The sequence below is a fragment of the Lolium rigidum genome, chromosome 5, assembly GCF_022539505.1.
Source record: "Lolium rigidum isolate FL_2022 chromosome 5, APGP_CSIRO_Lrig_0.1, whole genome shotgun sequence".
Taxonomy (NCBI): domain Eukaryota; kingdom Viridiplantae; phylum Streptophyta; class Magnoliopsida; order Poales; family Poaceae; genus Lolium; species Lolium rigidum.
The window spans coordinates 176,093,893-176,148,975 of record NC_061512.1 but is presented as its reverse complement, the minus strand read 5'-3'; the positions used below and the strand labels follow the sequence as shown (position 1 = coordinate 176,148,975).

Sequence of the window (55,083 nt, the reverse complement as noted above, 5' to 3'; positions counted from 1 at the left end):
ATTCGCTACACCGCCATTCTGAGAGCCTGGTGAACACTTTGGAGCGTGTCGCTCTTCGGGTGATCCAGGAAATCATGAGGCATCAGTACTCTCCGTCAGGACCAGCTCTCGGGACTTACCAAGGAGAGATGCCACTCCAGTCCCGTCCACCGCTGCCATTCGCGTTGGCAGCACCAGAAGTGCCGAATTTACCGGCATACGCCGTTGACATGGTGGAATGCACGTACCCTGGGAGGTGCCAGCCAAGATTCTCGTTCAACATCAACATGGTAGGACTTGGGCGCCACCCTGGTAAGGACAGAGACGAGGGCAGCTGCTCTCATAGCCAGGACAACGAGGAAGCCGTTCCACGCGATCGGCCCCGGAAATTCCAAAAAATCGCGGTTACAATCAAGATGAAGGCCGATTCCAGCAATCGGCCCGTATTATCCTTACCACACGTTCTCCCTGTATTTAGTGTCGATCTAACAGGTGACGGAAAGCTAGGGTATGGGTTTACATCGGCTTGTGAGCTCGAGGAAATCGGCATTGGTCATGTCTGCAGAGCCGATGTTCAGGTATAGTTCTGTGGATAACTACAGAGCCGATATCTGCAGTAACCTGACAGATTCGGCTCGGGGGGCACATAAGCAGATAGACAGATGCTATGAACATGTGCGATACATGGGCAATAAAATATTAGGGGCCGATAGGAAAATCGGCCAGTAAAAAAAAATGTAACAAGTACAGCCGACGCAGAGACATCGGTTTCAGAAGGTAAGGAGCCGATGCACAGTCATCGATTCTAGAGGTATAAGTTCAGCAAAACATTTGACAGTTTTATACAGAAAGGCTCTACTGAAGAAACGCGCTGAGGGCGTGAAGGGCGTCAGCACGGATGCGATCCACCTCGGCGATCTCAGCCTCGTCGTCCTCGTCTTTGCCCGTCACCAACTGACTGCTCAGGGTACGAATTTCAGCCAGATCGGTCTTCAGATCGGCTGTGAGGCCCTTTGCTTCCTCTTGAGAGTGGGCAATAAGGGCTTCCTTGTCTTGGATAAGCTGCTTGGTCACCCTGACCCTCTCTTCAAGGTTCTCCAGTTCCTTACGCGAGGTCTCGAGTTCGGCACTATTGGCAGAAGTGTCAGTTTTGGCGTCTAAAGCAGCCTTCTTCTCGTTGAGCCGTTGACACTTGTCTGCAATATCGGCTCTCAATGGAAGCTGGGTGTGGTGAAGATTAATCCTTTGGCGAGCCGACTGCACCCTTGACTTGAAGACCGACAGAGTCACAGCTGGCCAAAGCTTCACTTGCAGTGTCATAGGGAGATGGGGCTGGATATCTTCGAGGATGCCTTTGACTTCCTCGGAATTTTCAACCAGGGACTCAATTGAGGAAGAGAGCAAATCCTTGAGACGCTGGAGTGGACCATGGACCGTGCTAGGACTGGGCTCTTCACTTGCCTTGGAAGTAGTTGGTTCGATGGATTCAGGATCGAACGTCAGCAAGCTTGAGAGATCACAACCCTGACAAGACGAACAAAAGTGGTGTTAGTATACAACGAAGAAAATGATAGAGCCAAGGAAGTGGGGTGTACCTTTCCCAAGGTAGGAGGAGCAGCCGATGTCGTGATAATCGGCTTTTCCGTGGACTTGGCTAGGTGAGCCACTTGGTCAGCCACGATCGTCAGGTGGCTAGGTCTAGCGTGACGGACGGCATCAGTACCTCCTCGACGTCTCCGCTAGAGGTATCATTGGTCTGCAAAAGGAAGTAATTAGCCGATCCAAGTGGCAATGGGTTAGCATGAAATATAAACCAGGGAGATAATTACATTTGAGACCTCCTGGCTTGATGGAGAAGCTCGTGGGTCTTTGCGAGCCCTTTTGACGCATCGACGCTTCACGCGTGACCTTGATTTGATCGGGGCTTGGGGAGCAGGAGGCTCGGGAATCGACCTCTTCTTAGAAGCCGGCGGCGCGAGGCCGTCTGGCTCTGTGTGGTGGACCTCTCGGAGTTGCCCGAGCTCGAATCCCTCTGGCTGGACCCTGCGTCCCCACTGGAGTTCTCTTCGGTGGAAGTCTGTAGAAAGAAGTACAAGCATGTTGCAAAAGACTGGGAAGCAGATAAAAGTGGACAGGGCACAAGTCAACTTACGTGCAAGCTTTCTTGGGCAGGAGCTTTACGCTTCAGGGTCTTTCTGGCAGCCACCTTCCTCACTGCCGTCCTCGCCTGAGTTGAGGCTCGGGGGGCATCCGGCCCTGAAGATGCTTTACTCTTGGGAGCCGATTTCGGTGAAATCGGCTGACTCTGCATTATGACTTTCTTCAGGGGTGGCGAGCTCTGGCAGAAGAGAACCACTAGGGCCGGAGGAAGGAATTCGAAGGGGGGGCCATCGGCTTGCGTGGGAACCGGGCCATCTTGTTGCTACCAGGAGATGGAGTCAGGTTACAGACAATCACCATAAGCCATTGCAAGAAATTTATAAGTAATGATACCTGGTCTGCAGGAACGTCATACTCAGCATCAAGTTGTCTCAGCAGCGGTCCTAGAGATCTTCTGAAGGCATGGGTCTTCCTCATGGACCACCAAGTCTCGAAACCATCGGTAGTGAAGGTGAAACGGAGGTTGTGGGGAGTTGGAACGGCCAAAGCATCAAAGAAGGTATAGCACCTTTGGCCAGTGAGGATGTCAGGCAGTTCAGCTACGCTGGCTTGTCAGGTGGTGTAGGAAGAAGTGTGGAGGCACCTGCCCGAGACCAAGCTGTCGGGCTACTACTACCGGTTGGTAAGACTCATAACCGGGCTTGATGATCCGGTTTGAGGTACTCATGCCAACTGGGAGAAAGCAAGGACGAATCATGATAGAGTACAAATGCCGGGTACTGGCGTCATCGGCAAAGTTATCCAATCGGAAGGAGACTGGGTTCTCAAAGTTCTCCGATTCAGTATAAGGAAAGAACAGGGGGTTGTCCAAACCTTGGAAGAAAATCTTGAACCACCTGCTCGCTTCCTTAGGGATCGACCTGCTGCACGGGAGACCATACAAAGCTTGGCCATAGCTGGTGCATCGGATCTCTTTTCCATTAGCATCCGGGAAGGAGCAGGTGGCCAAAGGTGGGAAGTCTGGGATCTGGTTCTGAAAGTACAGCTGAGCCCATAACTGAATAAACCACTAGGGGCCGCCAGTTTTAACTGTCTTTTGAGAGAACAGTTTGACAGACATCAGTTGAAGAGATCGATAGACCTCTCCAAGAAACAGTTTGCCGAGGCCAAGTTGGGTGCCTTTGGCAAGTTCATAGGCCAGGGAAAGGTAATTCTTGGTAGGGGCGAGTGATGGGCCACGAGAATATGAAGTGCTCCAACCGGAAGTTCAGCAAGGCTGTGTGTTCTCTCTCCGTCACGGGGCCTTTGGTTTTCATATAACGATTGAGGTAGGCACCCAGTGGTACACTCTTTTTTAGAGGAAAGGGTGAAAGGCACTTTCGGCGGTTTGAATGCGGAAGGGCTTGGGGATGCAATGTCTAGGCCTGTGATCATGGCCACATCCAGCGAGTTGGTGTCATAGGGCCATGGCCAAACATGAAGCGATTCAGTGCATCAGACCAGAAGTAGCCGATGGTTTTCAGAATATTTTCATTCTTTTCAAGGGGAGACAATGATAATGACAAGGCATCGGCTATCCCTATGGCTTCCCAGGTGGCATAGTGGGTTTTGGATACTCTATTGTACCATGCCACCCAACCCTCAGGAGGATTAGGCCAGGCTCGCAGGCAGTCGGCCCAGGAAGATAGATCTAAGTTCCGGTTCACGAAGGGGATTACGTTAGCCTCGCATGAAATTAAGAGGGCGGAACTCTCGGAAGAACGGGGACCGAGGCACATAGAATTTGCGAGAGAAGGATGTGGCAGTAGGATGTCTGAAACCTAAAATTGATAACAGAACAGAACATTAATTCAGGTGTTTGCTATCAATCCTAACGTCGATTCGAATGGCGAGAGGAGGTTAAGGATTACCTTCAGACCGGAGACCATGGCGTTGGTATTGGATGATTCCGCCATTGGATGCGCTGTAGAGTTGGGGCGGCGCGGTCGAGATCTGGGATGCGGGTGGCCGTGAGTTGGAACTGCTCAGGCGGCGATTTGGGGATCTGAGTTTGCTTTCTCAGACGGAGGTCGCAGGTTACCGTTTGGAAGGGGCAGCTGGGTCGGCCTTACTCGTGTTTTTATGGTAGAGACCGATGCGATGCCATCGGCTTTTTGGGAGATCATTTGACTTTGACTATCGGCAAAAAGTTGATTGGAAATACTTCTTCATTAATAAAAGGAGGGTTTGTTACAATGAAGAGCCGATTGCTCAAGAAAGGGGGAACAAAAGAAGAGCCGATTGCTCGAGTACTACTGATCCTACTCTACTAATCCTCGCTGCCCTCGTCGTCGGCATCGTAGCTGCCGCCGGCGCTGCTTCCGGAGAACTCCTCGTCGCTGCTGCCCCAGCCCTCGGCTGGAGCTTCTTCCTCTTCGTCATCATCATCATCTTCACTGTCCGCCCAAGCGCGGAAGCGCTTCGCCGGCGGGTACCCAGCGGAGGAGGAGGAGTCGTCTTCCTCCTCTTCTTCCTCGTTCCTCCTCTTCTTCCTCGTCTTCCTCTTCCTCCTCCTTATCGGAGGAAGTGGGGTTCCTCCAGGAGTGGAGGTCATCCTCGCTCTCGCTCTCCAGTTCCCCTTCAATGAGGAACTGGAGGTCGACCTCCCCATCAGTCAGGGGCAGGTCGCCATCTGATCCGACGAGGGCTTCTGGTGGGCCATCTGATACGAAGTCGAAGTCCCACTCTGGCTCTGACATCGGCTCGCTCGAGGAAGAAGATTGGAAAGAGAGGCCGGAGGAGACGGAGGAAGAAGAAGACATTGCTACAGGGAAAGAGGGTTTTTCGGTGCCGATAGCTAGAACAGAGGAGGGGGATGAAGAGGCGAATCGGTCGGCACAGTTAAATAAGGGGGAGCCTAGTGGAGAGTTAATGCCATTGCAGTTTTCTGAGGAAGTGATGCTAAAGCTATCAAATCTTGCAGAGAAGTTGAGAAGGCAAGGCCTCATGATGATGGATACTGCGACGGTTCTGCCACGACATGACCCGACGAAGAAAAAGCAGAGTGATTTTGGAATTATCAATTCCAAAACCAGGGGGGCATGTGTTATCACCAGAATTTGACCGAGTCCAGAGGTGGGCCGCGATCAAGATGGGCTTGAAGAATATACATGGAAGGAATACATGAATCGGCCTTATATGCAAAGTTTGGGCTAGTTCGCCCGTGTATCTGTAATATAGTAGGATACGTGTCGGTTAGTTAGAGTTTGGCTCGTGCACGGTTGGGATTATTCCCACGTTAGAAAGTCTACGTACTATAAATATGTATCTAGGGTTTATGAAATAAACAACAATCACGTTCACCACAAACCAATCTAGGCGCATCGCCAACTCCCTTGTCTTGAGGGTTTCTTCCGGGTAAGCATCATGCTGCCTAGATCGCATCTTGCGATCTAGGCGATACAAGTTTATTCGCCGTTCATGCGTTGCTCGTATCGAAGCCTTTTTGATGGCGAGCAACGTAGTTATCTTAGACGTGTTAGGGTTAGCATTGTTCATCGTATCATATGCTATCGTTGTGCAACCCTAAGACGTCTAGCCGCCCTTACGCCTATCTTAGGTGTAAGGGCGGCACCCCGCTTGATCATTATTTAGTAGATCCGATCCGTTATGGTTGCTCCTTGTTCTTCAAGGATTAGTTTAATATCCGCATAGTTAGGCCTTACAAACGGATTGAAGGATCCAGTGGCGCGTAGGGTGTAGTTTGCTAGCCCTAGACAGGATGTTACGGGATCAACCTCGTGTTGGTTTTTAGGCCTTGTCTAGGGACGGTTTACGATCACCGTGCGTGGCCGCCGAGCTCAATCACGAGTAGGATGTTCCGATTGTGTGGTGAAAACCCTAAATCGTAGTAGATCGTTTTAGCTTTATATTGATCAAGCGGGACCACCATATATTCGTACACCTCGTGCGAATCATGGGTGGATCGGCTCTTTGAGCCGATTCACGGGACAACTCTGAGAGCCGATCGAGGCTCGTATTTAATGTTTACGTGTATGCCATGCGGGAAACTAAGCGAGGCATCTCCATCACCTTCCCGACCGGTATAGGTCGGGTGGCACGCCCTTGCACCGAGCATCGGACGTGCGTGCCGAGTCTTTGCGGGCCGTCGCTCGGAGGGACCAGGGCCAGCCGCAGTCCTGGGAGCCTCCCGGCTCTACTGTGTTGCCCGTCGCTGCTCGCCGGTGGGTTTCTGACCGCAACATAACGTCAACAGATTTAAAATCCCAAAATTGTGGAATACATGAGCTCCAGAATCTTTCATAATAATCAACTAAACAATACTACCCCCTTCATCACGTTTTAGGTGTCAGAAGTGTAGTTGAAAACATTTTTTATTTCCACCCTTCCTATTTCAAAAACGTGCAAGCGGATCCCCGATTGATCAATCTTAGCTTCACGTCGATGGAATCCCGCGCTTACGTTAGCAGCCTCCCGCCGGTGGACTCCCACGCTGCAGCCTCACGCTGGCGAGTGGCCTCCCGCCCTTGGCACCGGCGACCTCTCGCGGGATATATCCGACCAAAATGAAACTGTCATTTGTTTTCTCATAGGTTTGTTGCAAGATATATCCAACCAAAATAAAAGTGTCATTGGCTCAAAAAAAATGAAGTGCCATTTTTACCACTTCAGGTTTGTCAGCTAGATATTGCATATCACCGAGTGGTTGGACGCCGGCGACTATACCATTTCACACTCTGTTTCTCCACGAGTTGCCGGCATGGGAAGGACAACACGATCACAACCGATGTGCCATGGCCTCCACCTTTCTCTCCCCCTCTTGATTGGATAACATTGTATTAAGCCCCTCGGTTTCTTGATTGATTCCAAGTGAGGGTACATAATGCGTTAGGCTTAAGATTGAACCGAGAGTAGATATACTGTTAGAAATACGGATCTCCATAGTTGATGATAAATGCGTGAAAGACAATGAAGAAGAAGATATCAAAATTACATATACATACATCCCTACAATAGCCAAGATTGTCAATACAACTTGGTTTTGATAATCCTCGTAACTGACCTGCAGGTCAAATCTGCCGACTGAATTTATTTTCAGATTAGCATTAAACGATGAAGCACCAAACTAAATTAATGGGGTGAATTCGTGAACTGATCTAGCGTCCGTACAATCAATCAAACTCAATAAACCAAGTGCATGGCTAGCGAATGCTACTTTCACTATATAGGACCAGACCCAATTGGCACAAAGATGTAGAAAAAGAAGAGCAGAAAATTGGATCTTCACATACCTTCTCGCTTCTCATGGCCTTTTAGAATTTGCTTTTTTTTCTAGACAAATTCTGGATCAATAAAGCATTCTGGTTTTGTGGAGAATCAGAATGGATGCTCGCAGTCATGACGGTCTCGTCCATGATGACATGAGCTCCGCCAGGGTGGATTTAGAACAATTACCTTGGACGAAGAAAATACGGAGGATCACTTGATTAGTCTCTGCTTGCTCGCGCCATCCCGGAGCGCGCCACCGCGGTATTCCGTCCTCGCCGCTTGCTGTAGAACGCACGGGAGCGGCCATCGACACCACCCCTTCGCGTCCCCCGCCAACTCCCGTCCAGCCACATCTAGGCACACGTTGTCCACTCGCGACCTAATCAGCAGAGGGAATCAACGCACAGACGCGTGATAGACTGGGAATGGAGAGGCCCGCATCGGGAACGACATGGCCTCGCCGCAGCGGTTCCTTGCCCGGCTCCCGCCGAAGCTATCACTGAAGCTGCCGCCGATAACACACGATGCTCATGAAGCTGAAAAGAAGTAGAGAAGGAAGAGATATCATTCTTACGTTCTAAACCTTCCTCGCAGATCTCCACGCAATTAATGTCTGATATTCCTTTAACTTTTTGGAGAAATTGCGTGGTGAGAGTTTACCTTTCCTATAATTTACTTTCCATTTCCTGTAATTCATGTTTCAATGGCGTGTAATGGTGTGTAATTCCTAAATTATGGTGCATGTATCCTGTAATTCTTGTTTCCTAAAATTCATGGTGGACAACATTTATGATGCAGTGATTGCCTGATGCATTATTTGATAGTGCGGTGGGAGGGCAAAATGGTCAGATAAAAATATGTAGAACGAAACCTTGGACCGGAGGAAACAGAACCAGTTCCTCCTTTTTATATAGTAGAGATATATAGTAGAGATAGAGATTTTCTAGACAAATTCTGGATCAATAAAGCATTCTGGTTTTGTGGAGAATCAGAATGGATGCTCGCAGTCATGACGGTCTCGGCCATGATGACATGAGCTCCGCCAGGGTGGATTTAGAACAATTACCTTGGACGAAGAAAATACGGAGGATCACTTGATTAGTCTCTGCTTGCTCGCGCCATCCCGGAGCGCGCCACCGCGGTATTCCGTCCTTGCCGCTCGCTGTAGAACGCACGGGAGCGGCCATCGACACCACCCCTTCGCGTCCCCCGCCAACTCCCGTCCAGCCACATCTAGGCACACGTTGTCCACTCGCGACCTAATCAGCAGAGGGAATCAACGCACAGACGCGTGATAGACTGGGAATGTAGAGGCCCGCGTCGAGAACGACATGGCCTCGCCGCGGCGGTTCCTTGCACGGCTCCCGCCGAAGCTATCACTGAAGCTGCCGCCGATAACACACGATGCTCATGAAGCTGGAAAGAAGTAGAGAAGGAAGAGATATCATTCTTACGTTCTAAACCTTCCTTGCAAATGTCCACGCAATTAATGTCTGATATTCCTTTAACTTTTTGGAGAAATTGCGTGGTCAGAGTTTACGTTTCCTATAATTTACTTTCCATTTCCTGTAATTCATGTTTCAATGGCGTGTAATGGTGTGTAATTCCTGAAATTATGGTGCATGTATCCCGTAATTCTTGTTTCCTAAAATTCATGGTGGACAACATTTATGATGCGGTGATTGCATCTGCATTATTTGATGGTGCGGTGGGAGGGCAAAATGGTCAGATAAAAATATGTAGGACGAAACCTTGGACCGGAGGAAACAGAACCAATTCCTCCTTTTTATATAGTAGAGATTGAGGAGCATTGTAGCTTAAGTATTATTATGAAGGCACAATGAGCAAAGAAATTGTAATCCAATTGCCATCAAAGAAAAAAACACTTTTTTGGACATCATAAACATTAAACCTAGGAATGCATTTCTTTCTATTTCCACAGATGGCTGATGAACTTAGCGTTGTCTTGGACATGAATTAGGAAATCGCTCTTTGTTGCAACCTCAAGGCCGGGCGGCGGGAGGTCCTATGCCCTGCCCTGGTCGGCGGCTTGGACTTGCCGCACACCAAGGCCGGGCGGCGGGAGGTCCTACTGGCAACAAGGCTGCTAAGGTCGCCTTGGCCGACGCCGCGTCGTGTGAGAAGACGAAGGCGTCGATCATGAAATGCCTCGCGGACGTCTCCTCGACATTTCTCTCCCGCGACAAAAAGAACGACGAAAGGTGGACGGAGCTGCTCAAGAGGCAAGAGGAGAAGTTGGAGCTCAAGAAACGCAGGGACGACGTGTCCCTGCTGAGAGCGTCGACATAGGGAATGTCTCCCCGGACGCGGGCGGCGCACAACTTCTTCAAAGGCCTGATCCTCGACGACATCGAAGCCAAAATGGCGGCGGCCGACGCTGCGGCCGATGCGGCGGCCCAGGAAGCGGCAGCGACAGCAACCGCGGCGCAAGAGCCGGCTGACGTGTCTTCGACTGCTACACCATCGTCGGCCTACGCGACAGCGGCGGAGCAGAAGGAGCATGCACAACACCAGGCAGATCGCAACGATGTCATCATGATCGACGGGCCTGCGTCGACTCAGGATACGTCGCCGTCGACCAACCCCTTCTTCTAATTTAGCATGCACTATGGTCTGTAATATGATCGCGCGCCTAGTACTTTGATCGCCGCTACTCTGATCGCGACGATTCGGCGGGAACGATCTCTTTTAAATACAACAATTTGAATTCCTGATTAGGGGCAGCGTTTGGGGGACACGGCTGGGGAGCGACGTCCCCTAAAGGCGGCACGAACAAAACACGTCCCCAAACGCTCAATCCGACGCGGTTTGGGGGACGCTTTGGGGGACGCGGCTGGAGATGCTCTTATGTTGTCTCGTATATCCTTTCTTCTATTTATCTTACACCTTGGAAGAAAAACATTATGCATCTCAACTAAACTTTTAGAGTCGAAGTTTTAGAGATTAAATATCTGCATCAATGTTTATTAGGCTTTAGAGTTTGCTTGATCTTATTTTTTTTCCATCCTTCGCCACCGGCTTTTGGCAACCCTAACATTAACATATTTTTCACGATTTCGCGCCACATATTTTCCCCAAATATAATATCGAATACTACCTCCATTCCAAAGCTTAAGACTTATATTATTTTTAGAAAGTCAAACTATGCCAAGTTTTACTAAATTTTTACCATAATCCATTATCATGTAAAATTCAATATCACTAGATATATAATGAAATATATTTTTATATGGTATCTACAAAATATCATTTTGTTGATAGATTTTTCTAAAAATTTAGTCAAACTTTAATTGGTTTGACTTGTTTTAGGATGGAGGTAGTAAGAATTTTCTAAAACGGCACTATGGGTTTTCAACGAAAGGGGCTTTACGGAAAATGTTGCTATGCAATTTTAATCCCCTTACAGAATCCCAAGAAAAAAAATCTTTGAATCTTTGTACGGCCTTGTTGGTTTTTAAGGTTTTCTCCCAGCGACCAATCCAACCGTACGCCGGCGCCGCCCTGCAAGACCCGCCGCGTCGCCATGGACCGCGAGGCGCTGCGCATGGTCTTCTCGCCGGAGTTCTGGCGGATGGGCGTTCTCTGGACCCTCTCCCTCCTCTACTCCTACCTCCTCCTGTTCCTCCACGGCCGGGCCGCCAACTCTCGCCGCCGGAGAGATGTAGGTGGCCGTGATGGCGGCGGCGGCGGCCGTCCCATCTGCGTGGTCACCGGGGTAAGCGTGAACTGCCCTAGCACCTGCGTTTACCTATTGTCCAGTTTCCCGCGCTATATGTTGTGACTGACGGTGCTCCGTTGATGCTGTATGCCTGCAGGCTACGTCGGGGCTCGGCCAGGCGGCGGCGGCTGCGTTGGCGCGAGAGGGATACCACGTCGTGCTCGGTGAGTCGCGTGTATCTTTTGTTCTTGTGCGGACATTTCGTCGAGCACTTGGTGCGCCTTCGTAGTCTGTCTCGTGCGTATCGCCCAACTTGCCAACGCCCATTAGGATATGATGCTCTAGTGTTAGTTTGATGGTTTCCTTGCTAATTTGTGTCAAATATCGCGTCTATATACGTCTGTGCTCACATTCTTCAGCAAAGCCCTATGACTGCAGTCTGCAGAGTGTGTTCTTTCTCGAAAGCCATGGCACATGTGCTCTGATGAATCTGCAAACACCCATGTCATGTTTCGTGTTATAGTTCTCAGATAAACTTGCATCTCGAATTCTTGATTACATTATGTTCCTTTTTTTAATTCTCGTCAAATTAGTTCATCCTTGTCCGGAACTTTGTTTTTTCGGACTAAAATGATATGGATTATATTTTGTATCAGCTGGACGATCTGCACAGTTGCTTTCTAAGGTATTGTTTGGAGCTCGGCGTTGAATGCCTGTTTGCTCATGTGTACCATTTTCATCACCGCTGCACTCTTTGTAACACAGACCACGCAAGAAATTCGAAGGAAACAGCCTGATGCCTGCCTTGAAGCGTTTCAAGTGGACTTGACATCCTACATATCAATTAAGAAGTTCGAGACTTCGCTGAAACAGTGGATTCGAGACTCAAATCGGGAGCCTTCCATTCAGCTTTTGATAAATAATGCTGGGATGCTTGCGAAATCGCATCGACTTACTGAGGATGGGATTGATGAGTACGTACTGAACTTGAATTTATTCTTGGGAAAAAAACGTGTTCCCCAGACCACATGCTCCTCTGGTATCAGCGTTACTTATGTTTTTCTTTATCTACTAGAAAGTTGTCCAAGTGAACCTTAATCTTGCAACTTTCAGAATGATGCAGACAAACTACGTTGGTCCATTTATGCTGACCAGCATTCTTTTACCACTGCTGAAGAACAGCCGTGTACCATCCCGAGTGGTTAATCTAACGTCTTTCACACACAGATGTGGTAAGTTTGGTATCTTTTTATTGAAAATAATACACAAACTGTATGAACTATCTCTCAGTCTAGGTCAAACAATTGTGGCATTGGTTGTCTTTCCTTTATAAAAAAGCCAGAGGCTAGTCTCTGTAGGTCTGGTTATTTTTTGTTTGTATCTTGCTGTCGAACTATTTTATCTGTGGATTTCTTGGTTGCTATAGATAACTCTATTGCGGAAATCTTGTTGTCCACATATTTCCATGTTGCGTCTGTTTTGAATCTGGTGTTTTATATGTACAGTACCATTTTCTTAGCTTTGGAACTTGCTCTAGCAGCAGAAGTTAGTTTCCACTCCAGATATATGATACAACCATTGTACTAGCTTCCCTTTCTTTGCCTGTAAATTTCTTTTTGATTAATGCAAATTTTACATTTCCAGTGTCAGAAATTGACGTGACTGAAGAGGCACTACGGAGAGTGAAGTTTGGTCAGCGTTCAGTTGGTGGAAGTTACCCCTTAGCCTCTACTTATGAGTATACCAAGTGTATGTCTTGCTGCTTTAGTTTTCACTTCATGCAGCTCTTATCTAATAAAATATATCGGTCTCATTTTTTATATTCTTGCAGTTTGTTTACTGATGTTCTCATATGAACTTCATCGACAACTTCACCTATCTTCTGGTATTTCTGTCATGTATGTGTCAATCTTGTCCTGTGTGCCTTCCTTCCATTTGGTATTCTTGCAGTCGTATTTGATTCCCATGATACGACATGTATCAGCTTCTTGCCCATTTCTACCAAGTAAACTCAAACATGTCTGATCCAAATGTCAAAGTCTTTGCGGAATATTATACTTAAATAGTTGTTCAGTTATATTTGACATGCAAGGATAGTTTCCAGGGTTCATCTATATGTTAAACTGAACTTTTTGCGGCTACATTACATGCTTATGTGTACCTTGAGCTTTTCTAATAGTTCACTATTTGAAATCCGTTCCTTCGCTTATTTGAAGTCTTACATTTCATACTACTAGGGCTGCCGACCCTGGTGTGGTAGAAACAGGCATCATGCGGGAGCTACCTCCATGCCTTTCTCGGTTCGCCTTCTTTGTTCTGCGTGTCATGAATCTCCTACAGAAGCCTGATATTGGGATCGATGCAATCATTGACGCTGCCTTGGCACCGCCTGTAAGCTTCCTGTCAAATCCTCGCAAAGTTGCCATTTAGCAGCGAAAGACGACGTATCTATATCCTACTTACTACCAACCCTGAGTTTGAGTTGTGTGGTGTGTTCATTGCGTTGTAGGAAGCATCTGGGAAGTATTTCTTTGGAGGGAACGGAAGGACCGTCAGGTCTTCTGCGCTGTCCTATGACATGGAGGCGGCCAAGAAGTTGTGGGCAGAATCTTCAGCGTTGCTCCAGGAGATGCAGCTTAGAGACTATGAATTTAGGAGGAATTGAACCAGCTTGTAAATTTGAGATAGTTAGATGAATTCACAAGGAAACCTAACAGTAGATGATCAGTAGCACAGACCATTTTTTTTTTGAGGGATTTTTTTAGGGAAGTTCACAGAACCATTCTTTTTTGGCCTGTCTTGCTGCGTACCTTTTGTTTTGTAGGAAATAACTTGGGAAAAAAAAGAGAAGGGGTTTCCTATTTTTTTTTTTTTTTTTGAATAAAGGGAGGTGCCAAATTTCATTCAGCTCAAACAGTACAATACCCTGAAGATAGAAGTTTTGGAATCGTAGAACTATAGAGCAACTGCCGTGACGATGAGCTGAATTTATACAACTGAAAACAGGCTCAGACTGAGATTGTCTGATCGCCTGATGTGCACAGTTGTGAGCAACTCCATTTATATCTCTTTTGATGTGATAGATCTTTCAATGTAGCTCCCTGCAAATATGTTTGTGCTTTGCTACCTGCTCTCTAATCTCCCAGGGCACCTGTGTACTTGAAGTTGAAGCTACTGCAGTCGAGGGCAAGGTGACTTGATAAGCTTGAACCTGATTTGCAATGTGCGCCACAAGAAGTAGGGCAAGTGCCTCAGCATGAAGCGGCGACGGAGACTTCTCCGCCGAAGCTTGAACGAGTACTGTTGCCTGAAGATTGCCTTGTTGAAGTTGACAGTAGACTCCTAAACCTGTTAGTGTTCTTCGCTGAGTATCTGGGACTTTTTTTTGTCTTCCAAGCTGCATCGGAGAAAATCTTGTTTCCTATAATTGACATATCAGTTTTGATTGTCTCCCCAAGTCTGGCGCCTAGATCCTGGCCTTGACCTTCATCTCTATTACCTGTATTGCTATTTGTGTTGATATCTTGGCCAATCCTGTGAAGTGCTCCATCAACCTGCAACCTATTCTTTGAAATCTGCAATACAACCAACATCTCCATATTCGTGTTTGCCCTATGATATAGTTGCTTTGGATTGATGTCTTTTTTATTAAACAAACAGTCATTTCGAGCTTTCCAAATGCACCACATAAAAGTCAAAATATTTTCAAGGTTGGCATAAGGATGATCCATATTTAACATATTCAAAAGCAGTTGAGTGAGAGAGTCTGTATTTGCAACGAGTAAGTCAATTCTTATGTGCTCACAGAACCAAGCAGCTCTTGCAAAGCTACAAGTGAAGAAAAAATGTATTTCATTCTGTTAGGAATAAGTTAGCGTCATATTTAGGCTAAGTGAGCAGTTAGGATTGTGTTAGTAATAACTGCCAGCAGTTGCCTTATTCTAGCGTTGTCCAAACGCCAACTTCTCCGAAGGGTTGCTATGCCTGTTCGGAAGGGACGCGTACTGTAACCGACATTGTAAAAGACGCCTGTTCAGATACTATATAAGGCCTGAACAGTACATCAATGAGATCATCCATTTTCACTTCACACTCTCTCGCTTCTCTCGTTTCTTCACACGTTATCATGCACTTGTCTCTGCCAAAGCAATAGGCAATAGTAGAAGAACAGAGAAAGGTGAGTAAAGATGGCTTCGCTCAATTTGTGGCTAGGGAATACCGTCGCTCCAACTATTCTCGCCAGACTTTCACTCGCGCTGCCGCTCGCCGTTGGAACTCTGACCGTCGCCATCAGCGTCGCCCAGAGTGGAACGGTGGCCTCCGCCGCCGCCACCACGGCAACCGCTGGGTGTCCCGTCGCCGCTTCGGCCTTGGCGGTGGCCTCCGCCGCCCCGTTCGTGGCAACCGCTGGGCGCCCCAGCAGCACAACCGTCACGACAACCGCCCGCTGCAGTGCCACCGCTCCCCTGGAGCACCAGGGCCAAGCACCACGGCTATTGTGCGCCGGGAACAAACCCCGGTGGCCGCTGCAGAGCCGGCCGTCGTCGCCGCGCCGGAGGTCGCAGCGCCGGAGGTCGCCGCGGAAGAAGTGGTGGACGCAGTGTATGAAGACGAGGCCTCAGCCTCAAATATCAGCGCGGACGCCGACGAACTGATTCCGGTGCGGCCGGAGTTCGCCGTCCCGCCCATGGAGTGGCTGCTGGGCGGACCAAGCGCCGGTTGGCTCGTGGACGACCCCGAGCGCGACTTCGGCGACGAGGAACTCCTGGCACCACCGCCACCACCGGCATCGCCTCCGACGATGTACTATTGCATGCGCCACGGCTTCGGACCGTGCCTCCCGTCCCCGACGCCATCCGACGAGGACATGCAGCACTTCGCTCCGCCGGGCTATGAACCAGTGCATGTGCCGGAGTTCTCCTCGTCGTCGGCTGCGGCTCTCGTGGACGCGCACCCGCCACTGGTGAAGAAGGAGGAGGTAGTCGCCGCGGCTCCCGCACGCTCCCCTCGGGCTCTCCCCGTCCCCGACCTCAATCTCCCAGCGCCGGAGAAAGAGGAAGACGAGCCGGTACCCCAACTCCCGACGCCCTCACTGGAAGCGCGCGTCATCCTCCGCGGATGGTCCCTGCCGCCGCCGCTGATGGAACTACCTGTGGCCGTGGCCCGTGGGCACTCGCATGGAGCAGGGGAGCGGTGGAAGAAGAAGATGCTCGAACTGGGCGTTATCCACTCTTCGATTCCCTTTTGACCTGCTGGTCCAAGGCTTCAAAGCGGTGCCGACACAGGCTGTGGGCCAAAGGCCTTACATGCCACGCTCATGTTAATAAATAACATGCTGATTAATTACTAATTATTAGGCGTTGTGTAGAGTAGTCCTTCTAATCTAGGAAAGCTCCATATCTGTCACGTATCCGTATTCGTGCGTAGTACTTTAGGAACCTCAGTTCGTCTGTCGCACAGTAAATTTATATTCTAGACCTCATGTCTACTCGAATATGAAATATGACATGTTATTTATATATGTGCATGTAGCATATTCTAACATGTCTATTCGGTACAACAATTTCATTTTTTTTTTTGCATTTGAAATTCAATTTTGTGCAAAATTCTCATTAATAAAATATGAGACTAAAAAAAAATGTGACTATCTAGAATCATATTTGCGAATCACAAGTTAATGGCATCTACTGTACAAATACAGATTATCCATTACTGTGAGGTATATTCATTTGTCATTACGATGAATGATTATCTCCAAAGTGCTCTTCCAAATATATTGAAGTCAAAGTATAACATAGGGTACTAGATTGGCGTCTACTGACATACGTCAGATTATGCTTCCTAGTACTGAGAGATGTACTCCATAAAATGGAGATTATCTACAATGTGTTAACTTGAAATTCGAAGATCTACACATATTTGTTTCTAAAGCATCAGCTTAAAATTGTTCCTCTAGAACAAAATTGTTGTTTACCAAAATAATTTTACTATCAAGTAAAATTAATAAAATACATGGTCACAAATGCGGAAAAATGGCTGGCATCAATAAGAAAGAATTTGAAGAACTACAAGTTGATGGAAGTAACTATTTATCATGGGCCATGGATATGAAAATAAATTTGACTGGATGTAACCTTGGCCCTTGCATTGCCACACCCCCTGAAAATGCTCCAGAAATACCACAAGTGGTAAAGTATGTGGCATTGCATTTCATAAGGCACCACCTCCATCCTGATTTAAAAACTGAATATCTGATGGAAGAGGACCCACTAGCTTTATGGAACTCCCTAAAGGAGAGATATGACCAACAAAGAGCAGTAATGTTGCCGGAAGCCCAGAGAGAATGGTCTCTCATAAGGTTCCAGGACTTTAAGTCTGTGGCTGCATATAATTCTGCAGTGCATAAGATTAATTCCAAACTGAGATTTTGCAATAAGCAAGTTTCAGACGAGGACTTAATAGAGAAAACCTTATGCACTTTCCACCCCTCGATGAGGATATTGCAACAGCAGTATCGTCAACAGAAATACACAAAGTATTCTGAAATTATATACACATTACTTCAGGCTGAGAAGCATGATGAACTTCTCATGGAAAATCACAATGCTCGCCCAACGGGCGCCATGCCAATCCCTGAAGCACATGCTAATGCTCATTTTACTAGTAAATTTGGAAACCATAAAAGGAACTTCCGAAAATTTAAGGGAAAGTGGAAACTGAACAATGGTCAAAAGACCAACGGTCCATCTAAGGGGAATGGTCATTTCAATAAAAATAACCAAAATGACAACTCTCAAACTTGTCAAAGGTGTGGATGTACGAATCATCGTACTAATGAATGCAGTATGCCCGAACACCTCGTGGAACTATACATGAAGTATGGCAAAGAAGTCAAACATGTTCATGGAAACAAAGCTGAAGCTCACTTCAACGACATACAAGACAACTCTCAAGTTGGTCCATCTCAAAGTTCTATTGAAGAATTCGAGCCAAAGGACGATATCATCCTCGATGAAGACATGCTTGTGGACTACACCCAAGATGTTTTTGGAGACCTCAATTAAACTCCATAAACACTTGATGTCATTTAGCCATTAAATTACTACAAAATGTTATATTGTATAACAATAAGTAGAATAAAGTCTATCAGACTATGTAAAAAGTCTATCAGACTATGTATATTGTATTATGTGAATCAGACATAATACTCGTAATGTATTTATATTTGATATTTGTAACATAAATACTATGTTGGTGAATATGAATAAATATATATTATATACATTCTATTTTATTTACGGGTAACAATCCGATAAAAAAAATCCTATTTAAGTGAGTGGTACCACCACTACTATCATTTTTAAGGGAAACAAAACATTTCCAAACTCTTACTAAGAGTAAGGACGATGTTATGACCGTAAATAGGCATAACAGAACAATTATTGGTTCCTAAAGAACCATATTCATACTCCATATATGTACTATTATTGTAGTTCAGAATGCACTCTTGTGTTCTGATTATACCTTTATTCGGATTATGTTATACATACATAAAACCCGTACCTTATGTTACAAGATAATTTTCAAAACCTTGATAAATTCAAGACTTGGCAAGATTGCCTTGATCATCCTGGAATAGGTATGATAAGAAAATTATTAACAATTATGTTGGTCACAACTTAAAAGTTGCAAATCTCAAGTCATCAGACTTTATGTGCACCACATGTGCCATGAGAAAAATAATTTTAAAGCTCTCTCACCTTAAAATTACAATGACCACTTATACATATTCTTAATATACCAACATCTTGTTGTAGACCTGCAGTCTTACATGCGCAGATCTATTCTAGATCATTCCAACTGCATATCATACTGCTTCCCCTTGCAGTAAGTACGTGGAAATGAAACAAGTATTTCCTATCTGCGATATTTTGGTTCTTACCAATATCACCACTCCAGCGTATAGGATCTATGTGAGATATTATTATTTATTTATTATCCGTCAATCATGAATATCTCAAGCTCCTATCAGGAGAATAGCTTATAACCCGTATGCTGATTACACTTAATATAAGGACATTTTCGGCATTGGGGGGAGATTCGTACCACAAAGAATGCCGATAAATTACAAATGCCATCAGACATTCAGTCCTCATATTCACGTACTTAAAAACTGAACATAAAAAGTTCAATATATTTGCAACACATTGCAAATTTTCCACATACATTTACTTATGACAAAGACGTCATGAAATTACATTATGCATGCATGCAATGTGCCATAAAATAGTGGAAGTATCTCGTACCACCACTATTCTCCCCAAATGAGAGCATTAGGGGGAGAAACATGGTCACATGAGAAATGAGTTCTCATATGTATCCGCGGAAATAGAGGAAATTATCTCCTCAACTAGTAAATGTAGTTCAACCTCAAGTTGAATAAAACATAACGGATGCTCATCATCCAAACCCAACATAAATGTGCACACTATTTGAAATGTTGGAAAATCGAAACACCTTGACTCCATTGTTACGGGAAATCACGCGGAGTTAAAAAGATGTAAATATTATTTCCACAATTTTTCTTGATTCAACAGAATCATATAACATAAAGACTACATTTGTCGACAAATATTTATTCTTAGATTGCTAAACCTTTAGGGCCCTGAACCAAAATCCATGGTAGAGTGCCTCATGCACTCATATATTGGTTCAACTAGAAGGAGGCAATTAAATAAGAATAGCACTCGCTCAACAAGAGAGAGGTATTTACCACAGTAATAGACTCTCCTCATAGTCATCTTCCCTCTTGGAAGACAAGTGATTTTTCGTTCATAACGAAAACAATGAGGTGGTGAGAAAGCGAGGCTTGTAGCACAAAGGGTTCACGCAGAGACCCGACATCGATTATGATGTAACATACCCTCTTGGTATAAGTGGAATTACGTTTCGATATCAATATTATTGGCAGTTCAAATAAACTATCCATGCAGTTGATAGACGCGGTGATTTCATACTCATATGGATCACTCATCTTGGATATCTATATGAATGTCCAAGAACAATCACAACATATATTGTGTAAAAAAAAATTCAAAAGTCACTCCATGAATTAATAAAGTCGAAGATTGTGTGGTACAATCGACTATGAGAGTTCCCTATTCAAAAGGATACTCGGATAAGATTGCATACATTTAGTTGTTAAGAAAATCCCTCCCTGGATTCTACATGACCTATGTATATGCCAATGATTTTATCATCGAGTCTATTCAATACATAATGTGTTCGCAATCATATCTAGACGGATATTATGTAGTTCAGATTCAACAGAATCATCTACCATTATCTATCAAGATAATAGCATTTGTATTACTCAAATGCATATGATTTCTATATAGAACAATATTGAAAATGAATGCAAAGTTCAGGGGCTATAACTGAACTTATTAATTATCAACTGATAAATAAATAAAAATATTGTACTCTCTTCCTTATGAGTTTTCCAACGGATTGCTCATATAGGTTTTAATGAGACAATAATATACCCATGGTATATCAAAATTTCTATATTTTCTTCTTATATTTTCCCACAGGATTTAGGAAGATATAAGACTATACAAGATCAAAGATTCTCAAGATTTCAAGATCGGAGAACATCAAGATCAGACAAGGGAATTCCAGCTCTCAAGATTATAATGGATAGCGTTTGTCCAAGGGGGAGTGTTAGGAATAAGTTAGCGTCATATTTAGGCTAAGTGAGCAGTTAGGATTGTGTTAGTAATAACTGCCAGCAGTTGCCTTATTCTAGCGTTGTCCAAACGCCAACTTCTCCGAAGGGTTGCTATGCCTGTTCGGAAGGGACGCGTACTGTAACCGATATTGTAAAAGACGCCTGTTCAGATACTATATAAGGCCTGAACAGTACATCAATGAGATCATCCATTTTCACTTCACACTCTCTCGCTTCTCTCGTTTCTTCACACATTCTCCTCTACTCCACACCTACAACAAAGTTTGCTAATATGCTTGCTATATTTACCTGCTCGCGCACCTGTAGGCATTGCTTTTCGAAGTAATCTCCACCCAAAAGCTTTGACTCTCGGGATTATTTTCTTGTTCTTCCAGATTTGGTTTAGCATCTGCTTAGTGGATGGATGCACCTGGCTTGGTTTTGGCTCTCCATGGTCCTGCAAATATTGAAGACAGGCACGATATACACTTTTTGAATTACATTTACCCGTAGTCGTTAGTTTCCAACAGAAAAATATTCATCCTGCGAACAGATGATTGGCGTGTTCTTTATAGTTGCCTCCATAGGAGGTTGGAAGAGAGAGTCGATGAGCTGATGGTTCCAGGCTTGTTGAGTCCACAAATCTTTAACTTGGATTGGGTAAGAAAAGTTTTCATGCTAAATGATAAGAGAATCATAGATATGAGTCCAATCTTTGCACCATGGTGAACTCCAAATGGAGATGCAGCCCCGCAAAATTTGGTAGACTGAATGTGCTTTAAGAATAGGCAAGACTTTGATTATAGAGGTCCAGAAGGCAGACTTAGATTAGTATTTGGGCGCCAAATAGAAGAATCGGGAAAGTATTTAGATTTTAACACTGCATGGAGAAAATCGGTTGATTGATCCGCAATTCTCCAAGCCACCATAAGGATGAGCCCCTGGTTTATAGCTTGTAAATTCCTAATGCAAGACCCCCTTCATTTTTTGGAGAACAAATGTCTTTCCAAGCCCTCAAACAAAGACTTCTCAAATTAGTTTCATGTTTAAACAAAACTTGCTTTTGTAATGTTTGTGCACAAGAGTAAATAAAAATCACGGGCGGTCATCTTTTTTCCCGTGAAATTTCATGCTAGCTAAATTAAGCACATGCGATAATGATCATGATCATGATTTCGGTGGATTAACCTACTTTTGACAAAGCGAGTCACGATTGGCTTGCACGAACGATCGACCACTACTGATCCAAAAGATACTCATTCTTATCGAGACCATAAGAACAAAGCGTCACAGTTCAACAACTGATACGCCTCAACTGTATGCATACACATCCACAAACAGCATGTTTACATGCATACTTATTTCAGACGGCAATCTATTCTTCACTTTTAAAAGTACATGATATCACTCGCAGTATATAGACTCTAGGTCCCAACCAAAATTAACTGCAACTTTTTATCCACCGAACAAACACATTAACAGAAACGAATAGGTTCTACAGTCTTTTAGTTCAGGTCCTCATCAGACCACGCACTCTGTTGCTCTCACCTGCAAAATTGGTCCAGTAAGCATCATACTCTGAGGGCGGCGGGTGCACGGGCCTTTCCTTCCATCAGTTGCTGGTGCTCGCCGGGCGGTAGTACTGGTAGTAGCCCAGCACCGCGAGCAGGGCGACAAGCACGGCAACCGCAGCCATCGCCGCAGCTGGGGTAGCCCATGACCAGTACGACTGGGCTTTCTTCCTCTTTAGGATTGCCTTTGGCAGCGGGGCCTTGCTCTTGGTGAATGCACTTCTGGACCGTACTCTCTCCTTCTGTTCTTTGTTCACTGTGACAGAAACTGGAGCCAAGTCCTCCTCCGCTTGGGTTTCTGCTGCTTCATCAGACTTGGTGTCCGAGTCAGTTGGCTCGTCGGTCTCCCCATTCTTCTTCTTGATTTTCTTCTCCTCTTTCTGAAAAAAGTTTGGTAACATGGTTACACTACCAGGGGGGAGAGAGAGAGAGAGAGAGAGAGAGATGATGATGATGATGATGTGTCTACCTTAAGCTTCTTCTCAGCTTCCTTTTGTGCTCGGGCTGCAGCCTTCGCTGCTTGCTTCTCAGCCTGCTTCTTCTTCCTTTCCAAAGCAATTTTATTCTTCTCAATTTCCTCCTGTCTCTTGATCTCTTTCAACTTTGCTACATCAACCTCTTTAGGCTTGGGCTTCTCCTTGGCAGGCTCAGCCTCATAGACATCATCAGCAACCGCAGCAGCTTTTACCTTGGCAGATGCCTTTGCAAGGGGCTCATCTTTGGGAGCACCGGCTTGGGGAGCAACAGCTTCCTTTGCTGGTTTTGAAGGCACCTTTGATGGGATAGGCTCCTGCACCACAGGTGGTGCTGGCTGGTGTGTTTCGATAAATATGGGCTTCTCGTCAGGATTCCTCATCCGGCCATCCCGGGTCAGCTGCCGGCCATTAAGGGAGGTGAGGGTCCGCTTCTCATAGTCCTCTCTAAAGGCCTTGCTGCCACACCATTCTGTCATGAACTTCTCAACCTACCAAAGTATAATAATAAGTATGGACATAAGGAAGTGAACGAAAGATGGAAGTTACAGGAGATGGATGTAGAATCAAACCTCAGTCTTCTGGAGCTCTTGCAATTCTTCCACCTCACTCCTAGAAGAATGTTCCCTAGCTCTGTTCAGGACATTGCGATTTTGATAGAAGGATGCGTTCTGATAAAAGATTAAGGCAGCATTATGAAAACATAGCGCCCACATAAGTATTAGAAAAGAACGAAAAAATTTGCAAACACAGTGTGGTAGATGAATACAGACTTCCTATAAAGCATGTTTCACCATTAGCACCAAGTGACTAGAATATCCAAAGTAACATTTAAACCAATAAGATCCAAATCACCTAACACGGTTTCCATAACATTAGACACCCAAGAACGAAATGCACATATATGGATGCAGAGAATTCATCTTATCAATATGTGGTGCTGACAGAGAGCATCAGGCTTAAAAAAGGCTGGCGGATCAACGGTATTCATCTTCAAGCTCGAGGGAAAGAAATCAAGGTGCTGCGACCATGGGAAAGATGATGCCCCATTGCATACACATTTAATGAAAACTGCTACACAACTATAATACTCCTAATTAAAGAAATCGGGCGGTCTCAAACTCTCAATAACATTACAAGAGTAAACATTTAACCAGGAGCATGAGATGTTTCAGGTCTGACTTACGTTAGCATCTCGTGCTTTCCTCAGTTCGTTCAGTGAATCGTACGCCTTGTCCTTTCTGGCGGTGGCTGCGTCTAAATCTTCTTGAAGCGCTTGATACTCAGCATCAACAATCTTTAGCTCATCCTCCAGGACCTTAATCTTAGACCTGACTTCTTGGCGGTCCTTCTTTACTCCATCCAGACCCTCCCCAATGATCTGAAGGCGAAGTTACAATCAAAATGCTATCTTAGTATTTATTTATTCAGGAGGTAAATGCACAGTAAAATGTGAAGTTGCAGCACAGAATACTTACTTTGACCTGATCCTGTATGGCGTCTCTTTCAACCACAGTATCTTGCAATTTAGCTCGCTTAGCAGCATTGGAAGAGACCTTTGGTCTGGTTTTTTCAAGATTCTTGATTTCTTTGATCAACCGCTTCTCCTCGTCGAAGGGTATGCTCTCATGAGCTATGCGGTGTTCCAATCTCTTGATCTACGGAGAATAAATGGAGAAAAGACACGCATATAATTAATTAAAATAATTATAATAATGAATGATAAGAGGTTGACTTATCAAAGGGTTGATCATACCTCTTGCTCAAGCTCTTCAAGTGAAGAGCACAAACCTGCACTCTCCGCCCTCATAGAATTATTTTCGTCACGGAACTTGCCTAAACGGTTTCTAAAAGGTTCAATCTCCTTCAACTTCACATTAAATGCTTCATTATATTGCCTGTTCTCAGCACTCAATGGCTTGAGCTCCGCGATAATGGCGGAACGCTCAGTCTGCATAGGAAGTACTGTATTGAGTTACATCGCCATAGTTAAAGCTCATACATTTATCTCCTAGTTTTCTACTTCAATGAGAAAATACAGAAGTAATAGAGCACAAATGCTCACTTTGATGAAACTTCTGGTCAAATTAGAATCAAGACTACTAGTAGCTTCTACTTCTATGAAAATGAGCATGAAGAACAATACCTTCTTAGCTTTTATAGCCTCAAAAATCTTTGACCGAGCTTGGATCTTATTTTGGAAGTCCTTGTCAGCCTGCTCGAGTTTTGCTCTGAGCTTAGGGTCCTCAAATGAGCGGATCTTGACGAAGTAGAAGGTGTAAGTTTGCTTAGGCTCAGGCCAGTCCTCCACTGCGTCCTTTGGAGGTGCCAAGTCATTTGTGGCATTTGCTGCAACTTTGCCATTGTCTGCACCAAAAACAGCTGCTTCCTCACGCTCCTTTGCAGTCGCTTTACTTTCCGTGTCCTGGAAAAGGGGCACTTCTGCATCAGCTACTTTAACCTGCACTGGTGCTGATTCGACCTCCATTCCCATGTCCCTGCAGATAGGTAGCACATAATAAACTATTATCAAAACTGGCAACCATGGCAATGATCTAAGAGAAAATGGCGACTCAGTCTACTTGGCTATTTTGACTCCTCATCCTCGAAACTTAGGGGGGAGTACTACAGTTTGTGCATTGAGTGAGCAGTATAGAAAGCAACCAGCACAAATTCTACACGGCCTATCAGGAAAAAGAGCTGTTTCAGGCATTCCCCAGGGACTCAATAACAACAAAAGGTGTATGGCAGAGCATTTTTTTGCTGTAGACAAAGTCCTCACAGACCTCAGGCATGTTAATCTCAAAAATAAGCACATTAACAAAACCAGTATGTTTCTTCCTTTTTGCGCCCCTTAAATGAAGAGGTAAAGGTAGTTACATTACATATAGGGGAAGGGAGAGCTACGTGCTGGCATAGTTTCGGTCAGGATCAAGTTACTGGCCTTGCAAGCATGGTTTTGCGGAATGCAGGTAATAAGTCAAGAGTCACATTGTGCAGCCAAGGCAGTGTAGCATACACTAAACCACCAATCTTCAGACACATGCAGGCTACCATCGCAATGGGCATTATCTGGTAATTGTTGGAGTACTTTATTTAACCATGGTTAGTGCTGGTCCTTTGTGTTGTGTAGGTTTCCGGTGTGAAAAACATGCATCAGTTGAGCAAGACCATGTGTGCACGTGATTTGGACTGAATATAGCCAATCAGCATACTCATTGTCAATTTCAAGAAATGTTGGACCTAGCAAATAAGGAAGAGTCGAGTGGAAATCATAACTATCCTTATTGGGTGCCAGTACTAGCAGAAACAGAAAGAGCTGGGAATTTAAAACACGGAGGCTAGAGCCATAGGATGGGTAGTTATCACCGGATAAGCTCGTGCTTCACTTGTCATGAATACCTCTATTTCTTCCATCCGAGAAAGTGAAACACGTTCCTATCCACTGACCACATGTTACCCGATCTAGTTGTCATGAACCATCCTAGGTTGTTCGGGAACAACGCACACACACACGCCCTCCTAATCCAGTTCGTCGTCTAGGATGCTACGGGTATCAACCGTACGAAGTCTCGCCGCTACTAGTAGTACAGATCGTCGGGCGCACGGGATGGACCAGACACCAAACGGAACAGCGGAAAACGAGAATTCCGCATCGGAAGCACGACGACGATCCCGGAACCCAGCTCCGCCGCGGATCCTGTAGGCGGTCAACCCCGGGCGTGATCCACGAGGCGCCGCGGGATGGCGAACCCCGTCGCGGCAGCAAGCAGTCGCAGTCGAGCCGAGCTGGCCGATCCAGATCTGCCGAGCTAGCTGTTGCGGTTTCTCCGCCCCGCGCGCGCCGTCGCATTGCCCGATCCGCCGGCAGCGGCATCGGGCGCCGCGGACGGCAAAACGAAACCAAGCATAGACCAGAAGAAGAGATAACATGTATATCGGTTCGAAGTAGCGCATCAGATCACGCGCGCGTGCCCGTGGAGGACGAACGCCGCACGGATCGGGCAGCTCGAGGGGACGATGCGGGCAAGGGAGCTCACCTGGGGAAAGGCCGGCGCGGAGGGGTGATCCGGCCGGGGCCGCGCTGCGATCTGGCGGCGCGGTGGTGGCGGAGCGGGGCAAATCTGGAGGAGTGGGGATTTGGGGGTTAGAGCTGCGTGCCCGGAACAGGAAGGGGGGGATGGGTTATAAATACGGGTTTTCCCTATCTATCTCATCTTCGTCTTCTTCGATCGCCGGTTTTTGTCTGGTTGCTGCAATTGCTATTGGCAGGAAATTACCGGTTCGCTTCCTCTTCCGCGCCCGGCACGCTCGCCTCGATCGGGAAATCCCGACCCGGACCAGGGCGGCGGCGGTGACTCGGGGGAGGGTCGTCGTGTCATCGTGTGGCAGCTGGATGGAACGTGGCAGTGGGGCTGCGTCGGTGGAGCCCAGCTGGACGGATGATCGGATAGAGGTTGCTGGTTGGGAAGCCACGTCACAGCCGCATTCCGTCCAAAAATATTGAAATGTGATGAAATTAAAGAAAATCACTCAAATTTTGGTTACATATTATAAGCTGAATGAAAACTACGAGTGGCCCCTATCCTACCTGCAGTCTTTCGGCGCTCGAAGACCCCGCCCTGTCGTCGCACCCCCACACCCTTGGTTTTCTTGCGCCTAGCGCTCCTTTGGCAATCGCGGATGCAACAACCCGATGTTCGCGCGCCTCCTTGTGGAGCTGGTGCCGCTCGTCCGCCATAAGATGGCGAGCACCCTTCTCAATGGGTGCCTGTTCGACGAAGATGCCAATGATGCGTCGCCAATACTCCTCAAAGGCCTCATCACGGGCGAGGCACGCGTACTCTTCAGAGTCGTTGTCGTCACCGGCTTCCTACTCATCGAACATGGGCTCCTCGAACTCGGGCTCGCGGGAGGGCGCAGGTTCTTCAGCAGGGGAAAGTGGAGACGGAGGTGGAGTGACGGCCTATCGCGACCGTTGAGGCCGGTCGTAGCATATGTTGTGGCGTGGAGGCTAGTGGGGAAGAACTACGAAGGGTTGTGGTGGCGCTAGAGAGGAACGACGAGTTTTTATAGACGGAGGCAGCGAGGGAAGAGCCGAGGAAAAGGCGAAAGCGGTGGGAAAAAGGGCAGGAACATGAGGGTGGCGGTGGCGCGTGAAGGAGGGGAAGCGTCGATGAGACGTATCACCTGCTTCCATCTCGTAAACTGTCGCCGCCATTAAGGAAAAGTCGCGGCTCTTCGGTGTTGTTTTGATGGCACGGCTAGCCCACCACATCGCCTACGCGTTGCTCCGACGCCCCCTAAACAACCTTGTGCAGCACGAACGGGTTCATGGTGTTGGATAGTCTATTGGGTTGAGCCTGGCCAAATCGGCCGTTGGGGGGCACGGATGGCAGCGGTCAAATGTCCAGCCTGCCCCAAATCGCTTTGTGGAACGGTTTGGGGGGCGCTACTGGAGATGCTCTCATTCAGCATTAGCGGTGTAGCTTGGATCTGGTGTCATGTATCCGTACCCTTTTCCATGTTAGAGTGTTCTTTTTGAAACAAGGCAAAAAAAAATTAAGATTTTTATTGATTAAAAAATTATATTTACCATTTTTATTGATTAAGAAAAGAGATTTGCCTAGCTAATTATCGGGTAACCGAACGAAAATCGGTACAACACAACCAGTTAAGCTGACACACAACAACGATGCAACAAACTCCAGGAGAAGCACGCCACTAGAGTAGCACACATGCGTCATCATCGTCTCTCCTCCACGAGCTAGCGAACCCGACTTTGCCATCAACGTCCTCCTGAGACACGCTCACCGCAACAAGGGCATGGAACCTCACACACCAGTGACATGGCCGCCTTAGTTATGAGGATGAGCTAACGTGAACTATGCAGAGCTCGCACCACGAAGGATTACCGAACTAGACTATTTGTTACTTGTCGTCTTTGTCGCACGGACATCGTCTCCAACCGAACCTCATCTATGCACTAACCTCAACGTCACAATTCCCACTTTAAGACCCAAAAAAAAAGACGGTGAACCTGCGGACACATCACAGAAGAGATGACTACCATCTACCACATCATCGTCGCGACTCCATCCTCGCGCATCCTCATAGTTGTTGCTCCACAAGTCATCGCCGACCACCAACACGAACTACCAGACCCTCTAGCCCTACTTCAAAACAAAGCCCTCGGAAGGAAAGAACGGCGTGAAGCTGACATCATCCTATCTGCATAATCAAAATCCATGATGCCTCCAACAAGGTGACGGCGCCCACGAACGTCGTGATCGTCCGCCTCAACCAATTCGGGATGGGCTTTCGCTGGCTGCATCGCTCCCAAATCCAGCCAGCCCACCCATCCACCATCGTCGTTGGGCCTCCAACCCTAAGGAGCCTGAGGTGCGACGGCCTAGGGCATCGAATCTAGAACCCTAAACCTTGCCGCGAAAATGCCGGGACCAACTTAGGCCACCGACGCTGAGATGCGTAGCGGATGGTCCACAGAGTTGCGCTGCTGGCAAGATGCTATCATCGCGACCTAGGCATCTCGCCAGGCGCGTAGCCGTGAAGCCACGACATTGGAGGGGACGACGCCGAACAAGATGCTAGAGCCACCATGAATCTTCATAAAATCACCGTTGCACATAGGGACTTGCTCCGTCGTGAACGACGACGCAGGCTTAGCCTAGCCGCCTCCTCCGATAGCGGCGGAAAGAGGTGGAAAAAGAGAGAGGGCCGGTGGCTAGGGTTTCAACCAAAGTTCCCCTTACATAGGGGCACGAGGGTCAGGTGGGTAATATTTCAGTTTTTTCACGTTTTGGGGGAGGCGTTTCTGCTCACAGGCACACATGAGCTCGTTTTGTGGACCATTCATTTTGTCTAGAGCTGTGGACCCATGCAATTCTTTATTTGAAATATGGATTGCAAAGAGTATGCTTACCGTATGGGAGTAGTATCTGCCAGCGGAGTACGGTGGGCAGATTTGACGGTCAGTGCGAGGGACCTTTGTGACGGTGTAAGTGCAGCTGGACCTATGGTACAGATGGCCATGTGCTGCGCCCACGACCTACTAGGCTACTGTTGTTGCTCATGCCATGATCGATCCACCCGAGCCCGACGATGTCCCTGCCCTGCCACCGTACGCACCGATGGCCGCCTCGCCAAGCTTTTGTCTATAGAATCGCTCGTGATGGATGCGATGCCCATGCAGTTGCTAGCTACGCTAGCTCATTCTATAAGCTAACTTTGCCTGGGGCACGAGCTACTCAAGCAAGCTCACTTTCAGTCTCACCTTGTACTAGCCCGGCCGGACGAAGAATTTCCAATTCAAGCTTCCACTCCGAGACATCTGCGACAGCACCAAGAGCAACCTTGGCCCGGCCGACGCCAGAATCATCGACGCCGGCCCTAACCATGACATGCTCCTCCGCACCAGCGACCATCTCTGCGCCTTAGCCAGCTCCCTCAACCTCCCGCTGCTACTTCTCTGCATGCCCAGCTCGCGGCCGACCCAGCCACTGGCCTTGAGTTGGACTTGGTCGAGACGCTGGCTGTCAACAGTGTGCTGTTCCTCCACGAGCTCTTACAGGACGGCGAGATCTCGGGTCCTTGACCTTGAGGTGGGTTCGTTTGACGACCTGCTGGCTTCGGCGGCCTTGGACTTCGACTTCTATTCGGCGGCGTTCGATGCCTTGTAGGACATGGTGCCGCCAGCAGCGTGGAGCGGCTGTTGATGGAGCCGGAGATCCTCAACACGGTGATTGATGCAGTGGTGGCCCGGGCCTTGTGACGGTGGAGGGAGGCCCTGCTGCTTCAAGGCGTGGGCTGCCGACGCTCACGGACTGACCGAGGAGCACATTCGCGGCAGCTACAGCTGCGCTACCTATCGGAGGTGTACGCCGTTGAAAGAAAAAGGCCAGCAGTACCGTGTTTTCTCCCTTCTGTACCGACTACAGCAGCGTTAGGAGTAACAATAAATATAGGAGTAGAGGTGGGCCCCGGTGCTGCAGACCCCATCTTTTAAAATCAATATACAATGATGAATACAACTCAAGTACCACCTATCTGAGAGGAACGAGTGGTCTAGAAAACGAGACCATTTGTGCTCGTGATCGGAATAGCATTTTCGGTTTTTTCACCCCGTACTATCTTGAGACTCCGCTAATTTCCATAGCACGCGCCAGGAACCAAATATAGATCATGCGTCCAGCAAGGCCACTTCCGCCCACTTTTGTGTCATGTGCTTATCTATCGGTCTGCCACCAAATCCGCCGTAGAGCCTGCTACTGCTAGAACATTTCTGAACCGCTCAGTGGCATCTCACCTCAGCTACTGTATTTGTTTTCGAGGGAGACAAGCACCACCGTGTCCCCAACCGGCGATTTTCCACATGGACCACGAATCGATGACGCAGCAAAAATGAGGGAAAGGCGCATGAGGTTACCGGCCAAGCTTTACGTTATTTTTTATTAACGTCACGTTTCTTCTTCTTCTTTTTATGAGATTCACGTGACGTTCAGTTCTCAGTTCGCAATGCGATGGTTCTGCTGGCTGCATCGATCAAAAGTTAAACACCATCCAAAAGATTCCTGGGATAAAAAGAGAAAGGATGACCATACAAAAAGAGAGCACCTACACCTGGTAGTATGGGCATGAGCAATGGTGGCGATAACTTGATACTGCCTCATGTCCAAAAAGATAAAAGAAGGAGATGAAGCATCCACCAGACCAAAAATCTCACAACGGGAAGCTTCAGGTTCGTGCTCGCACGTCCCTCTTTGCGAGACTATCCCAAAATCTATTTCGTGCAGAGAAGTCTCCCGTCTCTTCTCCTTTTCTCCAGCTACAGTAGAGGCGAAAAGGGAGGCGAGCGGGGAGTTCGTGGTGTCTCCGCCGGGAAGGCCGGCGTTCTCCTCGACCTCTCGTCGCCAGTTGGCGGCGGAAGGTGAGGGAGCCCGGCTCTTCTTTGGCGTGTAGATAGTTTTCGTTTCTTGCCGGCGGAGGCTGTGGCGAGGACGGCGAAGCCGGAGAAGAATAAGGTCCTTCCGGTCTTCCCCTCGTCCCGACGGTGTCTTCCCCGGCGTCGGCGGGGAGGCTGTGGAGGAGAGGTTCGGCGGTCCGGTACTTGCCGGCCGGGCCGGCCTCTATTGCAGGGTGTGGTGTCGTCCAAGCCTTCGGCCATGGTCGTTGAGGAGGGCGATGCCTTGTCGAAGGATGCTTGCGGACGGGCTGCGGCCGTGGCTAGTTGGAGGTGGAGCTGGAGCGGCTTCTTCGACCTTTCCCGGCGAGGAGCTCCGGCAAGGTCCCCGCGGGGCATGGGGATTTTCCCCGGCCGTCGATGGTCTTTTTTGGAGTTCAAGACCTCGCCTCCCGCGGCGAGCTACATCTGCGGCGGCTCAAAAAGCTTCATCGCGAGGTGCCTCTTCGGGACCCTGGTTTGGTGCTTGCGAGTCTTCCCCTCCGGCGACGGTGACGGCGTCGGAGTTCGGCGACGAGCTGTGGTGGCGGTGTGCAAGAAGCTTCTTCAGGACTCGTTTGCTTTTTGTTTTTTCTATTAGGGGCTTCTTTGCAATAGTGTGTGGACAGTTGTCCGCCTGTATCCTTCCAGTGTCTTCCTTGTATTTGTACTTGGTACTCTTTGTATTCTTCCTTACTACGGTATAAATACAAGTGTTTACTTTCAAAAAAAAAAAAAAAAAAAAATCTCACAACGGAGACCACCACTTACCGGGACCCACCTTTTCTGTCCTCATGTTCTCTTTCTTCACCGGATAAGTAGCACTGTAGTCTTGCATGTCCAATCCCCTTCTCGTTTTCTCCTTTTCTCCCTTCTCTCTCCTCAGCTTTTTCTCTTTCTCACCGGAGGAGGCGGCCTCTTCTGCAAGCGACCCTGACAGTCTGCGGAGCGACTACCGAAGCTGAGCTCTGACATCCGAGCCTAGCTGGCCTGATGGGCGACATGTTGGGGCTAGGCGTTGGCCATGCCCTAATACTCCTCTTTGGTATTAACTTCGAGTCATATTTGTTCATTTTTTGCCACATGCTAATTGACTTGCAGCTTTCCCAAATATACTCCAATGAAACGAGGGGCGCGTTTGGTAGCCTGGGCGTCCCTTGGCTGCATCGGCCCAGTATTTTTTGATCTGTTTGGTTGTCTGCCCTCAGTCGCGTTCTTGCATAGCACAGGTCTTAAAGCACCCCTGGGATAGTCCCTGGAGGAACACCCAGTTTGACAGTTACTCCAGGGATAGGCACTGGCGAGATGAAAATCAACAACACCGTTCGCGCAGACGCTCCGCCTCGACATGGCGGGAGAAGCCGAAATTCCAGCGGCGTTGCGCGACAAAGGTAGGGGTAACCTCCCTCTTCGGTTACCCTCTCCATAAGCCCCCTCCTAAATTTTTCCTTCCCCCAATTTTCACACCGGCGACGGCTGCAGCGACCCAGATCTGGCAGCGCGCATCTCCTTTCGGTCTCCAGCGCCGGACCAGGGTCGTCGTTTCCAGCCGCGGTGGAGCCTACGCACATCTGAGGCGGCTTTTGGCCGTGTCTGTCGTCCGTCATGACGAAGGTAAGGGGAAACTCCTCTGCTCTACTGTACTGTCAGATTCATGTTGGTAGAAGTAGTTGGGTTGTATAAGACCGTTCGTAATGCATAGATCTTGTTTGAGTAGACCGACCAGCTTCAGCTTGTGCATCACGCCGCAACACTCATAGTTTGCATACAAGGCTAGATCCTCCACAAGAGAGCCGTTATACATGCTGCTTTTCCTCATGTCAGTTACGGCCCTATGTTACAATGAGATCAGGAGAGGATTGCCAACCTAAACCACATCTACAACTGCAACGATGTAGAGGCTATCCAGATGCTACGGATGAGAAGAGTCCATTTCTATGCACGTGTGAAAATGTTCAGGGCTAGAGGACAGCTGACTGATAGTATCCACACCTCTGTCGAAGAACAAATCGCAATGTTTCTTCATGTCGTGGATCATAACCAGAGGTTTAGAGTCATCCATAGCACATTCAGTCGATCCACGAATGATATCTCTCGGTACTTCCAGCAGGTGTTGTACATAATTGGGGAGCTCAGAGGTGAAATGATCAAGGCAGCATCAACGAACACACTAGCCAAGATCAAGAACATCTACAGGTGGTTCCCGTATTTTTGGGTGAGTACAAATCATGTTCCTTCTACCTATCAGATGTGTGGTACTGTCAGAAACATGACTGTGTGATTTTTTTTACATGATTGCATTGGGGCTATTGATGGTACTCATGTCACTGCAAAGGTACCGAGATCGGTGTCTGCAACATTCCGCGGGAGGAAGCACTACACCAGCCAGAACGTGCTAGCAAATCTGGATTTCGATATGAGATTCACCTACGTGCTTGTTGGGTGGGAGGGTTCAGCTCATGATGCGAGCATAATGGCAGACAACTTGTCAAGGCCTGATGGGTTGCAAATCCCTGAGGGTAAGTTCTACCTTGGAGATGCTGGATATGCATGCCGACCTGGTATTCTACCTCCCTTCAGGAAAACAAGGTACCACCTCAGCGAGTTCTCTCCCAGGCACCGACCTAAGAATGCGAAAGAGTTGTTCAATCTGAGACACTCAAGCTTTAGAGTAACCATTGAGAGAGCCTTTGCTGCATTGAAGAACAGGTTCAAGGTCATTGACCAGAAACTATTTCACACTTTTGACAATCAAGTAATTAAAGCTAATCCTTGCTTGCTGCATTCTTCACAACTGGATCCTAGGTTGGGGCGAGGATGAGTTCTTCGAAGCGGTTATCACTTTTGATGAAGTAGAGACCAACAATGGCGTGAACGCAGACGACAATGATGCCTGGAAGGAGAAAAGGCAATAGTGGGCAGACGCAATGTGGGAAGCCAGATGCAGCACCATCATCTGAGAAGAAGCAGTGACGGAGTGAAGAAGTGAAGAACAAAGTGAAGAAGAAGAAGTGAAGAAGAAGAAGAACCCCCCTATGATCCCCTGTTTCTCGAACCCCTATTTGATTCCCGTATGTTGAACGGCCCTGTGATGATGAACTACCATTTGTAGTAGCTAGGGAGTATCGTGTTATGAACTACCATTCGTACTAGCTAAGGCTGATTTCGTGAACTGGTAGCTTCGTTAGTCTGCAACTGTCATCAACAGATATCTGTGTGATGGGAGGTGAGAGCATGGTAAGGCTACCAGTTGTACAGATGAGGTAACCTTAGGCATGCATGGATGGTACCAAACAGGGATAATCTCATCTTCATTGATATTTCTGGTTGGCTGCAGCCAAACAAACAGAAATCCGTTTTCAGCCCAAACCATGCAGCCCCACCTACCAAACAACATGCCAATTCCAACCTGTGGCTCGTTCTAGACGCGCAGGTGTGATTGCAGCACTGCGCCAGTGAGCCAGGATTCTGGCCCAGGCTACCGAACGCGCCCAAGATGATTCACTGGCTACATGTTTATTTAAGTCTGACGAGTACTATTACCTCCATGCCGAAATATTAAATAGCTTTTTAAAAAGATTTATAGATTTATATTTTGGAAGGGAGGTAATACTATCTCTACAATACATAGCATTATCTAAGCGGTATCATATTTATTTACTTATTTCTTTGTAGAATCCTAGATCAGATTTATAGATGTGTCTATAAGATGTGATTGTTAGTAATCTTCTATGGTTCTACATGCGCATCATGATACCACTAGCAATTCTCTCATTGTTGTGCCAAATTAGATTTATTTCCGACATGATATGGTTGATGCTACCTTTGATACTTTCATTATACAATGCTTTGTTATACTTCTTATATTACTTTTTATGACGCTTGTGTTGTTGGAAAAAATTAGTGCTAGTACAATAAGTGTTGAACACAAGTCTTGAAGTATGCTTGTGTTAATCTGTTATCGAATTTGTGTTCAAGTGGAGAGGTCCCGAAGGACCCAAAACTGCATTGATTCAGAGAAGTGGGCATATGATCACCCACAAGTATAGGGGATCGCAACAGTCTTCGAGGGAAGTAAAACCCAAATTTATTGATTCGACACAAGGGGAGGTAAAGAATACTTATAAGCCTTAACAACTGAGTTGTCAATTCAGATGCACCTGGAAAAGCACTAGTAACGGGGGTGATGTGAAAGCAGCAGTAATATGAGAGCAGATAGTACACGATAACACGGCGGCAGTAGCAGTAATATGAGAGCAATGGCACCGAGAAAATAGTTGATACTACTTCCAATGACATGTAGAATGAGTATATGATGATGAGAGATGGACCGGGGTTCCCGGCTATCTACACTAGTGGTAACTCTCCAATAACAAGTGTCGGGTGAACAAATTACGGTTGGGCAATTGATAGGATTGAAATAGCATTAAGACAGAACATCAAGATTATTAATCATGTAGGCATGTTTTCCATATATAGTCATACGTGCTCGCAATGAGAAACTTGCATAACATCTTTTGTCCTACCAGCCGGTGGCAGCAGGGCCTCTAGGGAATCTACTTGGAAATTAAGGTACTCCTTTTAATAGAGCACCGGAGCAAAGCATTAACACTCCGTGAAAACATGTGATCCTCATATCTAAGCCTTCCCCTCCAGTTGTCCCAATTTTTGTCACTTTGGGGCCTTTGGTTCCGGACATAGACATGTGCATACAACTTGTAGATACAATCTAAGCAATAAGTATAGAGCTTAAATCTAAGATCATGCCACTCGGGCCCTAGTGACAAGCATTAAACATAACAAGATTGCAGCAACAATAACTTCACAAACTTTATAGATAGACTAATCATAATGTAACAATCCATCGGATCCCAACAAACACAACACCGATTACATCAGATGAATCTCAATCATTTAAGGCAGCTCATGAGATCATTGTATTGAAGTACATGGGGAGAGAATACCAACTAGCTACAGCTAGAACCCGTAGTCCATGGGGGAACTACTCACGGAGCATGATGGAGGCGGTGGCGTCGATGGAGATGGCTTCCGGGGGCACTTCCCCGTCCCGGCAGGGTGCCGGAACAGAGACTTCTATCCCCCGAATTGGAGTTTCGCGATGGTGGCGGCGCCCTGGAGTCTTTCTGGAGTTTCGTCAATCGGTCTCGCGTTTTTAGGTCGAAAGGGGTCTTATAGGCGAAGAGGCGGCGCGGGAGGGGCACCAGGGCGCCCTCCCCATAGGCCGGCGCGGCCAGGGGCCTACCCGCGCGGCCCTATGGTGTGGGGCCCCTGGGCCTCCTCTCCGGGTCTCCTTCGGTGTCCTGGTCCGTCTCGGTGAATTATGATGTTTGGTCTTCGTTTCGTCGAATTCCGATAATATTGCCCGAACAGCCTTTCTGGAACCAAAAACAGCAGAAAACAGGAACTGGCACTTCGGCATCTTGTTAATAGGCTAGTTCCGGAAAATGCATAAAAACATTATAAAGTGCAAGCAAAACATGTAAGTATTGTCATAAAGCAAGCATGGAACATCAGAAATTATAGGTACGTTGGAGACGTATCAGCATCCCCAAGCTTAGTTCCTGCTCGCCCTCGAGTAGGTAAACGATAAAAAGAGTAATTTCGTAGTGACATGCTACTTACATAATCTTGATCATACTATTATAAAGCATATGAGATGAATTCAGTGACTCAAGGCAATGATCTATAGTTGCTAACAAATAGATAACATATAGCAAAACTTTTCACGAATAGTACTTTCAAGACAAGCATCAAAAAGTCTTGCATAAGAGTTAACTCATAAAGCAATAATTCAAAGTAAAGGCATTGAAGCAACACAGAGGAAGATATAAGTTTCAGCAGTTGCTTTCAACTTTCAACATGCATATCTCATGGATAATTGTCAACACAAAGTAATATGATGAATGCAAATAAGCAAGTATGTAAGAATCAATGCACAGTTAACACAAGTGTTTGCTTCTAAGATGGAAGGAAGTAGGTAAACTGACTCAACATAAAGTAAAAGAATGGCCCTTCGCAGAGGGAAGCAGGGATTAAATCATGTGCTAGAGATTTTAAGTTTTGAAATCATATAGAGAGTATAAAAGTAAAGTTTTGAGAGGTGTTTGTTGTTGTCAACGAATGGTAGCGGGTACTCTAACTACCTTATCAACCAGACTTTCAAGAGCGGCTCCCATGAAGGACGTTATCTCTACCAGCAAGGTAGATCATCCCTCTTCTCTTTTGTTTACACATGAACTTTAGTTTAGTTTTTTATTTATTTATGGATGACACTCCTCCCAACCTTTTTCTTTCACAATCCATGGCTAACCGAATCCTCGGGTGCCTTCCAACAATCACATACCATGAAGGAGTGTCTATTTGCAAAATTAAGTTGCTTACTGATGAATCAGAGCAAAACATGTGAAGAGAATATTATTAATGAAAGTTGATTAATTGGGGGCTGGGAACCCTGCGCCAGCTCTTTTTGCAAAATTATTGGATAAGCGGATGTGCCACTAGTCCATTATGAAAGTCTGTCAAAAGTAAATGACAAGATTGAAAGATAAACACCACATACTTCCTCATGAGCTATAAAACATCAACACAAATTGAGAAGCATTTTGAAGGTTTAAAGGTAGCACATGAAGTATTTACTTGGAATGGCAGGAAATACCACATAGTAGGTAGATATGGTGGACACAAATGGCATAGGTTTTGGCTCAAGGTTTTGGATGCACGAGAAGCATTTCCTCTCAGTACAAGGCTTTGGGCTAGCAAGGTTGTTTGAAGCAAACACAAGTATGAACCGGTACAGCAAAACTTACATAAAAACATATTGCACGCATTATAAAACTCTACACTGTCTTCCTTGTTGCTCAAACACTTTCACCAGAAAATATCTAGACCTTAGAGAGACCAATCATGCAAACCAATTTCAACAAGCTCTACGGTAGTTTTCCACTAATAGGTTTAAACTACATGATGCAAGAGCTTAATCATGATCTAATTGAGAGCTCAAAACAATTTCCAAGTATCAAATTATTCAAGACAATATGAGGCATTTTATGTTTCCAACCAAATATCAATAAGTGCAATAGCTTCCAACTTTTACCATTGAACATTAAAAGTAAGAGCGAAGAACACAAGTGTTCATATGAAAAAGCGGAGCGTGTCTCTCTCCCACACATGGATTGCTAGGATCCGAATTTATTCAAACATAAACAAAAATAAAAACACACAGACGCTCCAAGTAAAGCACATATGATGTGACCGAATAAAAATATAGTTTCAATAGAAGAAACCTGATAAGTTGATGAAGAAGGGGATGCCTTGGGCATCCCCAAGCTTAGGCGCTTGAGTCTTCTTGAAATATGCAGGGATGAACCACGGGGGCATCCCCAAGCTTAGGCTTTTCACTCTTCTTGATCATATATCATCCTCCTCTCTTGACCCTTGAAAACTTCCTTCACACCAAACTTCTCATAAACTTCATTAGAGGGGTTAGTACTCAAAAAACTTTAATCCACTTTAGCCCTGTAGTGACACATTGCAAGTACTCAATAAAATATTAGCTACAGCTCTTCACGTCTAGAAAGCCTCACTTAAAGTCCACAAGAGACAATGCAAAAAACAGAGACAGAATCTGTCAAAACAGAACAGCCAGTAAACACGAATTTTTAAAAGGTACTTCCGTTGCTCAAATCAGAAAACTCAAAACTAATGAAAGTTGAGTACATATCTGAGGAACACGCACGTAAATTGGCAGATTTTTCTGAGTTACCTACAGAGAATCATACCCAGATTTGTGACAGATAGAAATCTGTTTCTGCGCAGAAATCCAAATCTAGTATCAACCTTCTATTAGAGACTTCACTTGGCACAACAATGCAACAAAATAAAGATAAGGAGAGGTTGCTACAGTAGTAACAACTTCCAAGACACAACAAAACAGTAGCAAAATAAAGACATGGGTTATCTCCCAAGAAGTTCTTTCTTTATAGCCATTAAGATGGGCTCAATGAGCTTTTAATGATGCACTCGCAAGAAATAAGAGTTGAAGCAAAAGAGAGCATCAAGAAGCAAATTCAAAACACATTTAAGTCTAACCCACTTCCTATGCATAGGAATCTTGTACACAAATAAATTCATGAAGAACAAAGTGACAAGCATAGCAAGATAAAACAAGAGTAACTTCAAAATTTTCAGCATATAGAGAGGTGTTTTAGTTCCATGCAAATTTCTACACCCATATTTTCCTCTCTCATAATAATTTTCAGTAGCTTCATGGATAAACTCAACAATATAACTATCACATAAAGCATGCTTTTCATGATCCATAAGCACATAATTTTTATCAAGCTCAAAAATAGCGGGATTAAAACTTTCAAAACCACTTTTATCAATAATATAACAAGATGATTGATCATTCTCAAAAGATATGGGACTCATAGATAAAGTCAAGAACTCTCCAATCCCATTTTCATTAGTAGTACAATTAATATTATCAAGTAACATAGGACCATCATCTAGAGATTTATCATAAACATTTGCTAAACAAAACTCTTTAGTACCATGCATTTCGACATCACGCACAAACAAAGCATTATCATAAGATTTATCAAAATAGCATGGATTATCATAAATAACAGTACCATAATTATTCTCACAAGTTTTACTCATAGGAAATATTTCAAGAGAATCCACAGGAACATAACATTCAACCTCCTTTGGTAAGCATGGAGGACAATCAAATAGTGTAAGAGATAAAGAGTTACTATCATTAGAAGGTTGGCATGGGTAGCTAATCCATTCTTCCTCCTTTTTTTCATCACTCTCCTCTTCTTTTTCATCCAATGAGCTTTCAGGTTCATCAATTTCCTCCTCTTTTTCATCCAATGAGCTTTCGAGTTCATCAATTTCTTCTTCCACCGGTTCCCGCAAATTGTGAGTGCATTCTTGTGCATTAATGAGTCTCTCTTTATAATCAATGATATAAGGATTATCGTTGTAACTTTCTATGCAAAAATTAAGGATAGAAGAGACATAATCTTTAAGGTCCTTACAAACAACACAAGTTTCATAATTTTTAGCAATGAAGGATTCTATCTCAGAGGCTCCCATAAATATGACAAATTGTTCTACCTCTTCGAACCCAAAATGAATATAGTTATTCCAATTATAGTTCTTAATTAAAACTTCCTCACTAAAGCCACATTGAAATTTAAGATGTTTAGTATCCTGTTGAGAGCAACAGTTTATATCATGGCGTTTAAGCAAGATTTTAGCAATTGTATTCAGTTTTTCTATCACAGCACTCATAACTTTCCCTGTTCTTGATTCTCTATAATTATTATATAATTCAATAAGCTCCAAATAGGTTGTAGGTTCTCCCATAATAGCAGTTTTTAATTTTTAGGTTTTTCAAATTTTTATGGATTTTTGGGTATGTAATAAAACTAGACAAAAATAAACTAGACAAAAGTAAACTAGGCAAAATAAAACTAGACAGAAATAAACTAAGCAAAAATAAACCAGACAAAAGTAAACTAAGCAAAATAAAATAAAATAAAATAGAGAGAGAGGTGGAGTGTACTCCCCAGGTGAACTTATGAGTAGAGCTATGCCTCCCCGGCAACGGCGCCAGAAAATAGTCTTGATGACCCACAAGTATAGGGGATCGCAACAGTCTTCGAGGGAAGTAAAACCCAAATTTATTGATTCGACACAAGGGGAGGTAAAGAATACTTATAAGCCTTAACAACTGAGTTGTCAATTCAGCTGCACATGGAAAAGCACTAGTAACAGGGGTGATGTGAAAGCAGCGAGTAATATGAGAGCAGAGTAATAAGAGTAGCACAGCAGCGATAGCAGTAATATGAGAGCAATGGCACCGGAAAATAGTTGATACTACTTCCAATGACATGTAGAATGAGTATATGATGATGAGAGATGGACCGGGGTTCCCGACTATCTACACTAGTGGTAACTCTCCAATAACAAGTGTCGGGTGAACAAATTACAGTTGGGCAATTGATAGGATTGAAATAGCATTAAGACGAGAACATCAAGATTATTAATCATGTAGGCATGTTTTCCATATATAGTCATACGTGCTCGCAATGAGAAACTTGCATAACATCTTTTGTCCTACCAGCCGGTGGCGATCGGGCCTCTAGGGAATCTACTCGGAAATTAAGGTACTCCTTTTAATAGAGCACCGGAGCAAAGCATTAACACTCCGTGAAAACATGTGATCCTCATATCTAAGCCTTCCCCTCCAGTTGTCCCAATTTCGTCACTTTGGGGCCTTTGGTTCCGGACATAGACATGTGCATACAACTTGTAGATACAATCTAAGCAATAAGTATAGAGCTTAAATCTAAGATCATGTCACTCGGGCCCTAGTGACAAGCATTAAACATAACAAGATTGCAGCAACAATAACTTCACAAACTTTATAGATAGACTAATCATAATGTAACAATCCATCGGATCCCAACAAACACAACACCGATTACATCGGATGAATCTCAATCATGTAAGGCAGCTCATGAGATCATTGTATTGAAGTACATGGGGGAGAGAATACCAACTAGCTACAGCTAGAACTCGTAGTCCATGGGGGAACTACTCACGGAGCATGATGGAGGCGGTGGCGTCGATGGATATGGCTTCCGGGGGCACTTCCCCGTCCCGGCAGGGTGCCGGAATAGAGATTTCTGTCCCCCGAATTGGAGTTTCGCGATGGTGGCGGCGCCCCTGGAGTCTTTCTGGAGTTTCGTCAATCGGTCTCGCGTTTTTATGTCGAAAGGGGTCTTATAGGCGAAGAGGCGGCGCAGGAGGGGCACCAGGGCGCCCTCCCCATAGGCCGGCGCGGCCAGGGGCCTGCCCGCGCGGCCCTATGGTGTGGGGCCCCTGGGCCTCCTCTCCGGGTCTCCTTCGGTGTCCTGGTCCGTCTCGATGAATTATGATGTTTGGCTTTGTTTCGTCGAATTCCGAGAATATTGCCCGAACAGTCTTTCTAGAACCAAAAATAGCAGAAAACAGGAACTGGCACTTCGGCATCTTGTTAATAGGTTAGTTCTGGAAAATGCATAAAAACATTATAAAGTGCAAGCAAAACATGTAAGTATTGTCATAAAACAAGCATGGAACATCAGAAATTATAGGTACGTTGGAGACGTATCAGCATACAATTTACGCAAGAGCCTCTAAGAAAAAGAAGCCACAACTCGGTTCATGAGTTTCACAAAAATGACCCTTGACTAAAAGATAGAATGCAATTGAATCCTTCACCACCACGTTGAAAATAACTTCTAGGCCCAGACAACTACATCGCCTCTAGGGAGTAGGACACTTGGGTGGTGATGTTTGCAAGACACTGTATTAAAGTGGGAGCTATCTCGTTATGGACTTCTTGTCTTGAATAGTTGGAGAAACATGGGATGAACACTGGTCGAACAACAACCGAAGACATGGCTCCTATGGAACGCCCTTCGATTAGTAGATTCAGCAACAATAACGTCAAGGATCAATCAAAAGGCCGATTGAGGATGAGCGCATTTAAATCTTGATAGGATCATCTTCATGGTTCCCTTGCAGAGCATGCGAACTAGTCAAGACATCAACAAAACCATTATTCTCTCCATTCAGCACCGAGTGGACCTAAGAGGAGAGAAGGGGTGAACAAAGTATGCCGATCTAGCACACCGACGATGTTTTTTAGAGATGCTCGCCCCAGATCCGCCATCGCTGCTTGTGTTGCGCCACGAAATATCTCAACTAGAGAGAGCTGATACGTCTCCGACGTATCGATAATTTCTTATGTTTCATGCCACATTATTGATGTTATCTACATGTTTTATGCACACTTTATGTCATATTCGTGCATTTTCTGGAACTAACCTATTAACAAGATGCCGAAGTGCCGATTGCTCGTTTTCTCGTTTTTGGTTTCGAAATCCTAGTAACGAAATATTCTCGGAATTGGACGAAATCAACGCCCGAGTTCCTATTTTCACCGGAAGCATCCGGAACACCGGGAAGGACCGGAGGGGGGCACTCGGGCCCCCGGACCATAGGCCGGCGCGGCCCAGGCCCCGGCCGCGCCGCCCTATGGTGTCGTCGCCCTTCGACCCTCCTGCGCCGCCTCTTCGCCTATATAAAGCCTCCGTCGCGAAAACCCCGATGCGTTCGACGAAACCCACGTAAACCTTCCAGAGCCGCCGCCATCGCGAAGCCAAGATCTGGGGGACAGGAGTCTCTGTTCCGGCACGCCGCCGGGACGGGGAAGTGCCCCCGGAAGGCTTCTCCATCGACACCGCTGCCATCTACACCGCCATCTTCATCACCGCTGCTGCTCCCATGAGGAGGGAGTAGTTCTCCATCGAGGCTCGGGGCTGTACCGGTAGCTATGTGGTTAATCTCTCTCCTATGTACTTCAATACAATGATCTCATGAGCTGCTTTACATGATTGAGATTCATATGAGCTTTGTATCGCTACTAGTTGTGTGCTACTCATGTGATGTTATTAAAGTAGTCTATTCCTCCTGCATGGTGTAAAGGTGACTAGTGTGTGCACCGTGTGGTTCTTGTCGTAGGCTATGATCATGATCTCTTGTAGATTGTGGAGTTAATTATCATTATGATAGTATTGATGTGATCTATTCCTCCTTCATAGCGTAATGTGGACAGTGTGTGCACTATGTTAGTTCTTGGTTTATTTTGCAATGATCTATTATGCTCTAAGGTTATTTAAATATGAACATTATTGTGGAGCTTGTTAACTCCGGCATTGAGGGTTCGTGTAATCCTACGCAATGTGTTCATCATCCAACAAAAGAGTGTATGTAGCACATATGAGAAAGAGTTATTTATTATGCGATCAATGTTGAGAGTGTCCACTAGTGAAAGTATGATCCCTAGGCCTTGTTCCTAAATACGCTATCGCTGCTTGTTTACTTGTTTCTATCACGTTACTACTCGCTGCAATACTACCACCATCAACTACACGCCGACAAGCTATTTTCGCAGCACCGTTGCTACTTGCTCATATATATTCATACCACCTGTATTTCACTATCTCTTCGCCGAACTAGTGCACCTATTTGGTGTGTTGGGGACACAAGAGACTTCTTGCTTTGTGGTTGCGGGGTTGCATGAGAGGGATATCTTTGACCTCTTCCTCCCCGAGTTCGATAAACCTTGGGTGATCCACTTAAGGGAAAACTTGCTCGCTGTTCTACAAACCTCTGCTCTTGGAGGCCCAACACTGTCTACGAGGAAAGGAGGGGAACGTAGACATCAAGCTATTTTCCGGCGCCGTTGCCGGGAGGAAAGGTAAAAGGTACTCACACTCCGGATCTCGGCTACTAAGCTATTTTCCGGCGCCGTAAGTACTCGAAGCTATTTCCTTTAGATCCTCGCAATTGCATCTTTTTGTTTCTTGTTTACACTAGTAAGGCATAATGGAAAACAACAAAAATATGAGAGATCTTTATGAACTTTATCTTGAATTAGGACATGATGTGTTTGAAGAGAAAATTAAAAAACCCATGGAACTTTATATGCATGCTAATGGGAATGTTATTGATATAAATGCTTTGAACACTATTGTTGCTAATGCTATGGAAAATTCTAAGCTTGGGGAAGCTGGTTTTGATGAGCATGATCTTTTTAGTCCCCCAAGAATTGAGGAGGAAATTTACTTTGATGATTCTTTACCTCCTATTTATGATGATTATAATGATAGTAGCCTTTTGTTGCCACCTGTTATGGAGGATAAATTTGATTATGATTACAATATGCCTCCTATATTTGATGATGAGAATAATAATGATAGCTACTTTGTTGAATTTGCTCCCGCTATTACTAATAAAATTGATTATGCTTATGTGGAGAGTAATAATTTTATGCATGAGACTCATGATAAGAATGCTTTATGTGATAGTTATATTGTTGAGTTTGCTCATGATGCTACTGAAAGTTATTATGAGAGAGGAAAATATGGTTGTAGAAATTTTCATGTTACTAAAACACCTCTCTATGTGCTGAAATTTTTGAAGCTACACTTGTTTTATCTTCCTATGCTTGTCACTTTGCTCTTCATGAACTTGTTTATTTACAAGATTCCTATGCATAGGAAGCATGTTAGACTTAAATGTGTTTTGAATTTGCCTCTTGATGCTCTCTTTTGCTTCAAATACCATTTCTTGTGAGTGCATCATCAAAACTGCTGAGCCCATCTTAATGGCTATAAAGAAAAGAACTTCTTGGGAGATAACCCATGTGTTATTTTGCTACAGTACTTTGTTTTATATTTGTGTCTTGGAAGTTGTTTACTACTGTAGCAACCTCTCCTTATCTTAGTTTTGTGTTTTGTTGTGCCAAGTGAAGCCTCTAATCGAAGGTTGATACTAGATTTGGATTTCTGCGCAGAAACAGATTTTTATCTGTCACGAATCTGGGCTGTTTTCTCTGTAGGTAACTCAGAAAAATATGCCAATTTACGTGCGTGTTCCTCAGATATGTACGCAACGTTCATTAGTTTTGAGTTTTCTGATCTGAGCAACGGAAGTATTTATTAGAAATTCGTCTTTACGGACTGTTCTGTTTTGACAGATTCTGCCTTTTATTTCGCATTGCTTCTTTCGCTGTGTTGGGTGGATTTCTTTGTTCCATTACCTTCCAGTAGCTTTGAGCAATGTCCGGAAGTGTTAAGAATGATTGTGTCACCTCCGAACATGTGAGTTTTTGATTATGTACTAACCCCTCTAATGAAGTTTATGAGAAGTTTGGTGTGAAGGAAGTTTTCAAGGGTCAAGAGAGGAGGATGATATACTATGATCAAGAAGAGTGAAAGCTCTAAGCTTGGGGATGCCCCGGTGGTTCACCCCTGCATATATCAAGAAGACTCAAGCGTCTAAGATTGGGGATGCCCAAGGCATCCCCTTCTTCATCGACAACATTATCAGGTTCCTCCCCTGAAACTATATTTTTATTCCATCACATCTTATGTACTTTACTTGGAGCGTCTGTGTGCTTTTGTTTTTGTTTGTGTTTGAATAAATTGGATTACATCATGCTTGTGTGGCAGAGAGACACGCTCGCTGGTTCGTGTGAACACATGTGTTCTTAGCTCATAATATTCATGGCGAAGTTTCTCCTTCGTTAAATTGTTATATGGTTGGAATTGGAAAATAATACATGTAGTAATTGCTATAAATGTCTTGGGTAATGTGATACTTGGCAATTGTTGTGCTCATGTTTAAGCTCTTGCATCATATACTTTGCACCCATTAATGAAGAAATACATAGAGCTTGCTAAAATTTGGTTTGCATAATTGGTTTCTCTAAGGTCTAGATAATTTCTAGTATCGAGTTTGAACAACAAGGAAGACGGTGTAGAGTCTTATAATGTTTTCAATATGTCTTTTATGTGAGTTTTGCTGCACCGGTTCATCCTTGTGTTTGTTTCAAATAAGCCTTGCTAGCCTAAACCTTGTATCGAGAGGGAATACTTCTCATGCATCCAAAATACTTGAGCCAACCACTATGCCATTTGTGTCCACCATACCTACCTACTACATGGTATTTCTCCGCCATTCCAAAGTAAATTGCTTGAGTGCTACCTTCAAAATTCCATCATTCACCTTTGCAATATATAGCTCATGGGACAAATAGCTTAAAAACTATTGTGGTATTGAATATGTACTTATGCACTTTATCTCTTATTAAGTTGCTTGTTGTGCGATAACCATGTTCCTGGGGACGCCATCAACTATTCTTTGTTGAATATCATGTGAGTTGCTATGCATGTTCGTCTTGTCTGAAGTAAGAGAGATCTACCACCTTATGGTTAAGCATGCATATTGTTAGAGAAGAACATTGGGCCGCTAACTAAAGCCATGATCCATGGTGGAAGTTTCAGTTTTGGACAAATATCCTCAATCTCATATGAGAAAATTATTAATTGTTGTTACATGCTTATGCATAAAAGAGGAGTCCATTATTTGTTGTCTATGTTGTCCCGGTATGGATGTCTAAGTTGAGAATAATCAATAGCGGGAAATCCAATGCGAGCTTTCTCCTTAGACCTTTGTACAGGCGGCATAGAGGTACCCCTTTGTGACACTTGGTTAAAACATGTGCATTGCGATGATCCAGTAGTCCAAGCTAATTAGGACAAGGTGCGGGCACTATTAGTATACTATGCATGAGGCTTGCAACTTGTAAGATATAATTTACATGATACATATGCTTTATTACTACCGTTGACAAAATTGTTTCATGTTTTCAAAATCAAAGCTCTAGCACAAATATAGCAATCGATGCTTTTCCTCTATGGAGGACCATTCTTTTACTTTCATTGTTGAGTCGGTTCACCTATTTCTCTCCACCTCAAGAAGCAAACACTTGTGTGAACTGTGCATTGATTCCTACATACTTGCATATTGCACTTATTATATTACTCTATGTTGACAATTATCCATGAGATATACATGTTACAAGTTGAAAGCAACCGCTGAGACTTAATCTTCCTTTGTGTTGCTTCAATGTCTTTACTTTGAATTATTACTTTATGAGTTAACTCTTATGCAAGACTTATTGATGCTTGTCTTGAAGTGTTATTCATGAAAAGTCTTTGCTTTATGATTCACTTGTTTACTCATGTCATATACATTGTTTTGATCGCTGCATTCACTACATATGCTTTACAAATAGTATGATCAAGGTTATGATGGCATGTCACTCCAGAAATTATCTTTGTTATCGTTTTACCTGCTCGGGACGAGTAGAACTAAGCTTGGGGATGCTGATACGTCTCCGACGTATCGATAATTTCTTATGTTTCATGCCACATTATTGATGTTATCTACATGTTTTATGCACACTTTATGTCATATTCGTGCATTTTCTGGAACTAACTGACAAGGTATCAACTTGTCAATGCCTATGGATTGTAGGCTAGGGTTTAGTTGGAAGTAGAGGGTAAGTAGATCTCGAAGGTTTCAGCCGAAAAGTACTCGACGATTATGAAAACTAAGGTTTGTAGACAATGATTCGATCCCTTCTTCGTCCCTCGACTCCCCTTTATATAGGAGGTGGAGCCGAGGGATTCGTGCTATACAAGTTACAGAGTCCGGGACGGTTTCTAACTCATCCCGCCAGATTACAAATAACATTTCCTATTACAACTCTTGACTTTCCTTGATATATCTTGGGCTCCCGAATCTTCTTATTCTTCGGGTAGTGGGCCTTCAGTAAACCCCGGGTACTATCTTCGGCAGGCCCATTTGGGATGCCTATGTCAGTAGCCCCCGAGATTTTGCTTGAATCGTAGAATCAGGGAAAATCTCCACTGTTTATTTTTATTCGAAAGCTTCAACTTTTTTATATTTCTTCACATAAAATTCTATATTGTACAGGGATAATGGTAGTTGGGGCTAGTTCATCCGACGGATCGGTACTAGTTAACCGCTCTAGTGGCAATCCGCAAAAACCTACTTCAAGATCACGTCCCCGGACATGATCTCGGGATACCGGTGTAAACTTCGACAGTGCCGCTTAAGGTCTTACCATTCGTCGAGTCCCGACCAAATTTATCGGGTACCTAACGCGTCCGTTAGGATTTTTCTTCGTATCCGTTGATACGGATAAAGGTAGCGAGCGCAGTCTTTGGCGATGCCACGCCCGGCAGAACGGATCCGGGGTCTTACCTTCGCAAATTTGCGGCATTCGTAAATTGATCGCAACTTCGGCGTTCCGAGAATATATTGTCGAGTGCTTTTCCGGCTGTTGGAATGGCACATTTTATCGAGTCAATTTTGACTTATATTGTTCTTCCGATGGGAGTATATGTAGAGTTAATTATAACTCGAAATATACTCTCTTGCTTTTCTATTTTTCCTTTGTTAATTTCATCGGGCACGCGAACAGCGTTCCCGATGGGAGTAGCCCCCGAGGCTACAACCAAGAACTTGTGCTTGGTTGTAGGCTCAACATTTTAGTCCACCTTGTCGCTATATTGTCATTTTTTCCCAATATGATCTCTTTCTTCTTCTTTTTTTATCTCTCGGGTGCGCGAACAGCGCTCCCGATGGGAGTAGCCCCCGAGGCTACAGCCAAGGACTTGTGCTTGGTTGTAGGCTCCCGCAATTTCTATATTGCCATACTCGAAATTTTACTTTTTGTCGAAGTAGCCCCCGAGCATTTGGGCAAAAACTTGTATTTGATCAAAGGCTCCCGAAGTATTTAATAATTCTCCCCGTCGCCAATCTTCTTTTATTTTCCTTGTCGACATGCTTCCCTTAACCAAATTTACTTCATCCCTGTTGAATAGTCGTGATTTTTCTGCCCTGTGGGTCCATTGCTTCCACCACGTTGACACGTCGTGCAAGTGGGGGACACACGTCCTCCGCTTTTTCTGGCGCACGTACGGTAACGCCTATCTCAGTAAAAATACCTTTTTACCCTTGTATCTAGGAGATCTTTTTTCACCACACGATTTCTTCATCCAACGGCGCACTGCTTCACCCGATTCTTATATAAACCTTTCTTCAACCTCCGTTCATCCCTCGCTTGCGCCGCTCATCCGTTCCTCTTCGCAAAGCTTCCCCTGCGCCCAACTCTCTCCGATCATCCGCACTCACGAGCATTGCTCGCCCATTGCCGTTGATGCCACCGCGCACGCGACTCACTCGCCACAGCACTCCGGAATCCAAGATGGCCGCCGAGGATCTTGAGTGGGAGAGATCTAAAATCTCCAACCAGGACATCAACATGCTGAAGAGGCTTGGCCTCATGAAGAAGGAAGACGCCATCCGCTTTCCCAGCGAAGAAAGCTACCCCAAGCCTCCAATGGAGTACCGGGTTAGTTTTGTTGATCACCTTATCCGTGGTCTTTCGACCCCAATTCACGATTTTCTCCGCGGCCTTCTTTTCGTTTATGGGATTCAACCGCACCCGCTTGACCCCCAATTCCATCCTTCACATTTCTATTTTCATCACACTTTGCGAATGCTTCCTCGGAATCCCTCCCAATTGGGCTCCGTGGAAACGCATTTTCTGCCTCCGCCGCAATGGCTCCCACAACGTCACTTATAACATAGGTGGCGTTGTTATCCGTGTTCATACCGATGTCGATTATTTCGACGTCAAATTTCCCGATTCTCGTCCAAGGATGGCACAAAAAGTGGCTCTACATTCACGAAGAAAGCGCCAACTCCGTTGAACACAACATAGTTCCTTTCGACGGAAATGCCAGAATTCAGCGCCGCCGCTCCTGGGATGCCGAAGCTTCTGAGGAAGAGAAAAAGGCGACAGAGGCACTCATGTCTCGTATTCATCGCCTTCAAAACACTCGAGGCAAAGAGCTGTCTCGGTGTTCAAATCACCGCCTACTTCCTTAGGATTAGAGTGCAGCCTCTTCAGTGCTCGCAAAAATCCCCTTTGGACGTACTCTGGCAAAAACGACGCCAACAGAATCTCCAACGATCTTTCTGTAAAGGACTTGGAGAAATTGGTTCGAAGAGTTTCTCGACTAGCTAAGAAGGATCCTATTCCCTCCTCTTGTCGAGTAGAACCATACAGTGCTTCCAATCCTCTTCCCGAGGTATTTTGTCTTCTCGAGTTTCTGTCTTGCTCTAAACTTTTCCTTGCATCTCATTGTATTGGTATCTCGCTAATTTTCTTTTGTCACTATTTTCTTGCAGAATCATCCTACTATGGCTTCCCTTCCTCCTCTTCCTGAGGATGGAGAAGTCGAAGAACAGGCCATCATTGCCGAAGATACTCAAGGTTCTTCTATTCCTGAAAGTGAAGTCGCGGGTTCTCACAAATCCGCGGCTTCTCACGAAAAGAAGTTGAGTCTGAAGCCAGTGAGTCGACGCAATCCCTTCCTCCTGCTGTTTCTCCAAGGAACAAAAGGAAAAGGACTGATGCCGAGGATTCTGGCACCTCTAAGGCTGAAGAAGTTGTTCCTTTTCATCCGAAGGCAGCTTACGATCCTTATGTTGAATCCCTCGTCAGCTCGTAAGTCGTCTTTATTTCTCCCTTTTTTTTTTTTTTTTGTACTCGAAATAGTTATCTTGTCTTGCTTTTTATGCTGCCGATTTTTTGATCAACAGTGATGACGAGGAAGAAGTACCAACTACTGACGTGGCTCCTCGGACAAGCACGTCACGTACTGTACTTGCTTCCGACACGCTAGTTGAAGGAGAAGAAACCTCGCCTCCTCAACAAAACGTCGTCACCACTACTCCACCATCAAGCCCCCTTGCTCCTTCACCAAAAAGGACAAGGGTTGAAAAGATTGTTGAACCTGCCCCCGCTTAGGCAGTTCGTCGACTCTGCTCTTAGATGATGTAAGCTTGTCGACATCTATATTTTCCTTATTTTGTTTTTTCACACCTTTTCTCTTTTTCATGCCGATGTTTCTCTTGCTGTGTTCACCTTGAACAGCCTATGATCAAAGATCTTCTCCGCATCGGTTCCCAATTTATTGGATACCGTGAATATGCTAATAGAGCCGAAGGTAACGACTTTTATACTTGCTATTTTTCCTTGATTTTTTACTCCTGTTGCTTTTCGCGATTTTGATCTTTCTTCTCTCTCTTTTCCATATCTCGACAGAGAAACTTGCAGAGGCCAACGAACGCGCCAACGCACTTGCTCGAAAACTTGAGCAAAGTGAGGCGGCTCGCAAGAAAGCCGAACTCGCTGCTAGCAAAGCCAAGGCCGAAGCTGATGAAGCCAAGGCGAAAGCCGCCGGTGTCGAGGAACCGCAGAAAAACTTGAGGATGCTACAGCCTGCCTTGGATGAGCACAAAGCCGCGCAAGCTTCTCGTGAAGAAGGAATCCTCAAGCGCCCGAAAACTCGCAGTCGCCGCACTTTCGTAATTTTGCCGATCCCTTCTATTTTTATGAGAATCGTTGTTTCTTGTCTTTTCACTAATGCTTTGTTTCCTTGACAGACCCAAACAAACCAGGATTTTGATTCGACGAATCTCGTCAATGACCCCGTCCTTGACGCACTTTCCTATCTCGGAGCTTCATGGATCCGAGATTCGTGAAGGTGTGTCGAATGCTAGCGCAAGTGTTGTCGGCATTGTTCCCCTACTTCTTCCCGAAGAAAGAGGAGCCTGCGACTTTCCTCAACCTTGCCAAGATGTTCAATACACCGGAAGACCTTGGACTGAAGATGCGCCAAGAAACTATGAAAATTGCTATCGAAAGCACTGTCGCTTTGGTTGCTGACAGTCAACAGGCTGTTGATTGGACGCAAGTTGGCGACACCGAGCAGATAGAGCAATCAAGATGGAGGTCGTTGATTAAGGCAGCCAAGCCCAACACGAAGAAGATCTTGGCCTATCTCGGGATCAAGCCGCCGTCGACTCCTAGCTCATCAAGGCCGGAGGTCTAGTTGCATGCCTCTTTATTTTTCTTTCTATGTTTCTTTTGCTCTTGTCGCCAAAGTAGCCATTTGGCGACACGTACTTCCTTAGCTCCACCGTAATGCCTTTGTAATTATTCCGAGAGATCAATGAAAACTCTATCTTTGCTTGTTGTTTGATGTTGTCTTGTTTAAATTTCAGTTGATATTTGATAACTATACTCCATCTTCCGCTCCTTCCGATGTTTCGCCTTCTTCTTCTCGCGCGAGGAGAACTTTTGCTGATACCGCACTCGTCGACGATACCTTGTCGCAAGAACCGGATGAGCTTCGACAGCAGTCTTCGGCATGCGAAGAAGCAAACACTTGTGATGATGGAGCAATCTCGTAAGTCATCCGAAGCCGAAAAGTTGCTCTTCAGCAAGCTCGCGAGGCCGTGGCCGCTAAGGAAATTGCCGCTTCCGAGGCCGAAAAGGCAACCACTCGAGAGAATTTCATGCTCGAATTAATGAATGAAGCCGTGCGTATATGTCGGGTATGCTTGCTTCATCCTCCGATATCTTTCATCCTCATGCTATGTCTCTTAAAGGTTTCCCCTTCGTTGTTTTGATAGGTTCCTTTACCGATGTCGTCGCCGAGGAAGAGAGGGTAAATGCTAGGACGAACCTCCTTGTTAACCTTTCCCCGGACCATGGTTCTTTGTTTTGGGCTACCCCGGAGAGGACCCGACAAATTGTCGGATTCCAAGATCGCACCTCTCAAACTCGCGATTTCCTTGACTTCGTACCAAGACCTTATCCATGGTTTACAACTCCATGTTTCCTCGAACGTCCAACCAAAAAATCTCCCCGAATTGATGGAAAGATTCAAGGATGCTCGCAGTATCCATGATTTTGTCAAAGCTCAACCGGTAGCCGGCGCCGCATTTGCTCTTATCATGCTCCAGTATCCGCCACTCAAATCTTGACCTTACCCAAGTTGTCGCAAAAGTTCATCAAAAGGTACAACGTCGAAGAGTTGGTGTTGACAGGATTAACACGAAGGTTACGCCTATAGCCGAAGAAATGATTGAGGACCTTCTTCGGATGGACGCCGACTTTTTTGCCGATGGCCATTATGCCGATTTTCTTGGTGTCTGCTCCCGAAGAAAACAGAGTTACTCATTGATGACATATTGAATCAAGACTAGTTATTTTCCTCTTGTAGATACTTCTTCTTTGTAATCCATGACTATATTGTAAAGCAATCATTATATTTCTCTGTTCGTCTAGCCCCCGAGTGTTTCGGTGACTCTTTACTGTATTTATATATTTGCGAGGTTTTGAACCAAGGCATTTATATATTTATGGCGAATATGAGTCCCCGAGCTTCTTTATTGAGTACTATTTTGTATTTTTACTGACTCACGAGGTATTTTAATACCAAGGCAAGGTTTTTTCTTTTTTGATGGACTATATTGAAATTCGTCGGAGCGAAGACTTTGAACATGTCGATAAAGAGAAAGGTATATTGACACTATCTTTATTATATTGCAGCACCGCGAGCCCGCCTCATTAAAAACCTTCTCCGGCCCCACTCGGTGCCCCGAAAAAGGAAAAGAGTGCGTCCGAAAACTCGCGGGCGTTTCAAGTATATTGAAGTTTTACAAGGACTATATTTCGACTCTAGGCGTAGAACCGCCCGAGTTGCGCCACGTTCCAGGGGTTTGGCTCCTCCACCCCTCGTCTTCTTGTCCTTTATCCCGTATGCTCCTCCTCCAATTACTTTCGTGACAATGTAAGGGCCAAGCCATGGTGACTCGAGTTTTTCATGACTTTTTTTGCGTGAGCCGAAGAACTAGGTCTCCCACCTGAAAAGATCTTGGCCGCAAACGTCGACTGTGGTAATTCTTCAAGTCCTGTTGGTATTTGGTTACCCGAGACAATACTT

At 45.4% G+C, this 55,083-nt stretch overlaps 2 protein-coding genes across 2 annotated transcripts; one reads left to right on the top strand and one right to left on the bottom strand.

Annotated features, from left to right (window-relative positions):
- The first annotated feature begins 10,786 nt into the window (after positions 1–10,786).
- Positions 10,787–13,870, top strand: LOC124651811 (retinol dehydrogenase 13-like). Its single transcript, XM_047190846.1, has 9 exons — positions 10,787–11,083; positions 11,184–11,250; positions 11,683–11,711; positions 11,792–12,000; positions 12,140–12,258; positions 12,671–12,775; positions 12,858–12,924; positions 13,264–13,417; positions 13,536–13,870. Exons 1-9 carry the CDS (start codon positions 10,892–10,894, stop codon positions 13,689–13,691), a joined length of 1,098 nt encoding a protein of 365 aa, XP_047046802.1. The 5' UTR covers positions 10,787–10,891; the 3' UTR covers positions 13,692–13,870.
- Positions 13,871–22,086: 8,216 nt separating this feature from the next.
- On the bottom strand, positions 22,087–26,947 carry LOC124651604 (proton pump-interactor BIP103-like). The gene is made up of 8 exons (XM_047190656.1): positions 26,841–26,947; positions 24,947–25,298; positions 24,557–24,751; positions 24,279–24,458; positions 23,987–24,181; positions 23,373–23,471; positions 22,797–23,291; positions 22,087–22,707 (listed from the first exon to the last, which is right to left on the bottom strand). Exons 2-8 carry the CDS (start codon positions 25,292–25,294, stop codon positions 22,369–22,371), a joined length of 1,851 nt encoding a protein of 616 aa, XP_047046612.1. The 5' UTR covers positions 25,295–25,298; positions 26,841–26,947; the 3' UTR covers positions 22,087–22,368.
- Between the last annotated feature and the right edge of the window lie 28,136 nt (positions 26,948–55,083).

Bases quoted from the DNA above. Each gene is read 5' to 3' on its own strand.
- LOC124651604 (XM_047190656.1), bottom strand. From the start codon at position 25,294: ATGGGAATGGAGGTCGAATCAGCACCAGTGCAGGTTAAAGTAGCTGAT. The intron at 24,182-24,278 runs GTAAGTATTCTG...CTTCGCCTTCAG, and splicing joins CCATACAGGATCAGGTCAAA to ATCATTGGGGAGGGTCTGGA. The intron at 23,472-23,986 runs GTAAGTCAGACC...ATCTTTTATCAG, and splicing joins GGAAAGCACGAGATGCTAAC to AACGCATCCTTCTATCAAAA.
- LOC124651811 (XM_047190846.1), top strand. From the start codon at position 10,892: ATGGACCGCGAGGCGCTGCGCATGGTCTTCTCGCCGGAGTTCTGGCGG. The intron at 12,925-13,263 runs GTATGTGTCAAT...TCATACTACTAG, and splicing joins TCTTCTGGTATTTCTGTCAT to GGCTGCCGACCCTGGTGTGG. The intron at 13,418-13,535 runs GTAAGCTTCCTG...ATTGCGTTGTAG, and splicing joins ACGCTGCCTTGGCACCGCCT to GAAGCATCTGGGAAGTATTT.